The sequence below is a fragment of the Paroedura picta genome, chromosome 3 (genome assembly GCF_049243985.1).
Source record: "Paroedura picta isolate Pp20150507F chromosome 3, Ppicta_v3.0, whole genome shotgun sequence".
In the NCBI taxonomy this organism is placed as follows: Eukaryota; Metazoa; Chordata; class Lepidosauria; order Squamata; family Gekkonidae; genus Paroedura; species Paroedura picta.
Genome location: NC_135371.1, coordinates 120,790,545 through 120,862,633, shown reverse-complemented (window position 1 = coordinate 120,862,633; position 72,089 = coordinate 120,790,545). Strand labels below are relative to the sequence as shown.

The following is a 72,089-nucleotide window of genomic DNA, read 5'->3' as shown; positions in this document are numbered from 1 at the left end:
CCTGTGGTACTCACCGTCGGGGAAGGCTGCTTCTCCTTGTGTGCAGTGAGTCCCCGGCCAGGCAAGGTGAGGCTGGGCCAAGCGGCCAATGGGGAGCCGGGCTTTGGTCACTTGGCCCTGGAGTGGCACTCGGAGGGCCCTCTGAGTTTTTATCATAGAATCATAGAGTTTGAAGGGGCCATACAGGCCATCTAGTCCAACCCCCTACTCAACGCAGGATCAGCCCTAAGCATCCCGAACAGAGCCCACCCTTTCTCCTCCCCCTTAGGGCTTACTCTTTTATTTACTCCGCTCCGCAGGAGCGGTTAAAGACTAGAATTAAAGCCCGTTGTAGCTTTAAATACAGTGGGCACTAGCATGGGGGGAGGGTGAAAAAATAAGAAAGAGAGAGAGGTAGAAAGAGAGAGAGTGATTAAGAGAGATATAAAGAGGGAGAAAGAGGATAGAAAAAGAAAGAGATAAGAAAAGAGAGTGATAGCAAGAAATATAGATAAAAGGAAAGAAAGTAAGAAAGAGAGCGATAGAAAGAAGAACAGGGATACAAAGAGAAAGAGAGAATGACAGAGAATAATGGAAGATAGAGAATCATGAAAGACAATGAAAGATAGAGAATAATGAAAGACAGAGAATAATGAAAGATAGAGAGGGAGAGAAATAAATGAAGAGAGAAAGAAAGAAAAAGAAAAAAAGTGATAGAAAGGAGATAAAGAAACGGTGAGAAAATCATAGAATCATAGAAAGGGTTAGAAAGAAAGAGAGAGAAAGAAGAGAGAAAGAAGAGAGAGAGAAGGAGAGATGTAGAAAGGGATAGAAAAGAGTGGAGAAAGTGGGAAAAGCCCGCTGCGGCGTCTCCCAGGCTCGCCTCTTTGCAACCCACGGGCTGCCGGACACCCTGGTCTCAGACAACAGAGCACAGATTACTTTGGCAGAGCTCAAGGCATTCCTGGAGGAAAGGCTGATCTGCCATGTCACCTCAGCACCTTTCCACCCTTCCACAAAGAGGCAAGTAAAGCGCATGGTCCACACAACCAAGGGCATTCTCCCTCACCTCACGCAGGGCAACAGTGGCCCTCCCAGTTCCTGGTGTACCAGCATATCATGTCATTGTTGGCCACCAGTAAAAGCCCTGTTCAGCTACTCATGGGCAGGAGACTCCATATCCTCCTGTACCACTTGCACCCTGATGCAATCAGGGAGCTCAGCCAGTGTGCGACAGCTACCGCACCTCGTCACTTTGTTCCGGACGACCCAGTCTATGTCCAGAACTATGGGGCTGGTCCCATGTGGGTACTGGCAACAATCATGCAAGCTACTGGACCCATCTTCTGTCAGGTAGGGATGCCAGAGGGCTCCCTGCTGCAAAGGCATGTGGATTAGGAACGACTCCGCATCCTGGAAGCTGCCGAGTCCAGACCTGCTACCCTATTCTGCCATGCGAGAAAAAGCGGGGAGGCCACCACCGACACCGGCCACTGCCAGCACACTGCCAGCAACCGTGGTCCCACCAGCGACTACTGGCATCACGCCTCTCCAGCTCATCGCAACCGGTTCACCTGTGCCGACTGCGGACCCTGAGCTCTGCTGGTCTACAAAGATTTTCACACACACCCTCCCCCCGGTACCTGCAGGATTTTGTGCATCACCTGCCAAATGACTTCTTAAGGTGGTAGAGGTGTTGTTTATGCAGGCACGCGGGTGATCATACAGAGGACTGAGCACATGGTCCAAGGTAGGATCAGGTATCCATGGATTCTAACCACTGCAGCCACCGCGACAGCCAATCTGTTTGAATTAATCAAGGGGCCTGTTCAAATGGCGAACTGCCCTGGCCAACCCCATTGTTATCACTGTGTATATATGTTGGGATCCTGGTTTTTTTTTTTAGCAGAGCAAAGTATTGGTGCAGTTTGTATCATGTACATTCACGATTAAAGAGCTGCAACAATTCCAGTGTCATGTGGTTCTTGAACCCAAATATTTTACAGTAAGACTAAAAAGTAGGTGAAAGAGACCCATTTTTAATGTGAGTGAATACAGCCATTTCCCTCCATCCTGTTTTCCTAACACAAATCGGGGCTCCTAGCCCCTCAATAGAGACTTATTAGTCTGTGGTTTAAGAGGTGATATTATTTGCTCCCATCCTATGGAAACAGAGTCACCCGCCCACATACACACAGCATACCTCTGTTAAAGGGACAGAAGGACATCTTGTGCTGGGGCGGCTGGCAACTCTCATTTCGTGGCTGTGAAATGTAGCAGTCCCCCTGGTCAGTTGCACAAATTCATTTACCTAACAGGCAGACTTTCTGGAGGAGAGAGGGCCTATGCTGGTGCTAGGACAAAAATGTGTCTCTGTGTCCCTCTTCAGAATATGTCCACTGGAACTCTAGACCTCTCTCAGAGCTTTCCTCACTTGCTTGCTCTGTGTGCAATGCAATGCATAGGGATTTCAGGCACCACATCATTTCAAAAAGACACAAAACTAACACGGCCTGGGATTAAGCAGATGATGCATTCAAATCCAGTCTGTATTGTAACAAATAGCACGATACGCAAATGTTCTGAGCACAAATCAATTTGACAGACAAAACACAGGAAGTGAACATAGTGAAATGAACAGATATGAATCCAACATTAACACTTAAAAATGGAGATAAAATTGCACTTGATGGGAATTTAGATTCCTCCCCCCCCAATGGCTATTGTCCATATCAGAAAACATTTTGTTTTCATACAGGAAGCTGTCCCTGAAATTAGAAATTGAATACAACAGGGCAGTATTTATGATCGGTTGATATAGCAATTATTAAGAGACAGCTTCTACTGCTTCTATGTTTGCACTATAAGAAAGTGCTGCCTGCAATATCCGTCAAGTAGAGCCAGAATTAAGCCCCCCCCCTTCTCAGCATTCTGTGGCTGAGGGATAAAACGTTTATCTCCTCTCAGTTCAAAAGTATTTTCTCCCTCTGCCAGCCACAGATGCCTCTGAAGGTGATTATTTACCTACCTAAAACCTGTGGTTTAGTTGGCACCTTGCTGTGGGAAATGTGCATCAGCCGTTCTTGCCACAAACATTCCCTTTTGCTACTCAGGGGAAGTATCAGATGTCTCCAGAAGGTTAAGCTTTCTGTTTGCCAGTCGCCTGCTTGTTCCTCAGGTGGGCCAATCAAACGCCCAGTTGCTTGAAGGGGATCTCAATGTTCAATGAGTACCAAAAAACCCAAAATAACAGGCTAAATGCCAATAGTAGGGCTCCAGTGTAAATAAAGAAATCCCAATAGCTCAGATACCCAAAAATGCCTAGAAGGAGGAGGACCAGTCCAGCAAGATCGCATATAAGAGCTAAAATAAATAGCAGAAGGCATCGTCCCAGGTATAAGGCGAGCACCATGGCAAAAGCCTTCCTGCACGGACAACATCAGCAAGGAGGCAACCTGAGCTTTGGCATCTTTAGTTATTGTTACAATATTTGACACACCACTGAGGCTTTCTCATCGCCAGAAGGAAGTAGAAATGTCAAAACACACCTCTCTGAACAATAGGCAGGTGAGCCAGGTAAGTCTTAACCCCTTCCCACCCTGTCATCACCTGAGCACTGACTCCTCACTGCTGCCTGCAAAGAGGCAGCTCAGGCCACGTGGGTGGCCTGTATTTGATTTTAACTACATGCTGCGCACACCGAGGTGGACTGGGCTGTAGAGGCAGATCAATCAAATCGTGTGCTAAACTCTGTAGCCGGATAAAAGGCATCTAGCAAAGACAACAGCAACCAGAGCTCCTGCCGCAAAATATTTATTTAAGACTTCTTTTGTATAACGCAACCTGTTCCAAAGGTAGTTGCTAGAATGGTAACCAACAGACTGCAACAACCAGCCAAGGCTCTGTGTTCTGTTTGTCTGGGTTTATCATCGGTTTTGTTCCAGCCGTTCACAGACATACTTTTCAAAATCAATATTTAATTGTATTGAGGTTGTGAAATACATTTGGAGGATATAACCAGGTGCAGTCCTTTGCTTTCCAAAGCTATTGCTTGTGATCTTTAAAAACAGGCCAGGTTAATAATTTTCCCCCATAAACCCTTGTTGTGTAAAACTTTATGCATGTCACTCTTCATGTAGGTTGAGATAACAAAGAACATGGCAAAAATTAAAACACCTGACTGTTTACTTAGCTTCAGCAATGTACAGGCCACCCCTTTTCAACCCTTTGACCACAGAGGAGCCCCTGAAACATTTGGCAGGCAACAAGGAGCCCTGGAACTGGGTCAGAAGTGTGGCTGAGTCCACTAAGGCAGAATAGGCGGAAAGCTGGGGAGCTCTCATGGAGCCCAGGAGTCCAGAGGGGTTGCCATCCATACCAAATCAGCAAGACTAAAACAAAGTTAAAAGGGATGGGGAAAAAGAGAAGCAATTAAGTTGTTCTTTTACCAGGCCTGGCTTTATGCATTGAGCTGTCTGGGCAGTAGTGATGTATGCACATATTCTGTCACCCTTTCCCTTTGAGGGCTACCAGACAGTAACTTAGAGCAGGGGTAGTCAACCTTTGGTCCCCCAGATGTCCATGGACTACAATTCCCATGAGCTCATGGGAATTGTAGTCCATGAACATCTGGAGGACCACAGGTTGACTACCCCTGACTTAGAGGACAGTCTCTTTGAAGAGCACTGCAACTGCTGCTTCTTCTGGCCCTCCCTCAGTTGCCTCACTTCTGCTTCCCTCCTCCTTGAGGGAATAAAAGGAAGGGTCAGTGATGGGACCAGCTCGGAGGAGGGGAATGGGGCAGAAGAAACCACCATCAGCATCTTCCTTAGCGACAGGGAACTTTTCAAGATCCTGCAGTCCTAATAACACACCACTCTGCCTAGGAAAGTCCACATCCCTCCCCTAACTCCCAACTCTCACAATTTTTCACTGCTCTTTGGGGCTCACTACTCTCATTCTTAGAGTTGCCACTTTTTTCCTAGCAGAGTTCCTGTACTTCAACAAGTAACTGGATGAAAAGTTGGTTTTATACCCTGCTTTTAATTACTTAAAGGAGACCCAAAGTAGCTTACAATCACTTTTCCATTCCTCTCCCCAGAACAGGCACCCTATGAAGTAGGTGGGGATGAGAAAGCTCTGAGAGAACTGCTCTGTGAGAATAGCTCTAAGAGAACTGTGACTGGCCCAAGCTCATACAGCTGGCTGCATGTGGAGGAGTGGGGAACCAAATCCATTTCTCCAGATTTAAGTCCGCCGCTCTTTAACCACTATACCACACTGGCTCTTAAATGAGCAATATAAAATAGGCAAGCATTCCACAGGCAGAATGCTGCTCATCACTGTACCTATAGGGTAACTAGGGGCCTTGTCCCACTGTGCATCTGCTGGGACAATAATCCTGTGAGAAAAACAGCCTCAGCCCTATCCCTCCTCCCTGCCACTCAGCGTTTCTGTTTTCCTTCTCACCTTGCAGCCTTCAATTTTCATCTTTCAATTCAAATTTTCCATAGGAGAAATGTACATGTTGTACGTGGTTGTTTTTCTTTGCCTGGCAGGCACTTTAAACACAGCAGGAAACACTTTTGTTTCTCCCCAAGGACATCATAAATCACAAAAGTTTCATTGGCTGTGCTGCTGTTGTAAGCACAGGAGCCCTGCTGGAAAAAAAAGTTGGCTAATTTGAATAAATGCAGGCTCCCACTCTCCCCCAGGCCTTGTCTGTGAAATCAAAGCTTGTCAGGCTGCCTTTTGCTCATTGTTTGTTGGAGATCCTCCACTTGAGATACTGAGATCAGAATCCCACCAGGCAGAATGCTCTCCACAGGAGCCCTGATTCAGGTGCCTCTGCAGCCCTCTGAAAGGGATCACCTGGGATTCTCTGCACAGGTCCCTGTGGCAGGTGGCTCACATTCCTCAGTCTCCGCCCTGAGCCGGCTTGCTCTGCCACGTGCCAGCCATCCGCTGCCTTCCAAGGTACCTGCTTTTCCACTTTGGCAGTGACACGCTTCCTGCTCCCTGTGGACCTGCATGAACCCCTGGTCTCTCCAGCTCAGAAAGTGGACTGATTTCACCCAGTGACTAGGATCCTACGGATGTGCCTCTCCCAAGGCTATTTATACATCTGCAACAGGAGTCATATACTCACCTGAGCTACACATGGATGATGCAGCCAAGAAGTAGCCCCAGTCAGTGGAATGATGATGACATCACATTGTGTGAAGGACAGCAGGCCAGATGAACTGGATTAGCCCATTTTGGGATGTGGGTGGTTATTACAGTTCCTACAAGACAGGAGTGCTAAGCAAGCTGAAGACACTAAGGGCACCTGAAACAGACATATACATAAGGCCACTCTCCTTGTTATTAAAGGAGACTAGGGGCCAAGCCCATTGAATTCAGAAAAACAATGGGTGCTAGATTGGGGGGTGGTGGTGGTAGAAGAACTCTATGGATGGCCTCCCCCTCCCCCCAGGACCTGGAAAGGCTGCTAGTAGCTGTTAGGGAACTCACTGGCAGGGGCAGCTCTCACACAGCAGGGATCTGCAATCTCAGAGGGAAGTGGGAGGAGGAGGGGGTGGTCAGGAGTGGGGGATGGAAGGCGATTGGCTGGCTGCTGGACAGACATGCAAGCCGGTTGGAGGAGGAGGCACTCAGGGGCAGGACAGCCACCCCGAGTGGGTATTAAGCAAACAAATCTGCTGCATTATAAAACAATCTTCTTCTTCTTAGGTGCGAACAATACAAATATGCAAAATCAGGATCTGAACAATTTGGAAATTTGGATTCAATAAGGAACTACCTATACCCCTCTTTTCCTATGAGAATAATCATAGTTGGTCATCCTGATTAAAACAAACAAACATTGTATACCATATAGAAAGCTCATTCTATTTGGATTCGTTTTCATTGACTTTTCTTCTTTTGCAGAGGCAGAATCAGCTGCTTCTGCACTCTGTTTATGGCACAAATTAGCCTGAATTTCTATATTCAAAAATGATGCTGGACCTAGAGGATCACAGTCCTATAGTGGAAAGATATAGTGTGGATGATGTTCATGGTCTCTAGGGTGAATTAATGTCACTGGACATTACCCATGGCCTGCCAAAGTTTTTACAACTTTTAAAACAAGTATGCAGATTTAGAATGCTCTAATGCCTAAAGGTACAATTAATCTATATAAAAATATAAAACATGCATTTGTACATGAGAATGCAAGTTTCAGATGGTTACCCATGGTAATCTGTAGTAGATGAACAAAATTTGATTCCAGTAGCACTGTGAAAATCAATACAGTTTATCTGAGGAAGTGAGCAGTGACTCATGAAAGCTTATAGCTCAGAAAATTTTGTTGGTCCTTAAGATGTTACTGGACCTAAAGAACATCTAGTTCAGTATTCTTTGCGAGAATCCATCTGAGCCTCCCCAAACTGACAAATGGTCCAGAATTTGGCTAGTGGTTCATGATCTTCAGTCTACCCTTGTTCAATAAAGTCTCTGAGCTGAAAGGCTGGAACATAGGTTGTGTTAACTCCCAATGAGACCCTGCTACATGATATGCAGTACAGTCTGCCTGCCTGTCCTCTCACACCTACTATTTATAGTCTCCTTTTCCCCTCTTAGAGCTCAAAGCACGTCATCTGCCTTATCTCTGAAACAATTAACAACCTGCAAGGCATGCCAGGGTGGTTGTGATCCTTGTGTTAAGCATAGTAAATCTAGACTGTGGCAGGCTTGATATTTGGCCAGGAACTGCATATTTGTCCTGAGAATTGACTAGGATTTATAGCTCATGTTATTAATCGCAATACGGCATTCACTGATGGAGCTATGAAAATGCCACCCAGTCTACATATGTGCTTAGAATTTGATTTGAATGCCTTCAAAGCTATTCAGATGTACTTTAGCATCTAGGAAGAAAAACACAATTACATATGAATAGCAACCATGCTCTGCTCCTCAATCAATGTTGCAAGGATGGAAATTGGGTTCAAGTGAAAACATTTTTCTTCCTGAACAGGGTTACAGAAAATTTATGCAGCATGACAAGATAAAATCTGGTATTTTCCAAATGAAACAGCATTTAGTTCCTTCCCAGAATTGCACATTACTTTGGTAGGTCAAGAATGAAATTACTAGGAAATGTGTCAGTTTAGGATGTTAGCAAATATTTGTTTCCTCCATCCACTCATTTATATAGAGTCAGAGTACATTTACTGGCATAAAATGGCAGAGCTAAGAACTAAAACTTATCCATTGCAGTTACAGAATCCATAGTGGAAAATATTTTCATTTAAAATTGCTAACAAAGACTTAGCTACTTTTACAATTATTGAGGAGTCATTCACAGTATAGTTTTAATCCAGTATTTCTAATCAGCACAGAAAGATCTGAGTTTTTTTAATATTCAGCTCAAAGGCGGCGATGCAGTGCGAACTAAGGACATTCCAAGAATATGTGGGCCTGCAAGACGGAGCTCTTCCGCCAGGCATATGGTTGAGGCCAGGGCAGCTCTCCCTCTAATCCATCAGAGGATCCCCTCCAATATTGAGATTTCAAACATCGAGATCATTGCTAGATCTATTGCATTGGTGCCACCCTCTTCTGAATATTATTCTCCCCACCAGGCTGAACTTGGGGGGAAGTTGGGTAAATACGATCAGAATTGTGATCACCGCCGCTTATATGTTATATGTGACTTGTTGTTGATATTAATTGGGGGTTTTATGGGGATTTTATTGTGTTTTAAATGTTTATCTTGTAAACTGCCCTGAGACCTATTTGGAGAAGGGCGGTATAAAACAATTAAATAATAATAAAAAATAATAATAACGTGTCAGGGATGTTACACACATGCAACCCATGAGGGAAAGATGTTTAGGTGAGCTAAAAGAAATGCTCTTTTTAATGGGTATCTTTCCAGAATTTGGAGATACAAGGCCATATTTTTGTATAATAAAGGGATATCCCAGAATCCGGGAGAGCATATGCTGTTAGTAGAACCTCATGTATATATTAGGCATGTAGTCTAGGGTGGTTCCTATTGCTAAATGGTTTTAGAACAAGAAAATCCATTAAATATAATTTTCATATTAGGCAAAATATGAATTTAAACCACAGTGAAAGTTATCCATTGCCACTTGGGCATTAAGATTGCATTCATTGTGTGTCTTGAGAGCCAGTTTGGTGTAGTGGTTAGGAGTGCAGACTTCTAATCTGGCATGCCGGGTTTGATTCTGCACTCCCCCACATGCAACCAGCTGGGTGACCTTGGGCTTGCCACGGCACTGATAAAAGTCTTCTGACTGAGCAGTGATATCAGGGCTCTCTCAGCCTCACCCACCCCACAGGGTGTCTGTTGTGGGGAGAGGAATGGGAAGGCGACTGTAAGCCACTTTGAGCCTCCTTTAGGAAGGGAAAAACGGCATATAAGAACCAACTCTTCTTCTTCTTACAGTCTAGACATGATTGCAAGATAAAATTCTGAACAATGGCAAAACCTATGAAACCCTGAGATAACAGAATAAGAGAACTGTGGTGGTCTCCATATTATTTTAAGGCAGACAGAAAAACAATATATAGTAGAAATTGTCTGCAGTAAGCCAACTAGAAATTGTCTGCAGTCTGCAGTAAGCCAACTCTTCCCATTCTACTTATAAATTCCAGCCCAAACAAAGAAATAAAGGTACTTCAATCTCGTGCAGTTAAGATAGGAAAGAAGGCAGAGGAGGAGAGCCAAAGTTTTTATTTATTTATTTATTTTGAGGTATCACCTTCATACAGGCTTGAGCCTTTCTCATACTCCTTGTGCAAGAATGATGAACACTATATCTGCTAGGCTATCAGAGCCAGCATGGTGCAGTGGTTAAGAATGGTGGCCTCTAAATATGGTGAACAGGGTTTGACTGCCCTTTCCTGCATAAACAGCCAGCTGAGTGACCTTGTCACAGTTCTGCTAGGGCTGTTCCCACAGAGCAGTTCTGTCAGAGCTTTAAGCCCCACCTACCTCACAGGACTTCTGTTGTGGGGAGAGGAAGTCAAGGCAATGGTAAGCTGCTTTGAGACTCCTTTGAATATGAAAAGCGGGGTATAAAGAACAGGACCTTCTGAAATCTCGTTTTCTGATCTATTCATAGAATAATAGAATCATAGAGTTGAAAGGGGCCATACAGGCCATATATTCCAACTCCCTGCTCAACGCAGGATCAGCCCTAAGCATCCCAAAGCATCCAAGAAAAGTGTGTATCCAACCTTTGCTTGAAGACTTCCAGTGAGGGGGAGCTCACCACCTCCTTAGGCAGCCTATTTCACTGCTGAACTACTCTGACTGTGAAAATTTTTTCCTGATATCTAGCCTATATCGTTGTACTTGTAGTTTAAACCCATTACTGCGTATCCTTTCCTCTGCAGCCAATGGGAACAGCATCCTGCCCTCCTCCAAGTGGCAACCTTTCAAATACTTTAAGAGGGCTATCATGTCCCCTCTCAACCTCCTTTTCTCCAGACTGAACATTCCCAAGTCCCTCAACTTAGCTTCATAGGGCTTGGTCCCTTGGCCCCAAATCATCCTCATCGCTCTCCTCTGTACCCTTTCAATTTTATCTACGTCCTTCTTGAAGTGAGGCCTCCAGAACGGCACACAGTACTCCAGGTGTGGTCTGACCAGGGACTATGGGACTATGACATCTTGTGATTTTGATGTGATGCCCCTGTTGATACAGCCCAAAATGGCATTTGCCTTTCTTACTGCTGCATCACACTGCCTGCTCATGTTTAGTTTACAATCCACAAGTACCCCAAGGTCTCGTTCACACACAGGGGCTTTCCGCACCGGGATCCTTGTAGCAAATTGTTTGCTGAATGAAAAATCGCCATTTTAAATAGTGGAATTCGTCGTTATGCATACCTGCCTTTGTAGTGGAATCCAGTTGCATTTCTATCATTTCCCACAGGCTTCCGGTCTCGGCAAAAATCGCTAGAAAGGAAGCGCTATTGCTGAGCTCGTCCCAGCTGGCAGGTGTGTTTGAGCTGCCGTTTCATCGTTGCCACGCTCCCCCGAGTGAAAAAAAAAAAATCCCCCCCCCTCACGTGCACGATTTTCGGCCGAAAACAGTGTGAAAAATAAAGGGAAAATACATCAGCAAACGGGCTTCTCTGTTGTTTGTGCTTAGTGACTTTAAACAGCTCTGTGGAGGGACTGCAGCCGGGGAAGCCTCACTGGCTAAACGGAGGCTCACCAGTGCGTTGATCTCCGCTCGCTCGGAGAAAAAAAAATGGCGATCGCTTCGCCGGAAGATCAGAGGAGAGAGCCAGGGGGAGGGACTTTGTAGAAACCACAACAATGGTAATGCACAGAACTTTCCCGCTAGTGTTGCAGAGTGGTTGCAGGAGTGTAGCGCTTTCCGGAAGGTGAATCCACTTTGGGAGATTTCCCTGAAAGCGCTACAACGAAGCGCTTTTTGCGGATTGGTTTCAGGTGTGTGGCAGATTGTCAACGACGTTGTGCATAACGGCAAATCAGTAGCGTTTTCAATTGGCAACCATTGTGCATTTTTGAAGGAGTGCGGAAAGCCCCACAGTGTTACCTAGAAGTGTATCCCCCATCCAGTAGGTATGCTTTTCATTTTTCTGACCCAGATGCAGAACTTTACACTTATCTTTATTAAATTGCATCTTGTTCTCATTTGCTCACTTTTCCATTGTGTTCAGATCTCATTGAACTCTGTCTCTATCTTCTGGAGTATATGCCAGTCCTCCCAATTTGGTGTCATCTGCAAACTTGATGAGTAGTCCTTCCACCCCCTCATCTAGATCATTAATAAATATGTTAAAAAGTACCGGACCGAGCACCGAACCCTGAGGTACCCCGCTACTCACCTCCCTCCAGTCTGATGAACCACTATTGACAACAACTCTTTGAGTGTGCTTCTCTAACCAATTCCCTATCCACCTAATTACCTGAAAATCCAGATTGCAGTCCTTCAATTTATCCATCAGAACATCATGGGGAACCTTATCAAAAGCTTTACTAAAATCCAAGTAAACAACATCAACCGAATTTCCACGATCCAGCAATCCTGACACTTGGTCAGAAAAGGAAACCAGGTTGGTCTGACAGGACCTGTTGGAGACAAATCCATGCTGATTTCCTTGGATCACCAAATTGTCCTCCAGATGTTTGCAGATCGCTCCCTTTAATATCTGCTCCATTATCTTCCCCACAACAGAGGTCAGACTCACTGGTCTGTAGTTTCTGGGGTCATCCTTCCTCCCTTTTTTGAAGATCTGAATAATGTTTGCATAAGCATGTGTAATTTGGGTAACACTGCTCCAATAACGGTCTTTGATGGTAGAACTAGCCTCATATATCACCAAATAGGAAAAAAGTATATCTCAAGAAGACAAAATGTCTGTAAATATCCATTAAATCCTCCCCATGCCCCTCAATCTCTGCTATTGTAAGCGTCTCATCATAGTTTGCTTTTGTATTTATTTATTTTATTTATATTGTTATATTTATATACCACCCTCCCTTTCGGCTCATGGCGGTTTACACTTTAGCTCCCATAAAGCAATACAGTACAATGAACATCTTCATTCAAATATAAAACATATTTAACAGTGAAAAACTAGTATTGAACAGTGTAATTTAACAATCAGTACCCAATAATCAACAGTTTTATGTCTGCACTGTGGTTCCGTTTTCTGTTAGTGCAGTTTATGGAGGCTTCCGGTTGATGATTGGTGGCTTCTTCATTTGTCTTGACCAAATGCCTGATGGAAGAACTCCTGATAACCATCTTCAATTATTTTAAAGGCTGCCATATAGACGATGGAGCAGAGTTGTTCTCTCTTGCTCCAGAGGGATGGACCAGATCCAATGGGATGAAATTAATTCAAAAGAAATTCCATCTATACATCCAGAAGTAGTTTCTGACAGAGCAGTTTCTCAATGGAACAGGCTTCTTCGGGAAGTGGTGGGTTCTCCATCTTTGGAAATTTTTAAACAGAGGCTGGATAGCCATCTGATGGATACGCTGATTATATGAAGGCTCAAGGGGATGGTTACAGTGGATGAGAGATAGGGATGTGAGTGTCCTGCGTAGTGTAAGGGACTGGACTAGATGACCCAGGAGGTCTCTATGATTCTATGAAATAGCGTCTGTAAGCTCTCACCCGGTACAATTGTTTAGAGTAATGAGATCTCTTACTGCCCTTGAGTAGGGGCATCAAATGTCTAGGGAATTGGATTTGAGATGTGTGGCCTTATTGAGCTATTTTGCGGACTAAGTCTTGTCACTCCGCTGGGATCTTCCTGCCACAATTGATACAGTTCACAAACTGGAAGCTCTGTGACTGTTGTGGGGGTTAGTGTTTGATGGCTTCAGACGGCTCTTGATAACTGAAGTGGACAAGTTGCTAGGCTCAGTGAGGGTGACCACATGACCCTTAGATCTCTGCCCATCTTGGTTACTCAAATCGAGTGAATGGTGGGTTCCTCGGGAGGTGGTGGGTTCTCCATCTTTGGAAATTGTTAAACAGAGGCTGGGTAGCCATCTGATAGAGATGCTGATTCTGAAGATTCAAGGGGGTGGCAGGTTACAGTAGATGAGCAATAGGTTATGAGTGTCCTGCATTGTGTGGGGCAGGGGCTGGACTAGGTGACCCAGGACGCCCCTTCCAACTCTGTTATTCTATGATTCTATGATTCTATGACTGATCTAACAAGGTGTGTGTGTCTGTGGGGGGAGACCAGTAGGAGTCTCATGTATGATGGCAGAGTCAAAGGAGGTAAAATGCCCCCAAACTTAAGTCAAGCAGACTCTGCAAGAGGGAATCATTGTGTTGTAATCCAGCTCTTTATGGTGATGCTGAACAAGTGAAAGGGTCATTTTGCCTTACGTAGCAAGAAGATAATCACAATGGGGTAGTTATTGACCTGGAGCCAGACATCCTGGAATGTGAAGTCAAATGGGCCTTAGGAAGTCTGAGCAACAATAAAGCAAGTGGTGGTGACAGCATTCCAGTTGAACTATTCAAAATCTTAAAAGACGATGCAGTAAAAGTGCTACACTCAATTTGCCAACAAATTTGGAAAACTCAACAATGGCCACAGGATTGGAAAAGGTCAGTTTACATTCCAATCCAAAGAAGGGCAATGCCAAAGAATGTTCACACTACCGCACCATTGCACTAATTTCTCATGCTAGCAAAGTTATGCTCAAAATCCTACAAGCTAGGCTCCAGCAATATGTGGACTGAGAACTTCCAGAAGTACAGGCAGGATTTCGAAGAGGCAGAGGAACTAGAAATCAAATTGCCAACATACGCTGGATCATGGAGAAAGCTAGGGAGTTCCAGAAGAACATCTAGTTCTGCTTCATTGACTATGCTAAAGCCTTTGATTGTGTGGAGCACAACAAATTGTGGCAAGTTCTTAAAGAGATGGGAATACCAGAGCATCTTATTTATCTCTTGAGAAACCTAGGCAGAGTCTGCACTTACTTTTTTTATTCCATTGTCAATCCTGTTGAATTCAGATCGCTTTGAACTCAGGTCTTCCTTTCCCCCCCCTCCCCATTGAAACAGGAAAGTCTTCTGCACGTGGTTAGGGAGGCTCAGAAGAGGGGGGGAGGCAAATGGAGACACTTTCTTTGTTTTCTTGAAGGGGGGGAGAGGATCCAAGAAGTCAAAGGAGGGAAGAAAAAATCCTTTCTTTTCTTGAAGGGGGGGTGGAACAAAGAAGGCACACAAAAAAAAAATCCAAGGCCGACAGAAGTTGAGAGAACTTAGGGGCTTCTCCTTTGAGGCAGGCTTGTCACATGATCACCTGTAGCCAATCACGGGTCCTCTACCACGGAGGAGAGCCCAGATTAAAAACAATGTGATTTTCTGAATATATTCAGGATTAGCAGCAGTCTGAGATATCCCACAATAAAGGTAGGGTCACTCCGGATCAATCCTTCTTGCTGCAGAAGGAAAATTTAAATCGCCCCAAATCCAAACGGAAATCGCATTCTGTGTAGAGGGCAGGGACTGAATCGATCTGGGGTTGGAATAAAAGCTCCGTGCAGTTTACACCCTATATGCAGGTCAAGAAGCAACAATGAGAACCGAGCATGAAATCACTGATTGGTTCAAAATTGAGAAAGGAGTTTGGCAAGGCTGTATACTGTCGCCTTGCCTATTTAACTTGTATGCGGAGCACATCATGAGAAAGGCGGGGTTAGAGGAGTCACAAATTGGGATCAAGATTGCAGGGAGAAATATCAACAACCTCAGATATGCAGATGATACCACTCTAATGGCAGAAAGTGAAGAGGAACTAAAGAGCCTGTTGATGTGGGTGAAGGAGGAGAGTGCAAAAGTTGGCTTGAAACTCAACATCAAGAAAACAAAGATCATGGCATCCGGTCCTCTCAATTCCTGGCAAATAAATGGGGAAGGAATGGAGAAAGTGACAGATTTTATTTTCCTGGGCTCCAAGATCACTGCAGATGGGGACTGCAGCAAAGCAATTAAAAGATGCTTGCTCCTGGGGAGGAAAGCTATGGCAAATCTAGACAGCATCCTAAAAAGCAGAGACATCACCCTGCCAACAAAAGTGCATTTAGTCAAGGCTATGTTATTCCCAATTGCAATGTATGGCTGCGAAAGTTGGACCATAAGGAAGGCCGAGCGTTAAAGAATTGAGGCTTTTGGTGCTGGAGAAGACTCTTGAGAGTCCCTTGGACTAGGGTTGTGTAATTCGGCCGCTTCGGCGGCCGTTCCCTCTGGGCGCAGCCAGCGCCTCGCCGTGGGGGGGGAGGGTGGTGCCGGCAACAGCGCGACAGAGGGCGCAACTACACAGGCGCCCGCGTGGTTGCGCCCGCTGTCACAGCACTGCTGGCACTGCCCCCCCCCCCCCCCGAATCGCACAACCCTACCTTGGACTGCAAGGCGAACAAACCGGTCAGTCCTAGAGGAGATCAGCCCTGACTGCTCCTTAGAAGGCCAGATCCTGAAGATGAAACTCAAATACTTTGGCCACCTCATGAGAAGGAAGGACTCCCTGGAGAAGAGCCTAATGCTGGGAGCGATCGAGGGCAAAAGAAGAAGGGGACGACAGAGAATGAGGTGGCTGGATGGAGTCACTGAAGCAGTAGGTGCAAACTTAAATGGACTTTGGGGAATGGTAGAGGACAGGAAGGCCTGGAGGATCATTGTCCATAGGGTCGAGATGGGTCGGACATGACTTCGCACCTAAGAACAACAAGCAAGAAGATACCTACAGTTATAAACATTAGCTGCTTTAATCTAGCATTTAATTTGTCTTCATCCATTGAGAATGGTGAGGATCTTGTTTAAGAAAAAACAGCAGACCTTCAGCTTCTGAAGAAAAAATATTCCTTAGCCTTAGCTTGAAAGAACTGAGCTCTAGCTTACAATGAAAGAACTCTAGCTTACAATGACTTTGGATTGAGTCCAGCTGTGAAAGATATATCTGAGTTGCAATGAGGGATTTCCAGTATCTTGCATATAAATTGACAAAGAAGTTGTTCAAAAGATTCTGAGATCACCAAAATCCAGATAGCAAATCCATACAGTAACTAGGGTATTATTTCAGAATGCCTAAATTGCACCAGGGATATATCTTCCTCTTACTGTAAAATAGTCATTGCTCCAGTAGCAGGCTTAATCTTTTTGAGAGCAAACTAATGCTGATGAGACCAGGAGAAGTTTGAAGAGAAAACAATCCCCAGGTAGCAGAAATTCTTGACTTGTCCAATATCCGAGTTTGCTGTAGTCTATTTGGAAAGACCTAGGGCACCATTTTTAGGGAAAAAATTATCCTGATAGTCTGACCCTCAGAGGGTACGTGGAACATATACCTGCTCCAGGGCTACTTGTTCAGGGCCCTCTCCTTCCCAAGCAAACACACATACACACAGAGAGACTTCATTGTCTTCCCTGCACCCACCTTCCATATTGGTTTCCTGATCTCCTCCCTGGTTCCTTCCCCCTCCCTCCCGCCCAAACACATACAAACACAGACGCACTGAAACCCCCTTCCCTTCCCCCTCCCGTTTCCCACCTTACCTGTTGGTTTCCCAACTCCCTCCAGTCCCTCCCTTCCCTCCCTCTCTCCCACCCAAGCAAACACACACACAGACTCCCTTCCCGCTCCCCCTCTTGTTTCCACCTTACCTGTTGGTTTCACAATCCCTGGCTTTCCTTCCCTCCCAAACAAACACACACACACAGACACAAAGAGAATCCCTTCCCCCCCCCTCCCATTTCCCACCTTACCTGTTGGTTTCCCAACCCCCTCCCCTCCCTCCCCTCCCTCCCTCCCTAGCAAACACGTACACATGTGCGAATGAACGCACGCACACACACATGCATGTGTACATACACACACATGCATGCATACATACTCTTCCCTTCCCCTTCCCCCTCCCCTTCCTGGTCACCTTTTAACCCTGGGGTCACCTCTGCTGCTTCCTCAGCCCCTGCCGGCATCCTAGGAGCTGGCTGGGCTCTCAGGGGGCAAGGCAGCCTCTGTCTTGGCCTTGTAAGCAGCATGGCCACATCCTCAGCCTCTGCTGGTGTTGCAAATGCTGTCTGGGCTTCTGGGAGGTGGGGTGGCCTCTACCTTGGCCTCAGAGGCAGCACAGCCACCTCCTCACCCCTCACCAGCATCCCAGACATTTGCTGGGTATGTGTCACAATCTCTTGCTGGATCCCCTGGGAGGAGGTGCCATGGTCTTTGCCTTGGCCTCTTCATATCACTTGGCCTCTTCTGCCCCATCTGATGCACTCCCTGGGGCAGGACTATGGGCATGATGTCCGTATTCATATCCGTTTCAGGAGCGTACCAGAAGATGTTTCCTACATCAATAAGATTTTAGATTTGTTATAGTTTATTTGCAACTCCTCAGTTAGCAATAGTGTGAGAAACGTCTCAGGAGTCTCTTCAGGCCCATCTTAGTTCATCAGGATGTAGCAGCAAGGGTATTGTATTTGAATCAAATCTAGGGGCAGAACCTAATCTGGAGAAGAAATACTTGACATCAAGTCATCTGAACATATAAATAGTGGGATGGGGGTGGGGCTTGAAGGAGTTGAAACTCATCGCGTACCTGATTGGTGATCCTGCTCCTGGCCACATCCCCCTGCTACTTCTTCCATGTGTAAAAGTGGCAGCTCGCTATACTGGACTGATGGCAAAAGATAAGCCAGCCATTGAGCATGAGCTGGGAGGGGGGGCCTGGGACTATGGCCAGAGGAGGGCAGATGCCCAGGCAGTGACTGAGGCCTGGGAGGGCCAGGGGCCAGCTCTGGTGCTGCCATGTGTGGAGGGCTGGGAGCACCATGACCCAAGGGAGCTGGGAGGGAGGGGGAAGTGAGCCTTGGAGTTGTGGGGTGTGTGCGGCCATTGCGGGAAGACAGGGAGGAAGACCTGAGAGGGAGGGGGACACTGTGACTTGAGGCCTTGTTGCTGCCTGCCCGTCTGCCTTCCTGCGCTCACTTGTGAGCTGCGTGCTTGGACGGCTGCATTGCCTGTCTGGGACCTTGCCTCCCACCATGCAGGAGGCTGGCCAGTGGGTGGGCAGAAGTTGGAGGGAGGGAGAACTAGCCCCAGCCTTCATGCGGAGAAGGGTAGGTGAGAAAGCCTCACAAGCACTCTGTCCCCAGCTCCAATTCAAGTATACCCACATCACCTGAATCCAGTTATTGGTACAGGGATTCAGGTGATTGGAGTACAGCCTAATCAATTCAGCCACAATTTGACAAACTTAACAGAGATCCTCAGATGTTTGTCAGTCTCTGAACAGGGGAGGGAAACATACTGGGAGGAAGGCAGGCTGGGGGGAAAGGCATTTAAATGGTTCTAAACCTGCTTAAATTCCTCCTCCTATAGTGCAGAGCATTAAAATAGATGAAGATCAGCTGTTTGTCAGGATTTTAAACTGTTTCCCCAGCAGATCCCCCTGAGGCTGTGAAAAGCCTGCTCTCCTCAGCTTCAGAAGAGTATGCTAGGGAGGAATGTAAAGACACCGCCAAACAGCTGATCAGGCAGCAATTTTTACAATCAACTGAATCAGAATAATCTAAATCAAGCCCAAATTGAGGTCATGTTAATTATGCATCCTTCACTCTTACTAGCCCATCCTGGCAACTAAATCCCCACCTTCTCTCTACCTATACATAACAGTTATGGATATTCTGTTTCATATCTGAAGAAGTGTGCTTGTGCACAAAGCTTATACCTTGAATAAAACTTTGTTTGTCTGAAAGGTTCCATTAGACTCAAACTTTGTTCTGCTGCTTCAGACTAACATGGCTACCCACCTGAATCTATTGTCCATCTGGAAACAGAGATACATGATGGCAAATTGTAGTTGAAATTCCAGGCCACAGAAACAGCTTTCAAAAAACGTGATAAATCATTTTTAAGTAATGTAATAAGGAGGCACCATTCCTTGTACTTTCCTTTCTCTCCACTTATCCTGAATTAATTTTTGTAGCTTTTTGAGGTCCAGTAATTCTCCTAGAACAGTCTTCCTTCAACCTTTTGACCATGGAGTGACCCCTAAAATAGTCTTCAGTCTTCAAGTGATGCCAACTGGCCACACCCCTAGAAGTCACATATTTACAGTGTGTGTGGTATCACTAATAAAGGTAAATGCTTGTTAAAAAAGAAGTTAGTTTCATTTTTGTGTCTTATTATTATTATTATTATTATTATTATTATTATTATTATTATTATTATTATCATTATTATTATTATTATTATTATCATTATTATTAGATTTATAGCCCGCCACTCCCTTGCGGCTCGTGGCGGGTAACAATATCACAAATCCCCATTAAAACCCCATAAAACAATAATAATATTGCCAGTATTGCCGGCATGGCAAGAACGGCGGCTCAACTCCCCCCCCCTCCCACTACTATGTCTGCAGTACCTTACCTGAATAAAACAAGGAAACATTTGTCTCAGCCGTCATAGATCCTAGAACATATAAAGAATTATCTTTTCCAAATTGCCAATGCAATCGCTGAATCCTTATTTTCATAGTTTTATACTTTGAATCAAACTATATGTTTCTTTTCTCAGTTTTAGACATTTTTGTAGGATTAAAGGGGCATGGACAGAAAAGCTCAAATAAGGTAAAGAGACAATTTAGTAGTTCTAACAAGGACATAACTGAGTAGGTTCATCAATAAAACTAGCTTCAGTTGACAGCAGCATACTAGTTCCTTCCAGTTGCTGGGGTTAGGAGACATATTTCAGTACCCTGTTGCAGCAATTGCCCTTGTCCATTTATGGGAAGGCAACTCTCAGTTTGATACATCAAAATAAGAGAGACAGGTAAATGATCTCTGTCCATAAAGTCCTGAACAAAAAGGCTCTTTATCAAGAGTAGAAAGTCAAAAGCCCCAGGAAGTAATCAATAACACTCGCTCCCCTGGCATTAAAAAATGTAAATTCCCCTATGATCAATCTCCCTACATTTAATATGGCGAGTCTCTTTAATAAAGAAAATTCAAAGAGTTCTATTAATACAACAAGCCTTTGATGATGTTCAGGTCATCAGAAGGAAAAGGGTATCCTATGGGATAAACCCCAGCCAAGTAGCTAGCAAGGCTTCATTATCACTACTGATTCTGGCATTGAAGTTACTTGCTAAAATAGCAATTGTATCTGGGAAAGACTCCACTGATGAGCCATTTATCATATTCCAGTTTTCATTCACCATTGACCAACTAGCAGCAGGAAGTAAATAAAATGACACAAAAATCAAAGGGTAGTAACCAAAATAGCCAATACCAAATCATGAGAGAGTAGAAGTTTGGTCAAGATGATGTTTAATACAATGGAAAACAGGCAAGCTAGGCCAGCCCTGGATCTCCCTCCTCTAATACCAAGTGAGGCTTTCCTTGTAAATGGAATATAGCAGGGAAACATAACTTCATTTCAGGCCCATGTTTCTTGGAACAGAAAAATGTCATATTCAGATAAAAATGTTGCAAGATGGGGCAACTGAATTTTACTACTCAATCCTATGACGTTCCAGCTGAGTATTTTGAGTTGATTCATCCCATCTGCTCATAAATTATGACATTGTTTAATGCCAAGAGCATAAGGTACAGAATACCCATTTTAGACCAAATCTGAACACTTGGTTCAAGTGGTACAGGAGCAGGGGACCAGTCATTCTCCTTCTGTGAATGGTGTGAATGGTGTGAAGAAGTTTTATTCCTAAATAGGGTGGAATGTCATCCTCTGTTTTTGGTGAGTGTGGGAGGTCATGTATGATTGGTCCTGATGGGGATTTTCCTAGTTCAGTAGACCTGTTTCTTTTAAACAACCACCAGGAGACTCCCAATCAACCTTGGCATCCCCACAGAAGTTTTGCATTTGCACACCATCTGCACTCTCCTGCTTTCTATTTCAGGGCCTGATTTTAATTAATTTAGCTTGTAGCTGTTGCATACGCACAATAATATTAGACTGCTCTATGACTGGAAGGGCTCAAATGAATCCAGAAAGCTGTTATCAACTGCATTTTTATCTTTATCCTTCATTGACATAGAGACTTGGAACTGCTGCTTAGGTGCTATGCTGCTATTTCCTATCTCTGCTTATGTTTGCCAGGAGATGAAAGATCAATCAGCAAGTTCTCTTTCCCATTTGCCCTCAATTGGGGTGGGAGATGACAAATCTTCTAGCCTATGTGTCTAAGTTCATTTACTTGGAATCAGAGGAGTAACTGGTGTCCCTTTAAAATACCTCTGAGGAATGATGTCTTGTAAACACAGCCAATTAGACTTAGCCATGACCGGAGCTGGAATTCTGGGTGAAAAAAGGAGACACATCAGTCTGTCAGAACGGATAGTTCTTGTCAGTTTTTCACAATATTTTAGATCTATGCTTTCAATCCTTTGATTTAATAGGGCAGCTAGATGCTTTCTAATTTGCCATTTGTTTCCCCAGTTTATGATCTGACTTCTGAAAGCATAAATATTCAATACAACCCCCCGTGGGTCAAGAAGATACTTTTGCCTTGTGTTGCTCCTAGGTGGCAACCCAAGCTCAACAGAGCCCCTCCTATTTCTCCCTTTGTGAGTGAAAGATTCCAAGGGCCTTTTCGCACAGGGATCTTTGTTGCAAATTGTTTGCGGAATGAAAAATCGCCATTTAAAATAGTGGAATTCGTCGTTATGCATACCTGCCTTTGTAGTGGAATCAGTTGCGTTTTTTAGCGTTTCCCACAGGCTTCCGGTCTCGGCAGAAATCGCTAGAAAGGAAGCGCTATTGCCAAGCTCGTCCCGCCCCTGGCCGTCAAGCAGCCAATGGGCAGCCGTTAGCATGCTCCCAAACAGCCCCTTTCCCTTTAAGAAAGGTTTTTTTAAAAAAAAAAACGACCCATAGCAATGAATCTAGGTAGATTCGTTGCTACGGAGAGACCCATCCAGCTGCCTAATGTGAGCTGTTGTTTGATTGTATGATCATTTGCACGCTGCCTCGAGTGATAAAAAAAAAAATCCCCCCCCCCTCTCACGGGCACGATTTTCGGCTGAATTTATTTGTAAAAAATAAAGGGACTTTATTTCAGCAAACGGGCTTTTCAGTGGTTTGTGCTTAGTTACTAAAGGTGAAGGACTGAAGCCAGGGAAGCCTCTAAACAGAAAGAGGCTCGCCGGTGCGTTTATCCCCGCTCGCTCGGAGAAAAAAAAATGGCGATCGCTTCGCCGGAAGTTTGGAGGAGAGAGCCAGGGGGAGGGACTTTGAAGAACCAGCAACAATGGTAACGCACAGATCTTTAGCGCTACTGTTGCAGATTGGTTGCAGGAGTGTATCGCTATCCGGAGGGTGAATCCACTTTTCTGGATTCCCCTGAAAGCGCCACAACGAAGCGCTTTTTGCTGATTGGTTTCAGGATTGTTGCAGATTGTCTACGACGTCGTGGGTTATGTCAAATTAGTAGCGTTTCCAAATAGCAACCATTCTGCTACTTTGAAGCCGTGCGAAATGGCCCCAAGTTTTGTCTTGTTGCCTTGGTAGTTAAAGTGGCCAGGGTATCTAATTCTTCATAAATCTTCTGCAGTGTCTCAGTAACCAAATATGTCTGAGATGCTAATATATGTTTATATACCATATAAGGAACCAGCTGTGATTGTGGGGGAAAGGTCTTAGCTCTTCACCGGTGCCATTCCCCACCCGACCTCACCCCAATGTAAATCAGTGTCCCGGAACTGCTCTTTGTTCTGCTACAGAAAATGTTTGTTTTCTCTATCAGGGCAAACAGCAGCTTGTGTGTGTGTGTGTGTATGTGTGTGTGCGTGCGTGCGTGCGTGCATGTGTGCATGCATGTGTTTTACATCAGGAAATGGCCCGGGAGCAAACGGTAAATCCTCCTGTGGTTGCTACTGACATACATCCAAGAGATGGGTGATCTGATGACTTCTCCACAACATCTCATCAAGGGTAGCAAAAAAGTAAAAGATCAAGGGACTGGGTGACCCTGAACATCAGTCTCACACACAGGCTTCTGCCCCCAGAGTTCTGGAGGCAACTCTATATGAGCAGGTTTATAAGGAAACCTCATGGACTGCCATAGCACAACAAAATGAAATCCAATATGATCAGAATTGAGTATGCCTTTCTAGCATAGGGTTGCCAGCATTTTGATAACACTTGGGAGATCTCCTGCTATTACATCTTTGTTATGCACCTGTTTTCTAAATAGCCCCTCCTGGCAACTAATCCTCCTCCCACCTACATGCAACATTCACAGAAATCTGTTCCAATCTGAAGAAGTGCGCATCAGGCTGTATCCAGTCTCCCTGTTTGTTTGTTTATATACCGCCCTCCCCAGAGGTTGATGAGCTGAACTTTGTTGACTTTTGAACTGATGCTGGACTCAAACTTCTTCTTGTGTCCGTTTGTTAATTCTTGTATTTCTAAGCGTATTTACGGTCCTTTACAGATCTTGATTACTGCCTTACTCCAATTTCAGCTTTCGTCCCACAGTCTCAATTGCTATCTCTTATGTATCTTCACTCTAGCCAGCAGCCCATCCTGGCAATTAACACCCTCCCCTCTAACTATATATAATGGTTAAGGATATTCTGTTTCTCTGTATCCGAAAAAGTGTGCATGAACACAAAAGCATATACCTTGCAATAAAACTTTGTTGGTCTTAAAAGTGCCATTGGGCTCAAACCAACATGGCTACACAACTGAGTCCTGATATTACAATTGCTCTTCAGGCAACCAAGATCAGTTCCCTGGAGAAAAAGGATGCTTTAGACGGTGGGCTCCATGGCTTTATACCCTGCTGAGGTCCTTCTCCTCCTCAAATTGCACCCTCCCCAGTGTCAGGTGCTCATTCCGTTCCACCCAGGTGCCTTTTCAAATCCCCTCTCTGAGCTTCCTGCTTCTCCCCCACTCCAGGCAGCCTCCGCTCAGAGGTGTCAAAAACATGAGTCACCCTGATTACTGCCTCCCCCCCTTTCTTTCCTCCCAGCGGTGGGATCCGGTGCTCCACTTTGAAGTGTTAAGAGCATGAGCAGATGGTTCAGCCTGCTGGCTCCAACATTTCACACCCGGCTGGTTTCAAGCATCTCCCCTCAGGAAAGGTTTTCTGGCTCTCCAGTTGGGGGTGGGGAGGGTCTACTCATGTACCTATGAAACCTGGGTCCGATCTAAGAGCAGTGTCACAGTCAATTTTCCTGTTGTACGTGTTGCCTTAGCTGAGTGCTCGCCTGTGTGTCCCCTCTTCAATAAAACCAACTTTCTGGTGAAATGCCAGGCGTCGGTAGTCACTGAGTTGGGATATCGAGGTAGGGCTCCGCAACTGCACTATCTGCTTGGGTTCGTGACACCCAGGATTTACCCCCCAAATCTCTAGTGACTCCTTTACAGGGTCACTTTAGTGTGTACCTGGCAAAAGATTTCCCATCTATGAACATTTTTATGTATGAAACTGGGAAACACCCTTGAGTCTCATGCTGTTTGTGGCATGTGTGATGGTTCATGATGCTAGATTGAATGCAGAAAGTCAGATGCTCATGTCAGCCTGGATTCACATTTCAGATTAAGAAGCATTAGACCTTTTGTATGAGAACTCTGACCACACATCCTCAGCTTAATTCCCCTTATGATCACAGAGCTAATTGTTCATTGCTGAGCGCTCTTCAAGCCATAACAGAGAAGAGAGGAATGCCAGTGATATACACAGAGTTACAAAGGATAATGCAGCATGGAGAACAAGGAACCTAGTCCTGTCTGCACTGGAGGGCCTAAGATCTGCAGCTCATCTTCAACATGCTATCAAATCAAGCAACAGAAGTACATTCTCCCCCCACAAAAATAAAAATTTACTTTATTATAAATAGATCTGTATTTTCTTGTAAACAAATACACATTTTAAGAGATTAGGACTAGGTTCCTTTTCATGGCTTCACATTTGGAAATCAACAGATTTTTATAAGCAGACCTCAGGGGACTGAGGAACCCTCATATAGTGTTCTTTGCAACCCACAAAAATCCTTCATGAGAATTCATTTGTCAAAAGTCATTCCGCAACTTAGAGAGTCAGCCTCTTCTGCAGGCAAGTTGTCAATTCACCTTTGGGTATCTGTGTGAACGGCATTCAGAAAGGCGGTAGTGCAATGCTTTGGTGGAACAGTCTCTGGGTGGATGAAAACAAAACTAGACTCTTCCAACAGATGCCACACAGGAGGGAGCTCCATCAGTCAATAGCAACATGACACTCTGTGGACCAGTTTATGGATGCAGCCCCAGGCTGCCCTAGGAAGCAGCAGCAGCAGCAGCAAAGGTTACTGGCTCACGTCCAGGTACGTAAATCTGGAATGTAGAAAAATACACATTGGAAAGCTGAAGACCAGTTTGGACTGACAGCTAGTAGGTGAATATTACTGGCTATGTAGCTCACCTGCCTCAGGATTAAAAAGAATTTTTAAATAAGACAAAAACACAACAAGAGAGGCTGTTTTGTAGTGCAGATGTTAGCTGTCCCAATCCTTGCCAATGGTGATGCTTCAGTAAACAGACTCAGCAGTAGGACCCCAGGTTTTGCCTTGTTTTTCTCACCCATACCCGCCTTGCGTTTTGTGTGCCAGGAATTGGGCTGAACTGTTTGATCCCAACAGAGAGTCTTATTGCAACAAGCTAGATCGGACAGTTCCACCGTAAGCAGAAAGGACAAGGGCAGTGGAATTGAGATAGACAGGCACAAATATTTACAAGAAATTCAGGAGATGACCCTGTTGGAAAGGACAATGACAGGTGTACAAAGAAGAAAAAACCTTGCAAGGACAGCAAGAAGACAATTAGATAGGATAGTGAGGACAGCACCTTCTCTTCTCTTAAGTGTAATTCCTTGTCTGTCTCTAGATTGCTAATCACAGGGCATTTTCCTCCTTCTTCTTGTAGTTCATTCAGCCTACTATCTCTCTCATCCAGGGGTGTAGTTAGGAATCTATCTCTGTTTCTCCTCTGTCCTATCAAGTAAACTACTTCCTAAATAAATCTCATATATATTTTTTAAACAGGTTATGCACCATCACTGTGTTTATTACTCTGCCAACAGAGGTTATGATGGTCTGAGCATATTTCTGATTAAAGGTAGAAAAATTGCCAGAGGCTTATGGCACAAGCAAGCGAGAACAAAAGTGCACAGCATGGCCACATGATAGATAGGCTCACAGAGAGCAGCTATCTAATTTGGAGAGGAATAATGAAGACCTATGTCATCGAAAAAGGCTTGTGGGCTGTTATCTGCCTTAAAGATCACGCTCTACCTTCAGAAATGCCTGTTTAACATAAGAATGCAGGGAGATGCTAATCTCCAGCAGTATCTTGACAAGATGTTGAAATTAGCTGACCAAATGAGAAGTGCAGGAAAAGAAATTACATATGAGGATGTGGTTGTGTTAATTTTTATCAGCCTTCCAGAATCATATGAAAATACAGTGTTTTGAATTGAATATAAGAATTATTTGCCACTCCAAAATATTATCAATTGATTTGAGGGGGAATATGATGGACAAGTACTAAGGAGAGCAGATACTAGCCAAATAATTTGAATAGGTTTCATTATAAATAACAAAAATGAGAACATTTGTCCTTTTGGTGAAATAAGGCCACATTAAGATGGACTGTTCTACTGCTAAGCAGTGAAAATCCTTTTCCAAAGGGGGGGGGGATAAGGAGGAAGCTTAGATCAGCAAGGGGGGGGGGGAAATGAGGAGGCTTAGATCAAATTTAAGCAGCAGCCAATAAAGAAATATTTTATGTTATCTTTAGGAGTCACAGAACGTGTTATATGATTTATTGCCCTTTTGTGTGCTGATAAAGCAGTTTTTGAAACATTAGATGAGCAAAACCAAGCAAATTTATTGCACATGAATGCCTTGTCATGGCTGAAGGCATTGACTCCAGGAAAATAATTGCAAGCTCCCAAGCTGAGAAGCCCAAGAAGCTCTCGTAACAAACTGTCTTTATATCCCAGAGCTAGTGAGTAATTTTATCTCTGTAAAATTGCTGGTAAAGAAGGGAATGATAGCATCTTTTGAAAAGTGATGTTTTATCAGACAGAAAAGAGAATTAATTGCAACTGGAATTGTGAATCAGCTTAACCCAATTCACAGGGTTGTTGTGAGGTTAAAAGGGAAGATGGAGAACATTACAAGCCACTCTGGACCCCGCATCAGAGAAGAAAGCAAATAATGAAGTAAGGAGGTAAATACAATGAGCCTCTTGTGGTGCAGAGTGGTAAGACAGCAGACATGCAGTCTGAAAGCTCTGTCCATGAGGCTGGGAGTTCAATCCCAGCAGCCGGCTCAAGGTTGACTCATCCTTCCATCCTTCTGAGGTCAGTAAAATGAGTACCCAGCTTGCTGGGGGTAAATGGTAATGACTGGGGAAGGCACTGGCAAACCACCTCGTATTGAGTCTGCCATGAAAACGCTAAAGGGCGTCACTCCAAGGGTCAGACATGACCCAGTGCTTGCACAGGGGATGTCTTTACCTTTACCTTTAGGTAAATACATAACCCTGGCTGTAGAGATGAATACATGACCTTGGCTACAACATCTCAAATTACCACTGACTTAGCCATACAACACACCAATCTGCCTACCCTCATCCCTAAGAACAGCACAAACATTGACTAATCAGTCTTAGCTTTGAAAGTAAAATTGCTAAGTGGATAGAGGGGAAATGCCTTGTCCCTTTGTTGTTGTTGTTGTCAGCCATTCAGTTATGTCTGACTCTTGGCGATCCCATGGTACAGCCACTGCCACAATCCCCGATCCTGCACCGCCTCCTTCACCTGCACCGCCTCCTTCAGCTGTGCAATGTTCTGGCTGGTATCCACCCTGATCGTGTCCAACCACCATGGCCTTTTCAGGCCTGGTTTCCTTTCCCCACTGACCAATTCTAACATAACTGCTTTCTCCATGAAGTTGGATTGCATGATATGGCCAAAGTAAGTGAACAAGAGTTTCGTGATATATCAGGCTTCATGCGCTGTAATATTTCCTTGTTTGTGACTCTTGCTGATCATGGAACCCGCAAAAACCTACTCGAACACCAGAGTTCAAATGAATTGATTCTTCTCATTTCTATTTTTTTCCATCATCCAACTTCCACAGCCATAAGTGGCTATTGTAAATATGAAAAAATCTAACTAAACTACATTTGTTAGCCAGGCTTACATCCTTGTTATTCCATGTTCAGTTCAAGTTCATCATTGCTGAGCAATCCAGAGTAATGCAACATTTTATTTCCATACTGCAATTACCACTCACATCGATTTGTGATCCAAGAAAAATGAATTCTTGAATGCATTCGATATCTTCACCATCAATTTTTATTGTGACATGTCTTGTTTTTCGCAGTAGTCATTATTTTTGCCTTTTTAGTGTTTAAGGAAAGACCAAATTTCTTACTTACTTCATTGACCTTTGTGATCACCTATTCTGGGCCTTCCTTAGTTTCTGACAGGAGGGTAGTTTCATCAGCTTACCAATGATTGTTTATATTCCTTTTTCCAATCGTAATTCCAGTATTTGATTCTTTGAGATCAATCTCTCTCATAATGACCTCAGCAGACATGTTAAACAGGAACAAGAAAAGAATTCAACCTTAGCACACTCTTGTCTCTATTTTGAACCAGTGTCACCAAATGGTATACATACAATGACTTCTTGGTTTGCATAAAGCGACTGTATTAGTTTGATCAAATGCACTAGAACCTCTGATTTTTGCAGGACTTCCAACAATTTGTTGTGGTCTACACAATCAAAAGCTTTCTTGTAGTCAGTAAAGCAGATGTAGACAATTTAGGGATGTGCACTAAGGTAACGATCCCCAACCTGTGGGCCGCGGACCACATGTGGTCCTTCGACTAATTGAAGGTGGGCCCCGAAGGACACCTTCTCTCCCCCCCCGGCCCTTTACTTCATCCCCCCAGCCCTTTACAACACACTTCATTGTTGTGGCGTGTCTGTATCTTATTTTGAAGGGATGTTTAAACATTACCATAGCGATCAGAGAGCGCTAGGGCAGTGGTTGAAAGTAGAAAACTACCCCCCCCCCACCGGGCCTCAGTAAAAGGCGTTGAGTGGTCCCTGGTGAGTGGTCCCCAGCGTTGAGTGGTCCCCGGTGATAAAAAGGTTGGGGACCACTGCACTAAGGGTCCGATCTGGCTAGATTCAACTTTGGATGAAGCCACTTTGGACTGATCTGTCTTTGGTTGAAGCAGCTGAAGCGCTTCAGCACTCATTAAAGTCAATGGCGCCGTTGACTTTAATAAGAATTATATACAATGGAGAGTCTGTCTCATGGGATATAATGGAATAGATGGGGCACCCTCTTTGAGAACCCCTAGAATTGGACCCCTTGGTACAAACTTTTTAAAATTTGGAGAGGAATCAAGGAAGAGTCTTCCAAAGCTACCCTGAAAGTGTGGAGGCTGTATCTTAAATCTCCACCCCCAGGCAGTAAAGCCAAAATTCCTATTGAAGTCAATGGTGCCATTGACTTTAATGAGCACCAAAATGCTCCAAAGCAGGTCCGAATCACTCCAAAGCATGCTGCTCTGGTTCTGATGAGTGGTGCAGTTTGGACCACTTTGGAGCGATCTGTCTCTGAATTGGGGTCACTTCAGGGAGATTTGGACCAATTTGGACCAAATCATACAACCTTAGTAGATATCTTCTGACATTCCCTTGACTTTTCCAATATCCAGCACAGGTTTGCTATGTGATTACGAGTGCCATGTCTGCAACTTTCACTCAGCCTAGCCTCTGAAGCTGTGTGGGGCTGATTTTGGAGTGATGGGATGTCAGAAATGCTATGCTTCTGCCATGATTGATATTAGCTTTTAGACCTGTTTTATTGCCTTGGTTTTGATCTGGCATTTCCTTTCATTTTCACACTTCTTCCCCATCCCTTCTTCTCCATCTCCATTCACCTCTTGGGCATTGCCTATCTAACTGTTGTGACTGTTTGAAGTCACTTTGCACAGGTTCTCACGGGGGCATGTGTGCTGGTTGAGTGGTTATACACCATGCCTGTTTGTCTATGCCTCAGTTTTGACAAAGTATTGTTGAGTTAACTCACTTGCTCTGAATAAATGATATCTTTTGCACCGTCAAGAGTTTGTGAGTCTGAGCAATTGAAGATTCTCACAACCACTAGCCATGACAATTTTGTTTTAGGTAAACAAAATAAATCAGGTCTGCAAAAGAAGTCACAGAAAATACTGGAATTCAATACATTGGCTACAAGTTGAGTTTCTGGATTCTCTGAAAAGCAAACAATCTAACTGTAACAATTTCACACTAAACAACTAGCGTGAGAGAAACCATACACTAAAATGTCAACAGGAAGTCTGGTACCAAAAAAGTAACTCAAAGGCAGTCATTAATCCTATTTAGAGGCAAACCAGATGTTCTATTGGCCTATGTCAAATGGGGGGGGGGACTTAAAACTACTCTAAGAAAGAAAGGGGAGCTGAAGCTATCTCTCATCCATGCCCCCTCCCCAAAAGTGCTTCCCCTGTCCCAGTTTTTTTTTCTCTTAGCAGGGATTATTTGAGCTTCAGAGTTCTAATGGGAAAATACATTTATGACCCAATAGGGTGGAAAGATGGCAGTTTCTGGATCCCTGCCACTGATGCTGTGCATCCTAATGTTTCTTAATTTGGCAGAAACCTGACTCTTGCATATCAGTCTACTGCCCTAATGTTCACATAGGCAATCTTTTTGCTACAATCTGTACAGACTCTGGGGAGTTGGATGAGGAGGCATAAAACATTGTGAATCAGAGAAACAGGGGAAAAGCCTGTTCAGATGGCATTACATGTCCCTCAAGGGACAGCTGTCATACACAGAGCACTCTCTAAGTGCTTTTATTCTGTTATGACATTACAGCACGTGATCGGGGAGTGAAGCAAATGGACAAACACAGCAGGATCTCCCCTGGGACAATATATCCAGAACAGATTGAAGCAAAAGCTCAGCAATACACCAGGGTCACTAAAGCGAGGGCTTGAAAAAGTATTTATAATCTGGGTCACACTAGCACTTTGAGGTCTCATGTCAAATGTTGAAAATGATATAAAGTATATCATGAATTTATCTTGCAGTGGAACATACTGTTACACGTGGGGGACCTACAAGGACTTGCAAAGGGCACTTTCTCCCTTGTATTCTCTTCCCAACAGCGTTTCCTCTTTTCCTCATCCTGACCAACACCATATCCTCATCTTTCTTCCTCACAACCACCAATCAAACCCACTTTTCATCTACACCATCTCCAGCTATATTTATGTTTTATTTAATTTACTTCCTTCATAGGGACCCAAAGCAGCATATATCATTCCCTTTTCATCCCCTTTATCCTCACAACAACTGTGAGGTAGGTTAGGCGGAGAGTGTGTGATTGGCTCACAGTCACTCAGCAAGCTTCCATGGCAAAGTGGGTATTCAAACCTAGATCTCCCAGATCCAAGTCTCTAAAGGTTACACTACACTGGCTTTTGTGGGCTGGCTGCTGTTGAACAGTGGCAATGGTCAGGGGATTGTTGGTGAACCAGGACTAGGATTGCTAGGCTCTGGGTGGCAGCTCAAGATTTCTCAGGATAACAACTAATCTCCAGACAACAGAACTGGAGACCTGGAGAGTGGACTCTATGGTATCCTCCTCTTCCCAAACTCTGCCCTCCCTAGACTCCATTCAAAGAGCTCACAACCCTAGCAGTGACCGCATGAACCCTCCCTCAATGGCCAAAGTAGCCCTGCAAAGAGTTTTGCCCCCTCCTTCCTTTACTGACAAAAACCAGTGCTTCAACTGGCAATATGGTTGTGGTTGCCTAGTAACTACTGAAGTCATTTGTTTCTTAAAGACATAAGAATTGCTTCTGTTATTTTGTGGAGTTTTAATTTCTCACTGTATTTTAAACAAAATTCGCATTTTCCTGCAAACCTGGGGCTTTTTCAGCTGTGCAGAAAGTTATGACTGTTCATGCCTCCAGTTTCTGGATGTAAGTATCCACAGACTTGCTGAGTACTAGATATATTATACTGCTGGATGTGGTCAGGTGTCCTGCTGCCTCAGTACGGTGCTGGGTCAGGAGGAAGCCTAGAGCAGGAACAGCTGTTGGACACAATCTTCACTGAAGCTGGAGTTTATAGAATCATAGAATCATGGAGTTGGAAGGGGCCATACAGGCCATCTAGTCCAACCCCCTGCTCAACGCAGGATTAGCCCAAAGCATCCTAAAGCATCCAAGAAAAGTGTGTATCCAACCTTTGCTTGAAGACTGCCAGTGAGGGGGAGCTCACCACCTCCTTAGGCAGCCTATTCCACTGCTGAACTACTCTGACTGAGAAAAACTTTTTCCTGATATCTAGCCTATATCGTTGTACTTGAAGTTTAAACCCATTACTGCGTGTCCTTTCCTCTGCAGCCAGCAGAAACAGCATCCTGCCCTCCTCCAAGTGACAACCTTTCAAATACTTAAAGAGGGCTATCATGTCCCCTCTCAACCTCCTTTTCTCCAGGCTGAACATTCCCAAGTCCCTCAACCTATCTTCATAGGGCTTGGTCCCTTGGCCCCAGATCATCTTCGTCGCTCTCCTCTGTACCCTTTCAATTTTATCGATGTCCTTCTTGAAGTGAGGCCTCCAGAACTGCACACAGTACTCCAGGTGTGGTCTGACCAGTGCCGTATACAATGGGACTATGACATCTTGTGATTTTGATGTGATGGCTCTGTTGATACAGCCCAAAATGGCATTTGCCTTTTTTACCGCTGCATCACACTGCCTGCTCATGTTTAGTTTACAATCCACAAGTACCCCAAGGTCTCGTTCACACACAGTGCTACCTAGAAGCGTATCCCCCATCCAGTAGGCATGCTTTTCATTTTTCTGACCCAGATGCAGAACTTTACACTTATCTTTATTAAATTGCATCTTGTTCTCATTTGCCCATTTTTCCATTGTGTTCAGATCTCGTTGAACTCTGTCTCTATCTTCCGGAGTATTTGCCAGTCCTCCCAATTTGGTGTCATCTGCAAACTTGATGAGTAGTCCCTCCACCCCCTCATCTAGATCATTAATAAATATGTTAAAAAGTACCGGGCCGAGCACCGAACCCTGAGGTACCCCGCTACTCACCTCTCTCCAGTCTGATGAAACACCATTGACAACAACTCTTTGAGTGCGGTTCTCTAACCAATTCCCTATCCACCTAACGATCTGAAAATCCAGATTGCAGTCCTTCAACTTATCCATCAGAACATCATGGGGAACCTTGTCAAAAGCTTTACTAAAATCCAAGTAAATGACATCAACCAAATTTCCCCGATCCAGCAAACCTGTTACTTGGTCAAAAAAGGAAACTAGGTTGGTCTGGCAGGACCTGTTGGAGACAAATCCATGCTGACTTCCTTGGATCACCAAATTGTCCTCCAGATGTTTGCAGATCGCTCCCTTTAATATCTGCTCCATTATCTTCCCCACAACAGAGGTCAGACTCACTGGTCTGTAGTTTCCCGGGTCATCCTTCCTCCCTTTTTTGAAGATCGGAATAACGTTTGCTCTTTTCCAGTCCTCCGGGACATCTCCAGTCCTTAAAGAGGTTCCAAAGATGATGGACAAGGGCTGTGCAAGTTCTCTGGAAAGTTCTTTGAGTACTCTCGGGTGCATTTCATCTGGACCAGGGGATTTGAACTCATCCAGTGCAGCTAAATGCCTCTCAACCACCTCTCTATCCATGTTAACCTGCCACCCAGACACTATCCTTTGGCTACAGCCATCTCTAGATGTGCCTAAACACTTTGACCTGTGGGAAAAAACAGATGTAAAATAGGCACTAAGCCTTTCTGCTTTCTCTGCATCTTTCGTTAGAGTTTGTCCATCCGCACCCAACAGCGGGCCTATTGCCTCCTTTACTTTACGTTTGCTCCTCACGTAACTGAAAAATCTTTTCTTGTTACAATGGGCTTCCCTGGCCAATCTTAGCTCACTCTCAGCTTTGGCCTTTCTGATGATTGATCTACAGTGCCTAGTAACCTGTAGGTACTCTTCTTTAGAGCTCTGTCCTTCCCTCCATTTCCTGAACATTTTCCTTTTCTTTCTTAGTTCCTCTTGAAGTTCTCTGTTCATCCAAATAGGCTTCTTAGAGCTCCTGCAGTGTTTTCGTATTTCTGTAATAGTCATTGATTGAGCATGCAATAGCTCTTGTTTGAGTAGCGCCCACCCTTCACATGCTCCCTTCCCTTCCAGCATTCTCGTCCATGGTATGACACTCATCATGTCTCTGAGTTTATTAAAGTTTGCCCTACGAAAATCCAACATCCGCGTCTGGCTACAAGCTTCCTTGGCTCCCAATCTCAAAAGGAATTCTATGAGGACATGGTCACTTCCCCCTAGGGTCCCCACCTCCTTCACCTCATCCACCAACTCTTGCCTGTTGGTCAGTATTAAGTCCAGTATGGCTGAACCTCTTGTGGGTTCATCTACCATTTGATAAATGAAATTGTCAGCCAGGCAGGTCAGAAACTTGCATGACTGAGGACGCTTCGCAGAGTTTGTTTCCCAGCACACATCTGGGAAATTGAAGTCACCCATGATGACAAGGTCCTGCCGTTTGGATATTTTCTCAAGCTGCTCACAAAGTGCAGCATCCACATCCTCTCGTTGGTCAGGCGGTCGGTAGCAGACACCAACCACCACACTGTTTGTTTTCCCCTCGCTTATTTTCACCCAGATGCTTTCCACTGTAGATATACTCTCCTTCACTAGAATTTCCTGACAGGTAAGCCCTTTCCTCACATACAGTGCCACTCCTCCACCTCAGCTTCTTGCAGCTGAGGGGCTGCACTGAAAGGAAGTCCAAGGCCACAATAATAAACAAGCCAGGAGTTGGATGCCAGAGGGTTACCAGATCAGAGAAAGTCCAAAACAAACTGAAGAGTCAAAACCAAGAAATTAAGACGTCCACGGAGGATGTCCAAAGTCAAAGTCATTACTACTAGACAGGGGTTGTCAGGGAGTACAGGAATAAGAGTGTAGAGTTAGGCTGCATTAGAAACTAACAATAAAAGAAGTTGACAAATGGGCTACACCAGTAAAGTCAGTAAGTCCTCTTTTATTCAAAAAATAATGTATGCCAGAACGCAGACCTGTTATCAAGCATTTTCACATGTATTTTCTTCAGTGACAAATCAACTAAATTTTACAAAGATTTTTTCTATTTTCATACAGGACCAGTATTAATAATTATCTTAATACCATAACAAGAGAAAATCCTTCAAAGAATATTTTTATATATAGCAGAGTCTTATTCCAGGTAGTACAGAGGGCAAGCATGTGTGGCAGTGTTAGAAACCATGCAGCAATATGAAGTCCAAAACAAAACTGAACACTTGGCTACATGTGAATCACTTTAATTATCTTTTCCAAAAATATTCACAGAATCTTGTAAAAAACATACACCAATTTGTATGTTTTCACTGCCATTTTTCCCATAAGACACATCTCAAACAATATTCTTTTTATGAAGAGTCACACTTCTTTTCAGATCAAGATATTTTCATATAAAAGATTTTCAAATATCTTAGCATAGAAAAAGTTTTCTTCGGGGTCCCTTCTTACAAATGGATTTAGCCTAATGGTACCATATACTACCATTAGGCCAAGTCTATCTGTGACTCTTCATAAAAAGAATATCACTGAAGACATATCTTTTCACTGAAGAAATGCTGGTGAAAATGTATAAACCACTGCATGTTATGGCAAGATTCTGTAAATGTTTTTGGAAAATGAAATTAAAGTGATACAAGTGTAGCCGATGTTCAGTTTTGTTTTGGACTTCATGTTGCTCCATTAGAAACTAAGTGCATTGCATCCACACTGCATTCCTTGCAGCCATTCCTTAAATTAGGCTGACCAGTCTGCATGGAAGCCATCCTGCAATCACTCACTGTCATCAGGATCCTTTGGCTCACTGGGATCTCAGTAATGCCGCACATCTCCTCTCATGCAACATGACCCTACGTTTTTGCTGACAGCACATGACTGCTTTGGGCAAATCTGATGAGCTTCAAGTGACACAACACTAGCAGGAACACACTTCAAGGCTTCTGGCTGGAGCTGTGACACAGCTAGCTGAATACCTCTATCCAATGAACTCACAGCTGTTTCAGCTCCCCACGAGGGTAGTTCAACAGCTTCATTGGATGAACCGTCATCAATGGCAAGGGGGTCATGAAATATGTTGATGCAATTTTGACAAGCTGCTATACCTTCTTAAATGTGTTGAACTCATTACCCTTTTAAAAAGCATACTGTACACTAAATTCCAGACAATTAAGCATCTACCACCTGCTCAGCATTGTGTTTGTGTACATGTAGATCCTGATGTACAGCCCATTCCTTACATGCAGCATGAATCAGGGATGAGTGTTAGTCCCACTCATTCACCCCCTATATTCAGCACTGAACTGCATGCAGAATTTCAATACTCTTGTTTGTTATATTAATTGAAGACCATCAAACCAAGGGAAAGTTCAGATTGCCATTTACATGAGTCACACCAAGCAGTTTGTGCCACAGTTGGAGAACCAAGCCTTTATTTGCCAACAGTGGAATTAATCTGCAACAGAAAAAGATTTCTCTTTTGCGTGACCATTCAAGATGATCTCACAGAGAGCAAGAGTTCTAGAACAGGAGAATTATCATGACAAAGTTTTTGTTGTTGTTGTTCTGGATGCAACATTGCTGAATAACAAGTACAAATTATATCTTGCCCACAATAACTTGCTAAAAGCAAGAGAGATTTTATAGGTATGTATTTCATACAATGACTATAACATTATACACAAGATACAGAGAAAAGAAGCCATAAGAGACCGTTTGGCTCTGGAATACTTAGCAATAACTTTGCCTCAGTTTGGACTTTTAAAATGGAAAGACTGACTGAAGAAGAGAAAGTTATTAGTGCCACAGAGTGAGGAAAATCTTTATTATTCTTAATAAATTCAAACCTTAGTGTGGGGCGGGGTAGGAGAGACCCATGTTCTGTACAAAGATGTAGAAGTTCTAGCAAAATGTTTAGTATTTTAGCTCTGGCATGGTACCTGATAACTGTACACACACTCTAGTTTATCAGAAACAAAGAGTTTGTGGTAGATTCCAGACAAAAGGTCACTGTTAAGACAGAATATGAAAAAACAGACAACGGTGTCAGACAAGGATAAATTTTATCTTCCTAGATGTAAATGAAGGTGGAGTGAAAACTGGTGGAACATTAACTATTTGACATATACAGATGGCATCACATTATTGGCAGTAAACAGTAAAGGCTTGAAATGACTCCTGGTGATAGTTGAAGCAGAAAGTGCCAAATCAGAATTACAGCTGAACATCAAGAAGACAGAAGTAATAACTACTGGGGGATTACACAACTTTAATATTGATAATGAATAATTCAAGATTTTCTATTCCTTGGCTCCATCATCAACCTAAAGGGAGATTGTTCTCAAGAAGTCAGAAGGACATTGCAACTGGGGAGGGTAGTCACGGAGGAGCTAGAAAAGGTCCTTGCGTGTTAAGGATGTGTTGTTGCTGACCAAGATCAAGTTAATTCCTGCCACAGTATTCCCCATAACTATGAGTGAAAGTTGGACAATGAAGAAAGCTGACAGGAAGAAAACAGATGCCTTTGAAATGTTGTGTTGGATGAGAGTTTTATGGATACCATGGACCACCAAATCAAACTTGAACACTCCACAGAAGCTAAAATGACTAACTGAGGCTATCATATATTATGAGAATAAGGAGTCACTGGAGAAGACAAGAATACTACGAAAAGTAGAAGGTAACAGGAAAAGAGGAAGACTCAACATGAGACGGATTGACTCAACTAAAAGAAGCCATGGCCCTCAGTTTGCAAGACCTGAGAATGGCTAACAATATGATGTTTTGGGGAAGGTGAATTAATAGGGTTGTCTTAAATTGGAAGCAACCTGATGGCACTTAACACACAAACATGGCAATAGGAGTGACTCAGGTTAACTGTAGCCCTTAGGTTTCATTTCTCCTCAGTATGAAGCCATAGAACAAATATTAATAGAAAGATATGAATGCTAATACAATGGACAGCAGCAAGACTCCACTAAGAAAGGTGAAATACTTCTGCCATTCTAGCAGACTTTGGCTTTGGTTCTCATGAGTCCATTTATATTATCAGCATTCCTCAAGAACTGAAAACATAGAATTATTTTAAAAAGACATGTGGTTTTCATTGTAATAAAACATGGAAAACAACCCATAATCAAGGATTAGATTGGAAATCAATTCTAGCCCCCTAAAAATACCATGTTCTATGTTCTAGTTTCTCCTTTCAATTTCTTAAATTAGATCTGGTTTTTTCCCCCCATTTCTGGCCCCATGGACATCTCAGCTCAAAATCTACTGGTTCACAGTAGCCAGCCACTGGAACACCAGAGGCCATCAGTGTGACAGGTGTTTGGGCTGAAGCCAGGAGTGATATCACCTGTACTTATCAACCCCAAAGTGAGAAACAGGCAAGGCAAGAGCAAGTAGGGAGAAGCAGGAAGCTGATGCTTACAGGAGCCAACAATTTTAATGAGGCTTAACACTTTCTTTCCAGAGGCAACAGATTCTTTCTCCAGCAGAAAGAGAAGCAATTTTTTAAGGGTGTCAGGTCAATTGTATCTGTAGGCAGGATGCTCAGTACTGGAAAACATATGGAACTGCAGGCAATATTATTCAATTGGAAAACAGCTGAACCCTGACCTGGATAGCCATGATTAGCCTGATTCTGTCAGATCTTGGAAGCCAAGTGGGGGTGGCCAGAGTTAGTATTTGGATGAGAGACCACCAGGGTCATGACATGGAGGTAGGCAATGGCAAACCACCTCTGAATGTCTCTTGCCTTGAAATCTATGAGGGGTCACTTCATTTGGTGACCACCAAAGAAACTAAAATCGTTAGCAAAGAGCAACATACACGGTAGCAGGAACAAGCATTTGGGGGTAATATCTCAATTCACAACTGCACACCCTCTTTGGTGTAGTGGTTAAGAGTGGCAGCCTCTAATCTGGAGAGCTGGGTTTGATTCCCTGCTCCTCCACATGCTGGACAACCTTGGGCTAGTCACAGTCCTGTTAGAGCTGTTCTCACAGAGTAGTTCTGTCAGCCCTACCTACCTCACAGGGTGTCTCTTGGGGGGAAAGGAAGGGAAAGAGATGGTAAACCACTTTGAAGCTCCTTAGAATAGTGAAAAACAATTCTTATCTTCTTCAATCCTGAAGCATAAGATGCATCCCTGCTTCATGAAAATGTGCCCTGTGCACACTGGAAGAATGTGGGTGGGTGAGAACTTTAATCCATTTGGTATATGAAGCCACTTAGAGCTTATGCTCCCACAGTACATCCATCCAACAGTCATGCTAAGACAGAATTCACTGAACTCTGCAGTCCCTTAAGCTAGCTAAGAATGGCTTATCGGTGGCCAGTGCTGATGCAGGACTTTGTTCACCAGAGTTCTGGGCCTCAGGAACTTTCATTTGCTAGGACTAAACCGGAACCAGGCCACTCCGTTTGCATTCAACTTGAACCCCAGCCCAATGCTATTAAGGTCCTAGAAACTGACCCCTAGGACTTAGAAATCAACCACACTTCTTCCTAAGAGCCCCAATATATAAACTCCAGTTAGGGACTGAAAAAGGCAAAATGTGAATATTTAGGGTTGGGGGACTGATTGTTTTGTTTAATCCTAAATGACTCCAGGTAAATTGCATCCATAATTCCAGCTTCAGTCTCATTGCTAGGAATGAGTTCCTGGCCATGGAGTTTCCACACAAGGGAGTTTCCCAGTGCTTTCCCTTCCCCTGTCTTCTGCCAGCTTTTGGCCATTAAAAAAAGAACAGGTATCCTCCTACCCTGTGAGGAGGACACCACAGTGACATACTACCAGAGGGATGGACCAGATCCAATGGGATGAAATTAATTCAAAAGAAATTCCATCTAAACATCTAGAAGAAGTTCCTGACAGAGCAGTTTTTCAGTGGAACAGGCTTCCTCAGGAGGTGGTGGGTTTTCCATCTTTGGAAATTTTGAAACAGGGGCTGGATTCTGTGAAGGCTTAAGGGTGGGTGGGTAGCAAGTTACACTGGATGAGCTATAGAATCATAGAATCATAGAGTTGGAAGGGGCCATACAGGCCAACCCCCTGCTCAACGCAGGATCAGCCCTAAGCATCCTAAAGTAGCAATCCCCAACCTGTTGGCTGCGGACCACATGTGGTCCGTTGACTAATTGGAGGTGGGCTGCGAAGGACGCCTTCTCCCCTCCCCCCCAGCCCTTTACAACACACTTCGGGTGTCATTGTCCCCCATCACTCCCAGATGGGACTATCTCGTTGCAGAGAAACAAGCTCAGGGTTCCCATTGATTTGTCATTGTCATGAGTTAAAATTTCCATGAAAATAAAATGTTCCTTATGTTCATTGTTGTGGTGTGTCTGTATCTTATTTTGAAGGGATGTTTAAACATTACCATAGCGATCAGAGAGCGTTAGGGCAGTGGTTGAGAGTAGAGGAGTAAACTACCCCCCCCACACCGGGCCTCAGTAAAATTGTCAAGCGTTGAGTGGTCTCCGGTGATAAAAAGGTTGGGGACCATTGTCCTAAAGCATCCAAGAAAAGTGTGTATCCAACCTTTGCTTGAAGACTGCCAGTGAGGGGAGCTCACCACCTCCTTAGGCAGTCTATTCCACTGCTGAACTACTCTGACTGTGAAATTTTTTTCCTGATATCTAGCCTATATCATTGTACTTGTAGTTTAAACCCATTATTGCGTGTCCTTTCCTCTGCAGTCAATGGGAACAGCAGCCTGTCCTCCTCCAAATGACAACCTTTCAAATACTTAAAGATGGCTATCATGTCCCCTCTCAACCTCCTTTTCTCCAGGCTGAACATTCCCAAGTCCCTCAACCTATCTTCATAGGGCTTGATCCCTTGGCCCCAGATCAATAGTTGTGAGTGTCCTGCATAGTGCAGGGGGTTGGACTAGATGACCCAGGAGGTCCCTTCCAACTCTACGATTTTATGATTCTATGATGATTTTCAAAAACAGCAAAAGTCCCTCAGTTATCAGTGCTGGTGAGTGCAATGATGCTCAATGTGGGCTGGAGGCCACCCCTTTTGCACTCTCCCTGACTCTCTTGGGGGGGGGGGGGGTTGGCATCTTTCAGGAAAGGACCTCCCAGAGCAGGTTGGGGAAAGTCGAGGGCAGAGCGAGGAACCCTGGCAAGCGGCCAAGGGCGCAAGGATGCCGCGGCGCTGGAGAGAACGGGGTGGGGTGGGATGCGGGTTGGAGTCGACTTCGGCGTTGCCCCAGCGGGGACCGAGCAGATTGGCATCGGTTACCTGGCCTCTCTTGGACGAGGGTCTCACACCAGGCGCTCTCCTGGCGTCCCCTGCTGCGGGTGAAGGTGACTGAGCTCGAGGGGGCTCGAGGACGGCGACGACCGGGCGGAGGCGGCGGCGGGAACAGCAGCAGCAGCAGCAGCAGCAGCAGCAGGAGCACTTGTGGGCGCCGCAGCGCTGCGGCCGGGGTCGGGAGGGCAGGAGGCGGCCGGCGCCAGACGGCGGCGCTGGGACAGGCGCTTGGAGAGCTTGGCGGCCAGGCGCACGAGGCTGGCCCGGCGGCGTGGCGGTGGCGGTGGCGGCGGCGTGGCGGGAGAGCTGGGGCGCGCCCCGATGGGCAACTCTTCGGCCGGCACCCCGCGCAGGTTGCCCGAATACCAGAGGAGCCAGCAGAGCAGCGAGAGGAAGAGCAGCAGCGCCCCGCTGAGCACCAGGAATTCCTCGAGGGAGCAGCCGGACACCGTCGGCTTCCCCGCGGCCCCCGCCAGCACCAAGGCCAGCCCGGCCGCGTCCAGCACCAGCGCGGCCCCCAGGAAGACCGCGCAGCGCCCGCCGCACGCCCGGCCCATGCCCGCGCCGCCGCCGATAGCCCGCCACGGGCAGCCGCCCAAGGACTGGAGCCGCACCGCCGCGCCCGCCCGGGCCAGGGCCAGGGGCAGGGCCAGGGGCAGGTGCGGGAGCAGACGCAGGCGGCCGCGCCACGCCTCTCCCCTTCCCGTCTCGGCCCAGACCAAGAGCGGGCGGGCTGCCCTCGACGGCGGCCTCTAGGCTCTGGGTAGGCCAGGACCGCAGCCGGACCCCGAGGAGCGCAGCAGCCCGTTATGTTTCTGAACTGTTGCGCACTTGAAAGATAGCGATTGTTGGGGTTCACTTTATAAACCTGACCCTTTTCTGGCAAGGACTGTTGCCAAATGAAAACTCAATATGCCACCCTGAGTTATACATTTTACTTTTTTTTAAGGTTCACAGGTTGAATACAGAAGAAAAGGAGAATCCCTGGGAATCACACACACACACAATTATTATGGCAGTTGAAGTCCCTTTAATAATGTGGCCCCCAACTTTTAAAAATCCTCTTTTTAACCTACTGCTCCAGTGTAGGGGGTTGCCAGATGATTAAGAAAAACAGATTCCTGTCTTTTCATCTGCTTTTCACAACAGCTTGATCTGAGGAAATCCACAGGTAATGCTTCAGGCGGAATGGGAAGAAACTTAAAGCTGTATTGCCCATAAATGTCTCAACATCCCACAGAAGCAGGATATAGTTCTATTTATATGTAATTCTGGGAAAACCCATGAAGAGGAAACACATTCCCAATGTGAATGCACATGAAACTGCCCAGTAGAACACCTAGTGTATTATAACACTTAGTGTATTTGATACCCAGAGCTGATCATTTTTAAACACCTCCCCCCTTAATGACTTAATCATTATACAAATCTAAAACACATGCAGGAATCTAAGCACACTTTATGTTAGGTGTACAGCTTGGTGTAGTGGTTAAGGGTGTGGATTTCTAATCTGGGAGCTGGGTTTGATTCCATGCTCCTCCACATGTAGCCAGCTGGGTGACCTTGAGTTTGCTGTTCTGGGAACTGTTCTGACCGAGCAGCAATATCAGGGCTCTCTCAGCCCCACCCACCTCACAGGCTGTCTGTTGTGGGGAGAGGAAAGGGAAGGCGACTGTAAGCTACTTTGGGACTCCTTTGGGTAGAGAAAAGCGGCATATAAGAACCAACTCTTCTTCAGTAATATCAGGGCTCTCTCTGGCGAATGTGAGCTGCTTTGGGACTCCTTCGGGTTATACATGATTTTGATGGCCACTAGCATTCCAACTCAGTCCTAAACATGGACTTAATTAGAATTACCAACTTTTAAATTACTTCTCTAGTTGTCACTTTAATATCAGTTGGGTCTGTGGCAAATACTAGGTGAGGTGGCATTTTTTAAAGTAATACCATGAAAAACTTTTCATTAGTTCAATCTGTTAAAGGGAGAGGCCATTATTATTTCCTGGCCAGACAAAATCCAAGCAAGCCAAAAGCACTCTAAGCTCCCATTGACTACAGAGAAGGAGTCACTTGTCAGTTAAACCAACAACAATAAACAATAGGAATAGGAATAGGCTGCCCAAGGAGGTGGTGAGCTCTCCCTCACTGGCAGTCTTCAAGCAAAGGTTGGATACACACTTTTCTTGGATGCTTTAGGATGCTTAGGGCTGATCCTGCGTTGAGCAGGGGGTTGGACTAGATGGCCTGTATGGCCCCTTCCAACTCTATGATTCTATGATTCTAGTTGATTTCTATATGCCATTTCTCTTTACTAGGAGTCTCAAAGCAGCTTACAATCACCTTTTAATTCTGGGGCAAAGTCAGTACCACTGAAGCTGTTATCTAAGAACTGTTTCCTGGAAGTCTCATTGAATAAAATGAGACTTCCAAGTAGACCGAGTATGCATATTTTGTTATACAGCCTCTATTTACATGCACTGTAGTACAACTGCACAGGATTGTTTATGTCTCATGAAAAGGGCAGCTCTTCTTTTTGAAAAGTTACAAGGGATTTATAGATTGAGAGAATATGGGCACCAACCATCAGGCTGCGTTCTATAACCCTGCTAGCCTGTGTGCAGAACTTCTTCCTCCAGGGACAGGAAGGCGGGTCACTTGATGGTTGTTGGAATGGCCCTTTGGAACTTCAACCTGACAGATCGCCATGCCGAAGATGCCTTACTCTCAGGTACCACCTTGACCTTGCTTCAGGAAAGCTCTGCCCAAATATCTACTGGTTCCTGACTCTTTTCAGCTTCTGAACGTTGGCTTTGGTACTCAGACACTTGACTGGGCTCCTGACCTAGGCTTGCTTCTTGATGACTCTGCAGACACCTGACTCGGCTGGTAACTAGAACTCAGACTGTACTTAGAACATGCTTGGGGCTTGTCTCGTCAACTGAGGGTGTTGGGTTCCAGACTTTGCCTGGGGGGGTTGCCCAGGTAGGGCAGCACACTGGCATGGGTGCACATAGGACTCCATATCCCTGTTGATCCTTGGCCACCACATGTAGCTCCACATGTAGCTCCAGGGATCATCATGTGGATGATTCCTGGAGGCTCTCTTGCGGAGAGCCTCCAGGAACTGTCAGTGCAGCCTGAGTGGAACCACAACCTGATGTCCTCACAAGAGAGCCCTTGTGGATGGACATTTCAAGGTGCCATTTGTGGAATGGGCCAAAGTTGAGATCCAACTTGCCACTGTTCATGCCCAGTTGAGGACCTGGGATAGCAGCTGGTCCTTGGCTGAGTAGGTGGAAATGTCCAAGGCATGGAGGGGGGGTCAACCAGGGAGTGGAGAAGCATGATGCCACTGTGCATTGTGGGCAAGTTGAGGTCAGTAGTTAAGGACAGGAGTGGCAGGCAGCTCAGGGAATTCACATTGGTGATGGCCTTCCTGGGACAATGCAGGAGAGTAAAATTGTAGCCTGTGAGGAAATGGACCAGTGGAGCATGCGTGGTGACAGGATCTGGGCTGTTTGGTGATCTAGCACAAAGAGACCCAACAGCAGTTTATGGTCCATCACGACCGAGAAAGGCTGGCTGTAGACGTAGGTTGTTGAACTTCTTGATGCCTGCAATGACAACTGGTGCCTCCTTGTCAATTTCTGCATAATTTTGCTCTGCAGATGACAAGGAGCACAAGTAGAATGCCATGGAAGCCTTCTGGCCATCCGGAAAATGGTGGCTAAGAACAGCGCCAATGCCATGCGGGGATGCATCGCAGATGAGGACAACTGGCAGCAACTCATCAAGGAAGAAGACAACAGTCTCTTGACAGCAGCAAACACAGATTGCTGCACTGGGCCCCAGGCCCAAGGAGCCTTCTTATCCAGGATTCTATAACTTTGTTCCACAGGAACAAATGATAAACATTCAGTAGGCTGAGGAAAGCTTGCAGGTTGTGCTTCAATTGAGGTGGAGGAGCTTGCTGTATTGCCTTGACCTTTGAGGAGTTGGGTGGCCGACACATTGTTCATGAAATTCTGTCCCTGGAACCCATTTTGGCTTTACTGAATAAATTACAAATACAAACAAGATAATACAATTGAGTTTATTTGATATGACGCCCAAGTCAATCTTTTTCTTCTGTTGTTGGGCTCTCTGCGGATCGACTGACTTCCTTTTCACTCGACTCCTCATCCCATTGCAATCCCTCCTTATGACCTGGGTTTTCTGATTCCAGGAATAATTTCACCTGGATTAGTGAGCTGTAACAGGAGAAGGAATCAGGAATGCCATACTCAATGAACTTTGGTTGATGAGCAGCTTTTTAAAATACACGCTACTGTTGCAATAAGTTTCATTACTAATCGTGGGTATACTCAAGTAATCTTGGGTATGTGTATCCTCAGGGCCAAACTACAAGTAAGATTGTCTTTAAAAGCCACTGCAGAGGAGGTCTGCGGCATTTCATAATTTATTTAGAAAATGTATATGCTGTCTCTCCAGAGACCTGTGCAAGTGACTTAGTAGGAAGACAATGAAACACAGCCACTGAAACAATAAACCCAGCCATTAAAAGAAGTGACTAAAAAGAAGCCACAGTCATTAAAACAGGCTACTAAAATAACAAGACAAAACTATTAAAACAAGCCACAAAAAGAACAATATGGGTTTGGACCATGGTACTGATGGTACTGATGCTGGTTTCCTTCATGAAAAATGCCCTAGTACTTTAAACCCAGTAGGAAAAGAGACCTGTCTTTTTTCACTGACACGGTTACAAAGCAGCTGTGGGTGAGGGAATTTTTTATGTGGGGAAGGAAGAGTTAAAAAAAAAGCCTACTTTATTTAGTTATTTTAAAATAAATACAACCATTATACCTTGCCTTTCCCATCATCAGAGGATGGATCAAAATAGCTAACAAAAGCAGGTGGAAACCACAGCACACAAGATATTAAAAATTAGAACAAACACCACAACAATGGATAGGGGAAATATAGCTCTAAATCTAACTTTGTATTATGTATCCAGCTGTACAATATGATTTCAATGCAAATATTACATTCAAAGCCTCTGGAACGGCAGGAACATGGGAATTTCCTCTAGGAGATAGTTCTAGAGAACAAGTGTGGCTGAGAAAGACCATGCTCAAGTCTGGGTTGGGGCACTCATAAGCTATGAGGATACTCATGTCAGTTTGTGGGTTCTTGTGGAGACAGTCTTTCAGTTATGTGGGTTCCAGATCACAGAAGGATTTATAGGTAAGACCCAATCCCCTGAGTTTGACCCAGAGCCAGCCAAGCAGCCATTGCAGAGGACATAAAATGGGGTGATTTGACTAAACTTCCGAGCTCTACTTAGCAAACAAGCTGCTAGATTCTGTACCAGTTGAAGCTTCTGCATTACTTTCCAGGAAAGCCCACAAAGATCATATTCCAGTAGTCTAGTCCTGATGTTATAGAAGTAAAGAAGGGAAAGAAGAAAAGCAAAAGAAAAGAAAGGAGGAAGGAAGGAAGGAAGGAAGGAAGGAAGGAAGGAAGGGACACGGAGAAAGAAATAAAGCAAGAAACAACAAGAATGAAGGAGGGAGAAGGGAAGAAAGCAAGAAAGCAAGAAGATGAAGGTAGGGACAAAAAGAAAGAGAGGAAGGAAAGAAAGAAGATGAAGGCAGATAGAGAAAAAGGAGTGGGTGGCAAGCAAAGCCTGCACAGCCAGGGAAGGAGTATGTGGCCATTTGTCTCTCCTCCTTCCCTTCTCCCCATTTGCACTGCCACCGTCATCTGGGCCTCCTCTAGTTGGAAGAGGTCCCAAAGCCCATGCAGGCCTCTATGTGGCCAGGCAGGCTTATCTCTGTGTCCGGGCCTTCCCTCCCCCCCAGCTGGGAGAGTGCATGGGGTATTGGTCAAAGCCTGTGCTGCCTGTGTGTGTGTGCTGACTGCTGCGCCGGCACCGCCTCTCCTTCCTCCCATGCTGCAGCACTGGTTGCTTCAGGCTGGAACGGCTGCTTTGGTGGCTGAAGCACACAACCTTAGGCTGGCTCCTGTGTGGCCAAGCAGATGAGTTTTCCTCTGCCTTCCACCCACACACTTTAGAAGCACAGGGAAAGCCACCCTCTTGAGCCAGCTAGGCAATGAGGAGCTCCGATGGCCAGAGGCAGCTGCCTCCCATGCAGTTTTTCTTGGGGGGCGCCTCAGCTGCTGAGAGGCTGCAACAGGTGCATCCCCTCTGCCTCCTCCATCACTGCCTCTCATGAGGTGGCTGCCCCCCCCCCCGAGCTCCTCATTGGCCAGTTGGCTGAGGCTTGCCATGGCTGGAGTGACAGCAACAGGAGAAGCAATGGGAGCTGTGGCTGCTGCAGCCCCTCAGCAGAGAAGGCACACCCCGACAGAAGGGCATGGGAAGTGGCATGCCCCTTGGTGGCAGAAGCGCCCCACCCACAGCACATCAGCATAAAGGCCAATGGTGGCAGTGGTGATCGGTTGGTGGCCTGTGGGCACGTGGAGTTCTATTTCCATATTCAAAATCCATTGCTCAGCTGAGCTGTCCATGCCAATATGGATGTTTTCACATCAAAAAATGTTTCACAGATTGAACACAGAAGGATGGGAAAATCAGTGGTAATTACCCCCATCCCCTTCTTACGGAAACAGAAATGTCTTTCATTTAAAGCCTGTTTAGCATTCTGCTTTTTAGCCTACTGCGCCAGTGCAGGGTTGCCAGACGATCAGCGCTGTGTCTAGCCCTGCTGAAGACCGAGTTTAAGGTCTGAGGCAGGATTCTCACGAGCACGGAACTGACCAATGTGTGGCTGGATCCCATCTGCAAGATCTAGTCAATTTTAAATGAAACTGACCAATAGTGTGTACTGGTGGGAAGATCTATTGTGTGGCTTGTGAATACAAGTTGGGGTGTTGGGGGGGGGGTTGTTGGTTCAGTTTCAGTTCTGCTTGTGCTATGCTGGGGTCTTAATAAAGAGCTCAAATCACTACCAGTATCCGTGTCCACCTCTGGATGCAGGGATCTAATCATCCAGAAAAAGAGTCCCATCTTCTCTTCTTCCTTTCACAGCAGCTTGATCACATGGCATGGGGAGAAGCTTAAAGATGTATTGGCCAGAAATGCCTCAACATCAGGTTGTCGTTACACAGAAGCAAGATCTATTTGTATGCACGATATATCAGCTAGGTCTGCAGCAAATACCAGCTAGCAACCTCAGACATAATCAAGGCAAACCAAAAGCACTCTAAACTCCCACTGACTACATGGAAGGAGTCACTTGCGTATTCAAATCAATAGGAAGGTAGTGTACTTACTTAACTCCTGAGCTAGGTCGGTATCACTGAGGCCGTAATCTATGACCGTTTAAACATGAAGATTCTGCCCCTGGACAGCCTCTTGTTGCTGGCGGGTTTTAGAGACCCCTCCACATGATGTCGTCTGCATCCCGAGGCTGTTCAGGGGCTGGCTCATGTTTTGCCCAGATTTCCCTCTGGATGAGGGAAATCTCAAAAAGTGGATTGGCCACTTTTTATCTCGTATCCCACCGGTGAGCAACCAGAGGAAAGTCCGTATGGAGGGGGAAAGGCACATTGTCCTGCTCTCCCCTCTCCATTTCCTGCTTTGAATATATGGGAGGGGTCTCCTGTGAGGAAGGCTGCAAATGCAAGGTTTATCATCCCACTTTTGCAAACAGGAAGCCCCTCGCATTTTAGCCCTCCATGCAGAAATGGTCTAAAAATTCTTTCCTGGAAGCAAGTTCCATTGAATAAAATGGGACTTACTTCCAAATAGACCTATGAGTATGCACATTTTAGCAATGTAGCCTCTATATACTTGCATTGTAGTATAGCTACACAGGATTGATTATTATTATGTCTCATAAGAAGGCAACTTTTCTTTTTTATTAATATCAAGGCAATTAGTATATAAACAGAGAGAGAATGGGCTCAAATCAGCCATTGGCACCCCATAACAATATCTTCTGTATTATTTTCCCATACACAACCTTATTCAGCTGTGCACAGAACTCCTTCCCCCAGGACAGAAAGGCAGGTCACTCAGTGTTTGCTGACATGGCTCTTTGGAACTTCAGCCTGACAGAATGTCACCCCCCAAGATGAGCTAAGAAACTGATAGAAATTGCAGGAATGTGACACCCAGAAGGTTGACAGGGCCTCAAGGCACAGGAGGCTAAATAGGATCTTCCTTGAAATCCCAGGTAAGAGATTTGATCCACAGAGTGGATGGGCAGACAGAAGAAATAAAATCTCTAGGCATGGAGGAAGAGAGCTGGTTTTAGCTGAATCCAACTGGAGAAAGGAGCTCTCACACCTCGGTTGTATCATGATAATTGCCAAAGGAATGGCTGCCCAGAAACAGACTCAAAGTTAATGGGAAAGTTTTAGAACACTGTAATTTCTAAGCTTAAAAAGTCAGAATAAGACCATCTAGGTCAGGGGTAGTCAACCTGTGGTCCTCCAGATGTCCATGGACTACAATTCCCATGAGTGCCTGCCAGCTGGCAGTGGCTCATGGGAATTGTAGTCCATGGACATCTGGAGGACCACAGGTTGACTACCCCTGATCTAGGTCATGCATAGAGCTGAAAGACAGGTATACCTGAACCCTTTCCCTGTGTTTCTTATCAACCCTTTGCTATTCAAAGTATAAGTGTGAACTTTGCTATTTTAATATATGCTTGACCATTTTAAATGCCGGATGTTGTTCCCATATTCTATAGACCCCCACATTTAAGCACACTAATCAAAATGAATGCTAGGGGAAAGGATGTGGTTTGTTGTTTGACTGCTAATTCTCTGTGCATTAGCAACCACAGCAAACTTGTTCCTGGAGGTCCTTTCCAAATCTATGGGGCTTTTCGCACCGGGATCTTTGTAGCAAATTGGTTGCTGAATGAAAAATCGCCATTTAAAATAGTGGAATTCGTCGTTATGCATACCTGCCTTTGTAGTGGAATCCAGTTGCATTTTGTAGCGTTTCCCACAGGCTTCCGGTCTCGGCAAAAATCGCTAGAAAGGAAGCGCTATTGCCGAGCTCGTCCCACCCCTGGCCATCAAGCAGCCAATGGGCAGCCGTTAGCATGCTCCCAAACAGCCCCTTTCCCTTTTAGAAATTTTTTTTAAAAAAAAAACCAGACCCATTGCAACGAATCTGTGTTGATTCGTTGCAACGTAGAGACCCATCCAGCTGCCTGGTGTGTTTGAGCTGTCATTTATTCGTTGCCATGCTCCCTCCGAGTGAAACCCCCCCCCCTCTCACGGGCCCGATTTTCAGCTGAATGAATGTGTAACAAATAAAGGGAAAATACATCAGCAAACGGGCTTCTCTTGTTTGTGCTTAGTGACTGAAGGGGAGGGACTGAAGTCGGGGAAGCCTCTAAACAGAGGCTCGCTGGTGCGTTTATCCCCGCTCGCTCGGAGAAAAAAAAAATGGCGATCGCTTCGCCGGAAGATCAGAGGAGAGAACCAGGGGGAGGGACTTTGTAGAAACCGCAACAATGTTAACGCACAGGTCTTTTTCGCTAGTGTTGCAGATTGGTTGCAGGAGTGTATCGCTTTCCAGAGGGTGAATCCACTTTTGGGGATTTCCCTGAAAGCGCTACAAGGAAGCGCTTTTTGCAGATCGTTTTCAGGTGTGTGGCAGATTGTCAACGACGTTGTGCATAACGGCAAATCAGTAGCATTTTCAATTGGCAACCATTGTGCGATTTTGAAGGCGTGCAAAAAGCCCCCATGATTCTAAGCCATCCACATAGCAGAAGACACCAGCACTAGATAGAGTTGCTGGCCATGGTGGCTAAGGTCTCAGTCCAAGTTATAGTTGTTCATTAGTATGTTTTTTTGATAAGTGATTGGGTGCTAGTGAGGAAAAATATCCAAGATTCTCATGTCCTTTGCAGATGAAGCAATATAACCAACAGCGTTGTATTGGATTGTGAGGAAGGGATGGCTTTCTTCTATGTCTGGGAAACAATGAGGGAATATTTTTCTTTTTTGAATGAAATATGACTGCAAATCAACTCAGGGATGGACACAAACTGGGAAAATGCAGTTCATTTCGGTTCATGGTTCATGGCATCCCCTGGTCATGAGCCCCAAACTGTAATGAACTTTTAAGAACTAAATGAACTGTTTGACTTGCCACGAACTTCAGTTAGTTAACCATAAATCACCAAAAAATCATCACAAACATTCTTATATGAGCCAGTTTGTGCCCATCCCGAAACCTGCACAGCTTAGCTTGCTCATTGGCCAGACTTCAGAGATCCCCATGTTTACATTTCAGTATGCTGAGAAATAGTTGCCCCCTTGCCCTTTCACTTGTGAACTTCTTTTCTTCATCCAGGAAAGAGAAATATCTTGGGTAGTGCTTATTTCTAAGACCAACTCTAACCGGGTGTTGCTGGAAAGCACAGGAGGAAGCCTGCTCATGTGACACCCCCTGACTAAATTCCAGACAGAGGACTTCTCAAACTGATAAGCTGGGAGAAATATCAGAGACTCGTTAAACCCTTGGCCCCTTAGAACTACAAAGCATAGAGACATTTTTTCTACCTTTGCTTCCAAACTGAGCACTTGTTTTGGATCATCCACACACTAACACCCTCTATTTGTCCTCTTTTTAAGACCACTCTTCTCCAAATCTGCTCTGTTGCAATCATTTAAGGAAAAACACAGTCCAAGTACATTATTGTCCTGTCTGGGTAGGAAGATGCACATTTCCAAAGGTTCTGTGTACATTGGCAGCATTTTCTTGCAACAGCTCCTCTCAGGCATTATTTACTCTGTTGCACCACTTCAGAGCTTTGTTGGGCAGTGCTCTAATTGCTATTTTTTTAAAAAAGCACTCTGGTGCTTGGGAAAATGGAGACCCTGAAAAGCTGATAGCAGGAAAGTGTGAAGACAATTCCCATGCGGAAAGCACCATTTCCAATATTGTTTATATCAGCGACAAGTGCAGTATGGAGAATCCACAGCATGTGGAAACTGTCTCAGGTTCACTTAGGACATGCTCCCAATGGCAGTGCTTAGAGATGGACACAACCCAACCCACAGGTCTCTGCTAAATCACGGAATTGTGTAGTTTTGGCCCATGGATCAGGCTCATATGGCCATGCCCTTGACAGCGCATGATCACATACGGGTCTTACCTCTCTGTGTGCATTCGCAGACCTTTTCGGAGGTGGAGTTTCCTCCCTCGGCGCATGCACAGTGAGCATGTGAAGTGCACAAAAATCTCTCTTCCAATATAGATGGGATTTGGGAGGGTTGTCTTTTGGCTTCTGTGGCTACTCCAATGATTACGTGTTTTGCTTGATTGCCATCCTTGTTAGCCAAGAGTAGTTTCAGTGGGAATGCCTTGGCGTATGTAGTCCCTGAGGTCATGTGAGAAAGCATTGTGTTCTTTTGCCCTTGGTGGGACTGCATGGTGGAGAGAGAGAGAGGCACATTGCTATTTGTGGGAGAATTTAGTGGGAGAGAGAGTGTGGTTCTAGAGAGAAGGAGCACCTTCAGCCTTACTTGTGGGTCTTCGGCTGTTCATTTCTGGCTGGCATTCAAAGCCCCCCCCCTTTGGAACCTGATTGGCTTTTAATCGGAGCCTTGCTGTGCCTGTGCCTGTGGCATTGGCTAGACTTTCCCACCGGCTGCAGGCAGATGCCTTTTATTTTCAGTCTTTGAAGCATTCTGTCTGGGAGCAGGGGAAAACAATTTTTTCCCAACTTGGTGTTTTTAAGGGTTTTCCTTTTAAACCTCTTCTGGCTTAACTTTCCTAATTTTTTCTCTCAAAGTGGGGTGAAGGATCTCCCACAAATCCAGATTTCTACTTTACTTTTAGGAAAACACTTTATTTCGGGTTTTCCCTTCACAGTGTATGTGTGCGTGTGTGTGTGTGTGTGAGTTCTTGGCAGGGGGTCTCTCTCTGGCTGTGGTTTCATTCATTGCATTGTATCTAGTCTGGGTACTGCACAGCCAAATCAGCTTATTGGCTTTCAACATTTAAGCAGATAGAATAATCTCAAACACAATCAGAGTTCCATTTCTGGACACATCTCATATTTAGGTTGGGTTTTTCCTGGGTGTTAATTTGATACCCTATTTTACTTTGACTTTCCAATAAATCCTGCCCCCCCCAACTCTCTGAATCTGAGGCAAAGTTTGGTCTGAATAGTTTCCTTAACTCATTATGTGTGTGGTGGATGGGTGGGTGGCCCTGAATGTGGCTCCAGCCCTCTCATCTGGTCTGGGTATTTTGGGTGGCTGTCACGGAATAGCCAAATCAGTTTACTGGCTGTCAGATTTCTTTTCCTTCCTTCTCTCACTCCACCATCACATGTGGGTCGACCTTAAAGTATCATTTTTACCAGTCAAGTTTTAATTTTCTGTGGCTTCCTCTTAGATCATGTTTTTTATTCCTTTTCACCCTCTTTCCCCTGCTCACGTCCCATTGACACGCTGGGAGGCCAGTCTGACATTACTGTTTCTGCCACATCAGGGTGTGTTCGGATTTGGATCCCCTCTGGTGAACCCTCCCCTCTCCAGATTGGGTCTTCCTTTTGGTTTTCCTGTGCCTTGGGACTTTCCCTTGTTTTACATCCAACAACAATTGAAGCATCCCCTACTTGATTTACTGCAAGGGTTGGTTGTGACTTGCAATAGCCACCCCACTGTTATCCCCCCCCCCAAAAAAAACCCTCTGATTTATAGAGAAGGAGTTTAGGCTTGCTTGCATCTGTGACCCATGCATAAAAGGAAGCATTGCTTTTTGCAAATCTGAACTGTCTGCCTGGAGGGATGAACTCTGTGGGGAGGTGTGGGCCTTGTGTGACTGCAAGCAAGATGTTGGGGGGCCTGGCATCAAGTGTGAGGGGGAAACTGAGGGCTTGTTGGAGGAAGAGCATTCCTCTTCCCTGTCCTCTGTTGAATGAGGTTGCTCCAGCATTAGGGAGGGACAATACTGGTCCTTGGTAGTCTCATGGGAGGTGGCTGGCATCAGTTAGCCTATGGCAGCTATTGAGGAGGATTCCACCAAGGTCATGGTCACAGCATACCTTGGAGAGCCCCCTGAGCCTTCATAGTAATCCCTTGGAGTACTAGTCACAGACGGCTGCCACAGGGCCTGATCTTTCCACTCTAGCTGTGAATGTTCTGTCCTGACCACCCATCAGCTTTCATAGGAAATGTGTGTTCTCCAACATGGGAGACATAATTAGCCCATGGCACTCATGACTGGACCCATCCATGGTGGAAGACTTGGCATTTCTTTCTATCAATCTCCCCTTGCTCGAGTACCTACCTGTTGACCTAGGCTATGCACACTGAAGGATGTGTCATGTTGAATGATGGTTTGTGACCTCTGTTAGTGGGATTACACTTCTGGAGATGCTGCATGGAGGGGCGGTGGAAGTAGTGGGGTGGTGTTAGAGTTGAGCCATGGCTGCCCCCTCCCACAGAAGGGAGAGGCTGAAAACATACCCAGCCATGCCTCAGCACTTTGGCATCTCTGCTTTTGCTTGGCTACCTGGCTGCCAGTCATGCACCAGAGTTTATTGTGATGACTCCTGGGGAGAGGGGGGCCTCTATGTCCTCCACATGATGGATCTGGAGAGTGTGCCAGCAAGAGCGGGGGATGACCAGGAGGGTCCACAAGCTTGGAGGGGCCAGGATGTGCTGTAGCTGTCACCGCACTCCCTGGGCCCTGGGTCTCGTGCTTGAAGGTAGTTGTGCTCAGCAGATGTTAGATAGGTGGGTAGATGGTAGTGTAGGTGAGCAGGTACATAGTTGGTTAGGTAGGCAGGTAGGCAGTTGGTTAAGTAGATAGGAACATAGCTGGTTATGTAGTCCGGTACAAAGCTGGTTAGGTAGGTAAGTAGGTAGATAATTGGTTAGGTAGGCATGTAGACAGTTGGTAAGGTAGGCAGGTAGAAAGTTGGTTAGGTTGGTAGGTAGATAGGTGGAAAGTCAGAGCACCTGACCCAGAACTCAGAGAGTCTGTTGGGAGCTGCACCTAATCCAGGCCCCTCCAAGCTTGTGAACCTTCATGGTCATATGTGCGGGCACCACTTGACCCGTGTGGGGGCTCCTGATGCCCATTTCAGTCATCATCTGTTAAGTCCATATTAAACCTTGCTCCTCCCTAAAACTATGACATGGGAAGGTAGGTGGGTCATGCCCACCTCCCAGGGCCAAAGGGGAGAAGGGTGGACACTGGTCAAGTCCCAAAAACCATGTCCACAATGAGGCGATATAGCCAGGGGCCTCCACAGTGAATTTCACATGTACAGCACCCCAGGAAACAGCTAGACAGTTAACCAACTCAAGTGAACGCAAACAGGAGGGGGGGGCGGTCCATGCAAGTTCGGGGTTCAGGGTTCGTTATTCTCCCTGATGTGCAACCACCCACAAATCTAACGAGCTTCCATTTTCCAGGTTTGTGCCCACCTCTAGCAAGGCTAGTGGCATTGCAGAACTGATTTGCGTTTCGCCTGCGAGGTTACTGAACATGTTATTGTGTGGCTTTCTGCTGAAACAGAATCTCCCTGCAAGGTTGCTAGCTCTGGGTTGGGGAAAACTTGGAGACTTTGGGGGTGGAGCCTGGAAAGGGCAGGGCTTATGGAGGGGAGGGACGGCCATGGGGCATAATGCCATACGTTCCACCTTCTAAGTCAGTGGTTCTCAACCTCTCCAATGCTGCGACCACAACTGCTGCGGCGGGGTCATCATTGGTGATGTGTGCATGCATGTGGGCAGCATGCACATGCACGTGGGCAACATGCGCATGCACGCAAGCAGCATGCATGTGCAGGCGAGAACACGCACATGCACACAACAGTCAGGCAGCATGGAGTTGGCCATTTTAATGGCTCTGCTGCCACCAGCCGTCTGCCACCACCCGTCACCGCTGCCCCAAGTCCCACCTGGAAGTTGTCATCCCTATCTTTCTGTCATCCCTCGTCATGTGTTGTTATAGCATCTCCTTTCTATGACAGTATTTCTCATAAGCATGTATGACTAGGCAGGAGTGATAGGGGTTGCTGTCCAATGTGACAGAATTGTCATACCAAGCCACAGTCCCCATACTTATTCATCCAGTCAGGTCATCAATATGTTCTGCCTTGAGGGCTTTGAGGTGTACTCTATAGTGTAGGCCAGTGTTAAGCAGGAAAATATGTAGAACTTGTTTTTCCAGCAGGCATTGAACTTACTGTGACATGAGCAAAGAAAGGAAAATACCCAAGGCCTTTTACTAGACTTGAGCAATGGTTGGGTGTGAGATTCCAGCACCGACAGAGCTTTTACCGAACTACTCCAGTTTCTTGTGCATCTTGTTAGAACTGGTGGCATGACAGCATCCAAGATGAAAAGAGGTTTCAGCTGGGAAGGGGTACTTTGGGTCAACATCAGGATTTCTAAAGGGCCAGAGAAGAGATCATCTTTGGGCTCCTTTACCCAGTGAAAGATTGAAGCGGCGGGATGCACAATCAGTGGAAGCTCTCCAGAATTCTTTGTTCGGATGACTCATGTAAGTAAGGCCTGCCTCATGCCAAATATAATATTGTTCTAGTGGTTTTCAAATGTATTTGGCACGTGCTTCTTGCAAATTACAAGCCTAGCTCAGACTAAGGGTTGAAATAAAGGATACATAGTGACTTTGATGGTTTTGATCAACTTCCCCAAACATCAATGGTTCTTCCATCCCTCCCTGGAGCTACCCACTGATTACTAAACTAGACCCTGAATTTCGGAACCCAGATCTCTTTCTGTAGCTATAGAACAAGTACAGTGGAATTTTCTCTTCTTTTCCTGTCTCTGCCACCTGTCCATGTATCACATGTTGGGTTTTCAAAATATAACTCCCAGTTAAGTTTCGAGAACCATCTACTCATCTATGATTGCATCCATCCAAATAATCTGGGTGTATGGGATTCTATTGAGTGTTCTTTTTGTGTATCTAAAATACTTGCTTTGTGTTTCCTGAATCTACCCAATAGCTCACTGGGATACTTTTGCAGATATAGATGCAAGAGCATTGAAGAAACCCTTTGTATTTTGACATCACAAGTACAAGCTTCATTAGATCAAAGGGTTTATTAGTCATATATTCTCAAAGCCACCACTGCTACAGATACGAACATTCCCACCCAACCATTTTCAGCTGAAGCACCAAATAAAATAGGTTCAGTGGGGAAACACATCAAGGATGTCATGTTTCCAGCTGGGAATGACAGACATATTTGTCGAAATTTCAGCATACCGACTGCTTGCCACTTGTAGTTTTCGAAATAGTTATCCCAATGAGTGCTTGCACCAAATCTCATTTTAGCAGTAAGGGCAGCATTGCTTGAAGGACACATATATCCATTCATGGGTGTTTCAAGACTAGCAGGTTTCTGTGATTCTCTGCCTACTGGGAGTATACAACTGGAAAGATCATTGAAAGGCACCAGCTGCAGTTTTGAGGCTCTTGGGCAGAACCAGGGCAGATGAACTTCTGCCTCAGGGGTGGCCAAACGGTGGCTCTCAAGATGTCCAGGGGTTCATGGTAATTGCAGTTCATGGACATCTGGAGAGTCACTGTTTGGCTACCTCTACTGTACAAGTCCAGAGGCACAGCTTCTAGGAAGTCATTGCTGGTAAGCTGGGGTTGTGGCACTGAATGCGGATGGGGTTATGATGGTGGGCAGGAATTCTACTCTGGCAACAATCACAACTCCTGATTTTGGAGAAACCTGCAGTCTGTTTCATTCAGATTTCCTATACTTGCTGCCATTCTGAGGCAAACATGTAGCTTTTAAGGTTGACCGGGGGACTCAGCTGTCCCTGATAGCCTGGTTCTCAAGAAACCTACCTCCCAGAGCTGTCTGTTAGGGTTGCACCTCCTTGGGTTTGTTTGGGGGGCTTGTTTAGTCTGGCCTTATGGCACTGTGCTGGAGAACCATCCTGCAAACCGAAGGCCAGTACAGCCTCCTTTAGCTTGATAAAAAGTCCGAGGGTACAGGCTGAAGCAGTGCAGTGATTCAAAAGCACTATTTCCCAAGGGAAGGGTGACAACGGAGTGTCAGGAAATGCTTTGCATGGTCAAATTTCAGCTGCTGCTGTCTTACTGAATGGAAATCTTGTGCCCTAGGGAAATGGTCCCCAACCTTTTTATCACCATGGACTGGTCAACGCTTGACAATTTTACTGAGGCCGCCTGAGCCCCTGCTCCGCTTGCTTTCCCGCTGGCACCCCTGACTTCCCGCCGCCCGCTGGGGAGCGCTGCCAGCAGCAGCTGCGCAGTGCCACGCCAAAAGTGAGCCAGCGGCGGGGTGGCAGGGCAGCCCCCAGGGCAGCAGTCGGGGAGGTGGACGAGGAGGAGCCGCGGCCCGGTACCGACTGATCTCTGGACCGGTCCTGGTCCCCGGACCGGGGGTTGGGGACAGCTGCCCTAGGGAATTCTGTGACACATGCCACTAACCTTCAAAACCTTCATACTTCAAAACTGCTCCTGACCCTTGAAGACTATTAAGTATGGCTTTGGAAGTAAAGTATAGTTCAACCTCCTCTGTTGCTGTTTTGCCTGCATTGGGCATCTATCAGGTGTGCAATTTAGGACAGTTTCATGACATCGGCACACATTTTATCAATCGAAACAAGATCTAATGTTCCAAGTGTTGTGATTTGCCAGGAATGGTCCTGAGCTTTTTGTACCTACTCCTCCCTAATAAGTTATAGTATGCGTTCCTATTCCATTGCAACAACCCCAGATAGTTTTTCTTGGAAACTGAGCACCTCTTAAGGAGCTATTACATCTCCCTAGCTTGGGTTACAATTCATACATCAGATAACATATGTGTGGTAATTGTGTTTGGTGCATATTTACATCTTGGCTATTTTCTGTAACACCATTAGTAACCAGCAGCCTACATCCCTCCTTCCATGCTGATATGTATACTTCGCATTACAAAATAATGTTCTCAAGAGTTGTGACCTCCTCCTTTCTGACTATACCACTCTGGCCCTGATCCACACTATTTTAGGGGTTATTCTTTTTCTCTTGCCCTGTTCATGTTGCTGTTAATGTTTCCTTCTGGATGTGTACTCACCGGCTCTGCAGAAACAGATCTGAAATACTCATGCCTACTTTTACAAAGTTTTGAAATACAATAAGGCTATCCTTGGTCTTTCTACAGGAAAGATACCCAGCAACTCAATTCCATGGGATCAAGATAATATGCTACATACTGGCAATTGAATCAAGGCTTGTTGGAGAATCATGCTAAGTCCAAAATGTACTCGGGGCACCTGCTGGCTGCTTGAAACCTAGGAAGATAAGTGGTCTTGGCAAAAGATTTGCACAGAGTGGAAACTAGCAACTCTAAGCCACCTTGAGCCATTTTCTATCACCTATCACTGTTGAAGGAAAAATTGTCCAAGTATTGGGAAAGAGTCACGTGGGGATTTTAGAATTCTTCTTCAATGGATGGTGCAAGACACAATACACATGAAATGATATGGTTACACCTTTTTAGAAGAAACTGCATTTAAAAAGCCTGCATTGAATATTTGACTGCAGAGAAAATGGAACTGAAATGATTCTTAAATGCATAGGTTCTCCCTTCCCTATTCAAGCACAGACTTAATTGGACTGGAAATGCTGGATGGCTGCTTGGAATCGGCTATCGTAAAGCCAGGAAATCACATGCTCTGTCTCTGTGTGGCTCCACTAATGCCGGCAGGAAAGGCTGAGTGATGCTATTTGGAAGGGGGGGGATTCACAAAGCAGTGCTGGAAGGAGGCACTTTGGTATCCTCTGGGAACCAGAGAGATGGTGTTTCTAAAAGATTCTGAAATTAATCTAAGGCCTCTGGAACAACTTATCTGCATAAATGTCCTAAAGCTTCATCATAAGGGTCAAATCACCAGCAAAGTCCGATAATCTTTGAAACAGTTTCTGAGATAACCCCAGGGACAATCCGTATGGGAGCTCTCTGCAGATCTTCTTCCATCTTTTGAATGAGTCCAAGTATTTTTCATTTCTTTCCTGCTTGCCATGTTCAATTCACGGCTAACTTGCCTTGTCTGGTCCTGGTGCAGTAAAATCTTCAGAGTGAGAAATTATATTGCATTGTCCTTTTAATCTCATAGCAGCAGAGAACATTGTGTGACCGATTCTACTTCACTCTGACCAGCAGCATGTCTCCAGTGAAGCCATTTTCTGTGAGGCACAGTAAACATTTGGGTGGAAAACACAGTTCTGAACACCATCACCACAAAAGAATCCCTGGTTTTCAGCAATGCCCATTGATTATTTTAAAACTTGTCCTTGTGTAATGAATTGTGCTCAACAAGCTTCTGATTCTTTCCAATCTCCTTGAATTTGAATTGGTCCACAGCTGCTTTGCACAATTGCTAGAGAACTACTTTGATAACCATTAGACTAATATTGAAATGGCATTCAGCCACTCAAGATCCAACAGAGCGAGACTAGGATAAATACCATCTGCAGCCCAAAACAGTAACTGTATCAGTCTGACACAATAGAACGCAAGACACCCTTATGTGCAGACCCAATTCCCTTATACAAAACAAACTTGTCCTATAGTACATCTACATGTCCGTCACTTCAAGGTCTTTTGTCCATAATTGCCCCTCATTTAGATAGCACTTGTCCCTGATTCGAGCATTTAGTACTTGAGAGTTGTGCTTGCATCTTGAGAAATTTCTCTGCCTCAGTCAGAGACTCTTGCACAATTAATATTTACTCTCACACCATTATCTGTCTAGGGCATTCTCCCTCTCCATACACATTTTAGGTCATGTTTTTTTCAGTTGCTCATAAAAGCAGAAGTGGCTTCTACAAACAATCCATGGTGGTTGTCATTTTGGGCCCAAGAGAGATTCGTCATGGGAAAAAAAAATTGAAATTGCTTTTTCAGAGAAGTTTGCAGCCATTACCAGTCCCACAGAGAATCATAAAGTAGCTCACCAGTGAGAGCAACAGGCTCAAGTATATGTTTTCTGGTAAATGCTCATGAGCTATAAGTGTTGTAATGATTAAAGTAATATTCAATATATGTTCACGGATGGGCTTAATCAAAGAAACTGTTCTGGGATCTGATCTCCCGATTTCAGCTCCTGCTCGTCCAACAGGGAAGGTCCTTCTGGAAAATGTGAAATGTATTCGTAAACGTTACCCAGTAGTCCCTTTGCCTGGGAATGGATGAACCCCACATGAGAACACACATATACAGGCACAGGGTGAGGGCGTTGTAGAAGTGGATTTCTTTTTAGGACAGTGTCGATTAGTTGCTGATCTATAGAAGAAGGCTGGGTCCTGCCCTGTTAACATGATCATCTTCACTTGGGGCTGACTTGGAGTGGCCTTCAGCGATTGAAGAAGAATGATTTAATACTCTGGAGGAAGTGGTACTTCTGTCTCTGCCTCAGTTTTTTGCGGATAATGGGGATCCAGACGAGGCCGCAGACAACTAGCATGAGACCAAGCGACAGGAAAGCTGGTCCAGACAGTTTAAAAGCATTCTTGGTCGTGTCCGTGATATTTGCCGTGGTGAGGCAGGTCAGGCTGGTGATCGCTACACCAAAGAGGAAGACCGCTCCTCCCACTGACAGTACAATAATAGGTTTGTGGTAAACATCCCACTTGTTCCGGGGGGTGGCATTCCAGACGGACTCACTGCGCGAGCTGATGCACAGGGTGCTCGCCGTTTGGCTGGGCAGCAAGTCCTTGCGCTCTGGAGACTTCTCTCTTTCCTCCATGCCTTTGGGCTGGATTTCCATGGCAACCAGCTTTAGAGACTCCAGGAATTAACACCTGCAGGAGAGGGAAAAGGGGACCAAGGCAAATAATATTCAGATTGCCATAGATGTGATACCTACTCCATCTTCCCCTCAAATAGGACCAGATCATGCTAGTAAGCCACCCCCCACCCCAAACCCCAATACAATGTTGGCTGCCGAAGAAGAAGAGCTGGGAGTTTTGTACCCCATTTTCCCCTGCTGTAAGGAGTTTCAAAACAGCTTACAATTGCCTACCCCTCCCCTCCTCACAACAGACACCCGGTTAGGTAGTTGGGACTGAGTGAGCTCTGAGAGAACTTTGACTGGCCCAAAGTCAACCAGCTAGCTGCGTGTGAAGCATGTGGGGAATCAAGCCTGGTTGTCCAGATTAGAGGCTGCCACTCTTAACCATATACATGCTTCTCCATTTTGGGAGACAAGATGGTGGCGGCGAGGTTCTGACGCTGAGAGCTGGGAGTCTTAAACCTCCTCTTTTAATCTCTCAACAGCTAATTAAGTTGTTTTAAGTTCTTTTATTTATTAATAACAACTGGAATTCCTTCTAAAGTGGACTGTCTACAACTGAATTCCCTTATCTGCTAAATGTGCAACTCGGGTAAGCACACTGAGAAGGATTACTGGTACTAATTTCTGATCTTTTAAACTTTATTGGAAAATATTGAAAGTTTATCCTGGTCTCGTGGATTGTTTACTGTATACCGCTGAGTCATGTTAATTACCTGATTAATTAATAAGCCTGCAAGAGATGGGGCAAAAAAGGAGGATCCAGGATTTAGAGGGAACAGAAGGAATGGAAGATTTGACTATTCCTGCTTGCAAGCAAAAAAAGATAGAAGATTACTTTGCTCCAGATAATATACTAAAATACAACATCCCCACCTCTAATCAGTTTACCCCCCTGGCTTCATTGGGCTGCACTCCTCTAGAGGAGGATGTTTTAAAGAACTCCTGTGAGGAACCAGTATCTCTAACACTTGAGGAGATAGAAATGGAGAAGATTAGAGGCATCGAGGGACCTGAAGAGACCAAAAGTGATATCAAAAAGTTATGTCAGCTGACAGCCAGAACTGTACAATCTCTTTACAACAGCTTGAAGTTAATAACAAATAAGCTCGATCATCTCATACAGGAAGTAACTATACCTTTAACTAGAAACGTAGCCAAAAAGGACAAGGAGGAGCTATATGGACATAAACAAATATTTACATCAAACCAAGAATCAGGACAATTCTATCGTTTAGTACTCCAGCCTCATACAGTTGGCCTGACTATAGGTCGGTATAATGGACATCTACCTTTCTGGGGAACTAAAAACTTGGCTAAATGGCATCTTAAAGCCCGTTTTGGAAACCAAATTGGATTTATCGACCTGAATTCTATAGAACTACTCAATCAGCCCAATCAAACACACAGAGTTCTACTCTCGTTTGCTAGTTCTAAAATTCCATCATTACTCCTAAGGCAGAAGTCCTTCCTTAATTCTAGAGGAATTTTTCCAGTACGTGCCTTTACAAATACGATACAAACTTCTTTGGTCTCAAAATTTCAACAATCAAAAGCTCTGCCAGATGATAACTCCACAGACAAGAATACTTTCATTAATACCTCTCATCCTGATTTGATAGAGCTGTGTGAATCCCCAGTAAACACTCACATTTCCAAGTGTCCTACTCTTGCAAACTCAGTTGAAAAAGACTTGTTAACCTCTTTCTCAGCTTTACCACTACAGGATCAAAAGAACATTACGGACAGGCTGGGTCTGTTAAGATTTAGACTATTGGGATCCACAAAAGCATCAGCAACACAGAGTCATATTCAAACTCTATCCCTATTTGACAATTCCATGTTTGTTTCTATCCAGGACCTTGAGCCCACCAATTTCTCTTCTTCAGACAGCATCAAAACTCAAGAGTTCGGAAGAACAACTGATCAGAAAGAGTCTGACAAACAGGTAGACAGTATGACAACAGCAACAAAGGACAGTTCAGTAGGGAAAAGCGTTATAGTAAAAGTACAAAACCATGAATCCTCAAACTCTACTAAAAATGGCTGTATATATATGGACTATGAGGGCTCCTTGGAAAAGATTGAAAAAACAGATTGACAATTAAATGTCTTATCTTGGAATTTAGGTGGGTGGCGTAACAAACTTCATGACCCAGAATTTCTATTATTTCTGGGTAAATTTGAGATTCTATGTTTACAGGAGACTTGGGTGCAAGAGTCTGGTCTCAGTAACCTTCAAGGTTTTCGATTATACACAGTCCCAGCTATCAAAGTAAATTCCAAAGGTCGTGGTCGTGGTGGCTTGGCGATTTGTATTAATGTTGACTTGCAAATCAATATCCAAGTTTTAGACACTAAATCCTCTCATTATTTCCAGGCCTTACTTTTGCAGGGGAGGAAAATAAGACCCATCCTACTTTTTAACATCTATATTCCACCTAAATTACTGGCTTCCCTAAATGGTGAAAACGGTTGGAATCTATTAATAGACACCTTGGAACGTTTAACTTCTCAGTTTTCCAATGCCAATTTAGTACTTTGTGGAGATTTTAATGCCAGAATTGGCCCTGGCCTATCTAACTCCTTGTTAAGGCATAAAATCCAGATTGCAACTGCTGCTTGTATCTTAGACCGAGCTTCAAAGGACTTAGTTATTAATAGACCAGGGTTAAAACTGCTTGAATTGACTTCTGATTTTAACTTATGTATTCTACATGGAACAAAATATGATGTGTCAGGTGGTTCTTTTACGTTTTAACTTCTCGTGGCGCTAGTACTATAGACTATATAGCTGTCCCCCCCTCACTCTTGAGTCATGTTGGGTTATTTGATATTATCAATAGAGTTGAAAGTGACCACTGCCCATTGAGACTTCTTTTAAATTTCCAGCCCGGCATTTATTTGAATTCTACCTCTAATATAGCAGAAGGCTGTTTCCCTGGACCTAGAAGAATCAAGTGGTCAGAACAGCTTCATGCAACATTATCTCATGCTCTGATTGAGGGGGATATATGGGCGAGGTGTTGTGTTTTAATTCAATCGGATAGCTACTCTTCTAAGTACTTCATGGACATAGTTTATTTTCTTAAGCCTTTTTTTTCCAATCACAAACCTTTAAATAACTTAACATATCTTAATAAAGGTTGGTTTGATGCTGAATGTAAGATGGCCAGGAAGGAACTTGTATCCTACACAAGAAAGTTTCGCCACTCAAATACTAATATCTCAGTTTCTGCTCTTAATTCACTCAGATGTAAATACAAAAATCTTCTTAAGCAAAAGGAACTGGATCATTCAAAACAATTATGGCAAGAATTAAGTAAGACTGTTACAGAGAAGAATGAGACACGCTTTTGGCAACTCATTTCTTCTGGTTTTGGTAGGCCTCATTTACAATTAGATGCCCAAATTTCTGGTAAGGATTGGTATGTATATTTTAGAAACATCTTTAGTAGTTCTCATTCCAATTCCTTGAATGATGGCTCTCAAGCACAAATCCCCCAAATTTTACCAGCTTGGCCCCAAGTAACTGAATCGGAAATCCAAAAACTCATTCTATCATTAAGAGGAGGAAAATCTCCAGGGGAGGACATGGTTCCCTCAGACTTGTATAAATCCTTTCCGGACTGGTGGGCTCCAGTATTAGCCAAGATATTTACTCAAATAAGCTTGCTGAATATAACTGCTAAACTCTATAGTAAAGATCTGTTACATAAATTAGAGGATTGGGAATCATCTAACTGTGTTATTCACCCCAATCAGGCAGGGTTTAGAAAAGGACAAAGCACTATTGAACACTGTCAGAGTCTTTTTCAACTTGCCACTTTAAGCATTAATGGCCCCAACAAAGCCCTTTTTGTAGCTTTTGTGGACTTGGCCACAGCATTTGATACAATCAATAGAGCCCGCCTTTGGGGAAAGCTAGCCAAAACAAACATTGATAAACGCCTGCTATTCCTCCTACAAGCACTACACATGGACATACATGCAAAAGTCAGAGTTGGTATTTCTGGCTCAGTGACTGACCCAATTCCAATTCAGAGAGGAGTTAAACAGGGTTGTGTCCTGGCCCCCATGCTGTTTAATCTTTATTTGAATGATATTGTTTTGAGGTTAACTGGACCAGAGTTTACTCCTACCTCCTTTGGGCAGCAAAAAGTATCAATCTTATTATATGCAGATGATATGGTTTTAATTTCATGCACCTACATTGGATTAAAGAGGTTGTTGGTCAAACTAGGAGATTACTGTAATGAGGAGGCTCTTAATATAAATTACAAGAAGACCAAAGTCATGGTCTTTAGGAGAAGGCCAAAGAGATTTAAATGGAACATCCATAATATTCCCATTGAACAAAGCAGCTCATTCAAATACCTGGGAGTGACCTTCACTGAGACACTGAGTTGGAACAACCATTTAGCCTTGATTAAGGCCTCCACTCTTAAAATAATTGGGGCCATACTAAGATTCTATGCATCTAAGGGAGGATTTCTTATTGATCCAGCAATAAAACTATTTGTAGCCAAGGCCTTACCCCATCTCCTTTATGGTATCGAAGTCTGGGGATGGAGGGATCATCTGATTTCTAGTTTGGAAGTGATTCAGAATCACTTCCTTAGACGTATTTTGGCCTTACCTAAAGGAACTCCTGCCACACATATGCGTGCAGAGTTAGGGCTTCCATAGATCAGGGCTCGAGTCCACTTAGCTTTGTTAAAGTTTTGGGCATAACATAGGAAAAACACTACCAATTCAATATTCAAGCAATGTTTTGAACTAACCTTGAATACTGAACCTTTCCGACTTGCCAGTTATGATAAAATACAATCACGATATTCCATCCCAGATGATTTATTAAGAGCACAAGTTGATGGGTCTAATCTGAGAGACTGGATCTTTAATACTGATGCCATACTGGATAGACAAATAATAATAAAATCTAACTTTTCTCCTTTGTTTAAACTATTCAAAACAGTCCATCTCAGATCAGACTATTTAGTAACCATCTCTGTACAAAAACTTCGAATGGCGTTTGCTCATTTACGCTTTCAAGTTATGCCATCAGCCCTACTCTCAGTCGTTTTTCTGGTGTACCTTTTGCCCTTCGCCTATGTATTTGTGGAGAATCTGCTGTTGAAGACCTTTATCGTTATGTTTTGGATTGCCCACTATATTTGGAGCCAAGAACCAAATATATTGAGAGATGTTTGAGTGGCCAGAACTTCCCTATGAATTTGAACAAAATAGTCTTTGTATTATCAGATACCAACCCCCTAATTAGTTATAATGTTTCCCTATTTGCATTAGCCACAAGGAAAATTCGAGCCAAACTTATGCCACCAGAGAGCTAGAAACCTGAATTCTTATTGTCTTTTATTATCTATGGACTATCACATGTATTGTTCTAATTCTTTTACTGTTTTTATATCAACTGATATGATATTGATTGCATTGCATTGTAATGGCCTATGGTTGGAAACAATAAAGTCTTATGTATGTATGTATCTTAACACTACATCACGCTGGCAGTCAGAAGAAAATGTTTCCTGTGCAGTTTGACTGGGATGGATCTGAAACAGCAGTGACAGGGGAAGGGACATGCCCCTGCCATTACCTCCTCCATCAGCAACCCCTGCCATTTGGGCATCTTGAATCACCACTGGGTCATTAGGGCGGTGAACTGGCTCTGCTTCCATGTCCTCTGACCATGACTCATCTCTACCCTGTTGCTCTGCTTGGCTCATGCGCTTGAATGGTCATTGTTTCTGTTGTGTACCAGGTCTAAACAAGCAAGATAAGGCCACTCACCTTGTTATTATAGGAGACTAGGGGCCAAGCCCATTGCATTCAGAAATACAACAGGTGCTAGATTGGGGGGTGGGGTGGAAGAACTATGTGGATGCTCTCTCCTTCCCCCCAGCACCTGGAAAGGCTGCAGGCAGCTGCTAGGGAATTCACAGTCAGGGGCAGCATGCATGCAGCAGGGATCTGCAGCCTCCAAGCCTCAGAGGGAAGTGGAAGGAGGAGAGGGTGGTCAGGGGTGGGGGGACAGAAGGTGATTGGTTGGCTGCTGGACAGACAGACAAGCTGGTTGGAGGAGAAGGCACTCAGTAGGTGTTAAGTGGCACTTAAGCCATGAGACCAGCTCCTCCTCCTGGAACAGATATTAGACAGAAACCAATTTTCCAGAGTGGATGTCTGAAAAACTGGAGCAAATAAACGTCTGTAGATAATAAGTTCAAGGGTTATTTGGCAAATTAAAAACTAACAATTTGCCAGATCCACTATACATCCATGGGTTCTTGGGAAATAGACCATATCACAGTATTTTTAACAAATGGATTGGGGAGCGGGGACAAGGAAACTATGCAGTGGTTAACTAAGCACCTGCCCTGAAAAATCGGTAGAAAGGAATATTCTAGACAGAAGCATTAAATACACAGAGAAATGAAATTTGCTGAAGAAGTGTCATTGTGGCTTCAATAAAGGAATGTTCACCACCTGCTTACAATTCTTCCAATGAGACCCCATCCTGGACTTTTGCTCAAGGTCCTAGAATAAGGCCACCCTGCGCCAACTCAGCTGATGAGGGGATCAGATCTACCACTCCCCTCCACAGTGAAGCTGCAAAAGGAGAGGAGAAGGAACTGGTTTCTCTTCCCTCCCCTCAGGGACAGCCGCAAAGCGTTTGAACAGTCCATTGCAAAATAATAATAATGATGATGATGATAATGAAGAAGAAGACAGGAAAAAGAGCTTACTTCGCTCCTTTTCTTTGCAGCCCATGCTGACCACTTGGCAGGTGTTCAAGCATCCCTTCTCCAGACCAGGTGAATGGACAACAGAATAGCGGATCAAATTCTGTGTAAGTACAAACTGATGTGTATCATGGGGGTGGGGAGAAAAGGGGTTGTGGGGTTTTGGATTGCTTTCCTGTGTTAATAGAATATCCATATCTCACTTCAAGCTACACTGCATTGCTTGGGTTCCTACCAACAGGACAATTTGTGCTTTCTTTCCAATAGAGCTTTCGTGTTAGTTTGTGCACGTGATTTAGCCACAGCCGAGCTAAGAGAACTTCTTGTAAAAGCTGTTTATATATCAGTTCCTTCCAACAGCACTGCATCCCATCTGGGGGCTCTTTAGATAAGATGCTAAAAGACCCATAGGGTTAATAAATTTTTACCAATCAGGGGACAAGACTGGGGATCATCAATTATGTTAAGTTTAAAAAAAAGTCAGTGGCTGGTGAAGCATTAATCAGCTGCCTGGAAGCAGTGACAAGATCATAGAATCATAGAATCATAGAGTTGGAAGGGGCCATACAGGCCATCTAGTCCAACCCCCTGTTCAACGCAGGATCAGCCCTAAGCATCCTAAAGCATCCAAGAAAAGTGTGTATCCAGCCTTTGCTTGAAGACTGTCAGTGAGGGGGAGTTTACCACCTCCTTAGGCAGCCTATTCCACTGCTGAACTACTCTGACTGTGGAAATTTTTTTCCTGATATCTAGCCTATATCATTGTACTTGAAGTTTAAACCCATTACTGCGTGTCCTCTCCTCTGAAGCCAGCAGAAACAGCATCCTGCCCTCCTCCAAGTGACAACCTTTCAAATACTTAAAGAGGGCTATCATGTCCCCTCTCAACCTCCTTTTCTCCAGGCTGAACATTCCCAAGTCCCTCAACCTATCTTCATAGGGCTTGGTCCCTTGACTCTAGCAGAACTGTCTGAAGAGCTGTCTGAAGCTCAACCCTTCAAAGACAGAGGTCCTTTGACTGGGTAGGAAGTGCCCAAGGAAGGAAGCACATATGCCCACCCTGGATGGTGTGCAGCTCTCAACGGCTCACTCCGCCAGGAACCTGGGTGCGATCCTGGATGCTTCCCTCACAAAGGAAGCCCAGGTCACAAAGGTAATGCGGCTGGCATTTTACCATCTCCACCAAGCCAAGCTACTAGCGCCCTACCTGCCCCAGAACACTTAGCCACAGTGATCCACGTGACATTCACCTCTAGACTGGACTTCTGCAACTTGCTCTATGCAGGCTTGCCCTTAATCTTGATCCAGAAACTACAGTTGGTCCAAAATGCAGCAGCCAGGATCATCATAGTAACATCATGTAGGTCCCGCATTCAGCCCATCCTTCAGCAACTGCACTTGCTTCCAGTTGAATCCCAGATCAGGCTAAAGGTTACCTTCATTTACCTTCAAGGCCATATGCAGTCAGGGCCCAGTGTGCCTGAGGAACCGCCTCTCTGCTTACACCCCCCAAAGAGCTCTATGCTCTGCCACCGCCAACCAGCTAATAATCCTTGGCCCAAAAGAAGCCCACTTGACCTCAACTAGGGCCAGAGCCTTCTTTAACATGGCCCCCACCTGGTAGAATGAGCTTCCAGAGGAGATCAGGGTGGAGCTAAAACAGGGTGGAGCTAAAACAGTTCTACAGGGCCAGCAAAAGGGAGCTCTTTCACCAGATATTTGGTTGAGGTCGACTGAAATCAATAACATCTGTAGGGCCCCCGAACCTCCTTCCCAAGAACCCATACACCTGAACCACGAACCTGTTTAACTGTTATGAATTAGACTGTTACCTTCAGTTATGGTTATTGTTCAACCTGAGCCTATTTTGGTGCCACTTAGGGATGCCAGTCTCCAGGTAGGGCATGTGGATCCCCTGGAATTACAGCACATCTCCAGGAGACAGAAATCAGTTCCCCTGGAGAAAATAGCTGCATTGGAGGGGGGACTCTATGGCATTGTGGTCCACTGAGGTTCTGCCCTCTCAGGCTCCATCCCCAGATCTCCAGGAGTTTCCCACCATAACCAGTTATCCCCTGCCAGAGGCCAGAGGGACCTGGCAACCCTCGTGCCACATGGCCTTCAGTTCTTAGTACAGCACCTCTTGGTGCATAGGACCCCACCACATCCAATTTATCTCAGGTCAGTGTACACTGCAAGAAGGCTCCACCCTTCCACATGCCAGTGTCACATGAAACATTATTATTTGTAGCCTCCTCCTCTTTGTTTGTTTCGGGAAGTCAATATGAAATCACCCTCCCCTTCAAAGCAAACAAGGCTGGGAGGGGCATCTACCGAAGACACGAAAGTAAAACAATTAGAGTCCTCCTCAGAACACCTTTGATATTTTTTTTGTTTTATGTCCCTCCCCTTTCCCTTCAAACTAATCTAGATGTGTTCAGTATCAAAGCAAAGCAGCTGAGTAAAGAATTCGGCAACCTTTAGTCTTTATCTGCAACAGATTTGATCAGACGTGCAGGTACATTGAGGGCCAAACTAGG

General features: G+C 44.9%; 2 protein-coding genes across 2 annotated transcripts; both read right to left on the bottom strand.

The window, feature by feature from the left end:
- Positions 1-25,341: 25,341 nt before the first annotated feature.
- On the bottom strand, positions 25,342-42,934 carry TMEM238L (transmembrane protein 238 like). The gene is made up of 2 exons (XM_077327478.1): positions 41,969-42,934; positions 25,342-25,843 (listed from the first exon to the last, which is right to left on the bottom strand). Exon 1 carries the CDS (start codon positions 42,535-42,537, stop codon positions 41,992-41,994), a length of 546 nt encoding a protein of 181 aa, XP_077183593.1. The 5' UTR covers positions 42,538-42,934; the 3' UTR covers positions 25,342-25,843; positions 41,969-41,991.
- A 15,123-nt stretch (positions 42,935-58,057) lies between these two features.
- PIRT (phosphoinositide interacting regulator of transient receptor potential channels) lies at positions 58,058-62,790 on the bottom strand. Its single transcript, XM_077327477.1, has one exon. It carries the CDS (start codon positions 62,762-62,764, stop codon positions 62,351-62,353), a length of 414 nt encoding a protein of 137 aa, XP_077183592.1. The 5' UTR covers positions 62,765-62,790; the 3' UTR covers positions 58,058-62,350.
- Positions 62,791-72,089: the final 9,299 nt, after the last annotated feature.

Coding starts and splice junctions, on each gene's coding strand:
- PIRT (XM_077327477.1), bottom strand. CDS start 62,764: ATGGAAATCCAGCCCAAAGGCATGGAGGAAAGAGAGAAGTCTCCAGAG.
- TMEM238L (XM_077327478.1), bottom strand. CDS start 42,537: ATGGGCCGGGCGTGCGGCGGGCGCTGCGCGGTCTTCCTGGGGGCCGCG.